Raw genomic sequence first — 71,288 nt, forward strand, 5'->3', positions numbered from 1 at the left:
CAAGCACTATCCCTAACCGTAGTAATATTACGATGGCCGACCTGATGTGTTATCCTAGTGACAAAGTTTTAAATTTCGAATCAATGCTCAAGTAAATCCTCGAATTGTCTGTAACAAGGCCAGTGTTTTCTGCCATAATATGCAAGACGATGAAGTTCACCTCGGCCGACACAGAGGGCGTCACAACAAAGGTTGCCAATAATGAAACCTCAAGACCTTCCAAGCGGACGACTCCACCAGCATGTACACTAATAGCTTGCTGCAGGCCCTCTAGTTTTTCCTCAAGGGCCCTCAGGTCTAGTTTCAGGGCGTTGACTGATACTGCACGCACACAAGTCCGATGATATTAGATTAGTTTCTCCTTCAATAAATAAGATGCAGGACTACATAATTAGAAGTAAATACAAGATTTGTTCTTGTGTTTACTTGAGAACTATACTCAATTTCAGGATTTAGCATCACTAAATCCAAATATATTTTAACTAGCGCAGTGTCTGCGTTGCCACATCATCATTATAATTACGGTGTACATCACACATCTCAATACGTTTTAGTAACATGGCATGCTAATAAATGAAGAAAAAGAGTGATGTAGTAACTACACCCTAAGGTAAGATGAGTCTACAACATAATAAATAACACAATGCATGATATCACATATAAGTTACTACCCACTATGAAAGTAGTAACCTAGACTAGTAACATGACATATGTTACTAGTCTAAGTTACTCCCCACTATGACCAGCCTAAATATCATTCTATTCGACTTAAAACTCAAATATCGAACTAACAACTGTCTTTAATAGCAATAATCATCCGCATAAACGTGGGAAATCAGCTACTAAAAAATTGAGTTAACAAACAACAAATTTGAGATTATTTAAAACATCATCATTCTCCACGTATGTAGTAAATTCGAAAGTGGTTGTTAAAATTTCTCAAATAGCATATGTAATCCCAAATTGGGTTGCATAGAAAATTATATGTAATCTTACAAGGCCCATGATCCTTCAGACCAAGTGACGTAGAAACATCGAGGATGATCAGGATTTCAGTATTTGCCATTCACGTGAGAACAACTAAGAATGAGTCCATTGTTGGAGACTGGCCAAAAATGGGCTCGCGGTTGGAGAAGAACTGAGGAGAAGAAAGATTAAGGAGGGCGTGAGGTGCATTGCCTTCAACAGAGAGGAGTACCTTGCATAGGTTTTGGTTCTGCCCACACTCCACTAGTAGAAAAAAGGCCTTCCATCTCAACCCATTAGTCCCCAAATACTTTGACCCGGGATTAATGGGTCTTTAGTCCCGGTTCTGCTGTTGAACTGAGACTAATGCTCGGGGCAACCGGGACTAAAGGGCTACGGTGGGCTGCGGCCAGGGCAAGAACCTTTAATCCCGGTTGGGGACACCAACCGGGACTAAAGGGTGGCTCCCCACGCACCTCCACACCACCACCCCCCCCCCGTGGATCGCCTTTTTTAGCACTGTAAAATAGAAAATAAAATTATAGAAAATTCAAAAAAATAAAATGTTTTTAGATTCTTGTATGTTATGCAACCTAGTATTAGGGAAAATTAACAAATTTGAATTTTCACCTTTTTTGCAAAAAAGTTTTGAAAAATGGTAAAACCGCAATAACTTTTGCATACAACGTCGAAATAAAACGTATAATATATCAAAATGATCGTGGGAAAAAGTTACATCCGAATTGTGGATTTACCCGGTTAGCTAATGGAAATACAAAAGCAGGAAGATTTTAGTTTTTGCTATAAATTATGGATTTCATATATTTTTTATTTTTTTAAAACCTAATAATTGCATCCTGCATAAAGATTACTATCATTTTTACCCAATTTTTAGATTTCCAAATTTTTAGGTTTTAGGTTTACCAAAAAAAATATTTAATTAATTAATAAAATTAAAAATAATACAAATTAAAAAGTTAATGTTTATTTATTTATTCAAGATTATTATTACATCATTACTTTTGTTTATTAAAAGAATTATTTGAAATTCAAACAATAAAGAAATGTGACATCGATCAACATGTTAAAAGGATTGATATGATACTACTATCACATACATGCGCGCGAAGCACTTGGATGCGGAACGGGATGGAACTCGGAAGGTAAGCGTGCTAGTGCTAGAGTAGTGGGAGGATGGGTGACCGAGCGGGAAGTTTGACCACGAGTATGTAATTTGACTAGAGATAAGTGTAGTTAGAGATAGAGACTAAACTATGCAAATAACTGAAATAGTAGAAATTCTAAAAAAAGAAAAAAAAAGGGAGTGAAAAATAATTAGAAACCCAAATGAATTAAAAAAATTAACTCGAAATAGCCTTTAGTCCCGGTTCGTGTTACAAACCGGGACTAAAGGTCCTTCGCGCCGGCGCATGCCAGCCGCCCACGTGGCGGGGCCTTTAGTCCCGGTTCGTAAGCAACCGGGACTAAAGGGGGGCCCTTAATCGCGCATAATTAGTCCCGGTTGCGCAACCGGGATTAATGGTCCTTGCGAACCGGGACTAAAGCCCTTTTTTCTACTAGTGCTCGGTACAGACCGGCCTGGGAACTGCTGCGATCATGTACATCTATGAGCTTAAATCCTCCACCTGAAGATATGCACTACCATGGGGATTTTCAGTGATTGTTGCTAGACTGGTTTGGTGCCCTCAGTGGTAAGGAGTTGTCAGTTGTTATGACCACACTGTATATCCTTTGGCTAGCTCGGAACGATGCACGGGACGAGCTGATGATCGAAGACCCGAACAGAGAGGCGCAGCGGGTGTTGGCGCTTTCGGAGGAATGGAGTGCTCTGAAAACGGCTCTTGCTAGCCGAGGGTCCAGGGAGGCGGAGCACTGATGTCCGCCTGCCATAGGTTGTCATAAGGCTAATGCGGACGGAGGTTTTTCTTCTGCGGATGGGATTGGAGGTGGAGGTGTGATTGTGCGCGATCACCATGGATCACCTATTGCAGGTGCTTGCCATTTTTTCCCCTAGTGTCCGATCCGGAGCGAGCAGAACTTCTAGCGTGTTGTTGTGCGATTCAGTTGGCCAAGGATGTGGGCGTGAGGCGACTAGCGTTGGAGACGGACAGCATGGGAGCAATGACGAAAATTAGTAGCAAGGACTTGCACAGGTCGGTCCATGGTCCCCCTAGTTGAAGAAATCAAGGAGATTCTTGGCCAGTTTGAAGCATTTTCAATCAACAATGTGAGGCGTTCGTGCAATGAGGTTGCACATCGGTTAGCAAGAGAGGGCCGCAGAAATAAATTGTCTGAAACTTGGCTGGGGTCTCTCCCAGATTATGTAATGAACTTATTGGCACTTGATGCCGGAGCTTAATAAAATGAAGCCCACTTGATCTAAAAAAAAGAGAGAATGAGTTCAAATAGGCAAATACCTATACCTGTTCACGCCTTGTAACTAAAAGTTATCTATGGGTATACCTAAAAAAAGTTATCTATGGGTATACTTACTAACCACTTCATTTACCCAATAACGAAGAATTAGTGGGATCCCACTAAGACAATGTACAAAGCAAAGCGGGGGAAGCTTCCAATTGATTATGTATGCTTATACATATTTACATATATACTATTATATATGACATATTCATACTACACCCGGATGTAGTTACACCCACGTGTGTTTCACCCAATTTAGACAGTATCTATCGTTCCGGGGAGTATATATATGTAATATTAAGTATGTAAGACTATTTTCGTAGTATATTCAACTTTGCAGGTAGTATATACATTTTTGCGTATATTTTTTTAACTTATTAATATGCATGTATTTTGGATATATTGTTCAACCTACGTATTCGCATGCATTTTTTTCACCAGAAATATCTTAGATATAGTATAACAACATACTCAAACCAATAAAGTATCATAAATGCTTCCGTATGGTTCCTACCTCTGGGTGTAGTTACACACATGTCTCATATACTACCATGTGATACTTTATCGGTTTGGGTATGTTTGCAAATATCTAAGATATTTCAAACCAAGTTTCATGAAATAAAAGTAAGTTAACCTATAGTTTGCACTACATAGCCAAAAATATATGCATATTTATACATTAAAAAGAGTATGCGTAAAAAATATACATACTACCTACGAAGTGGTATGTATACTACCAAAATAGTTTTGTATACTTCATACTACATATACATACTCTCCGATATAATAGATACTATCCAAATTATGAGAAACACACGTGGGTGCAACTACACCTAGGTACAGTATGAATATGTCCTATTCAGCAATCGAAAATCTGGTGATGGCTGATAACATCTAAGCTGTAACACAGAAAATATGGATATGAAGCATTGAACTGGCAATTTTTGAAATGTGTCCTCCGCATACAGTATACCTACATGCTCAAATTAGTCCAAGTAAACATAATTTTCTTTCAAACCAAAAGAACCATAAATTAGATTCCTAGATACTTCATCCGTTCGGAAATAAGCATTACGAAATTGTCTAGATTCTTGTGAATCTAGACAAATTTGTGACACTTATTTCCGATCTGAGGGAGTATATCATGGCAAAATATTTCACTTTATTTCACATATATCGGCAGAGTAGTATGGTGCTTAGATTATTATTCTCGGGATGCCACAAATGAGATTAATATATTTCTGACAAGTCTACCAACAAGTCAACCGGGTATGCAACTTATTTTAAGCTTAATAAACATACTACTACCTCCATACCGGTTTAATAGGGTATTACACACTTTGATGAACATTTTAAACCATTAACTTAATCAAAAAAATGTAAGATATACTACCTCCATCTCAAAGCTTAAGAATTATTTTTTTGAAAAGTCAAACCAAGTAAAGTTTGACCAAAATTTTAGAACAATCTATCAACAAATATAATATTTTGAAAATATCATATGAAAATATATTTCATTATCTATTTAATGCTATTAATTTTATATTCTGCATGTTAATGATTTTTGATAAAATCTTAGTTAAACTTGACATAGTTTGATTTTATAAAAATAATATAAGCCTTAAGCTTTGGGATGGAGGTAGTATATGCCAAAAAATTTCACCATTCTTTTCACATTAAAAAGAAGTTTTCAATGGTATGATTTGTGCGATATATATATTATATTTTGTTGACTAAATTAATAGACGGAGTTTATTTCAAAATGTGTAATACCTTAATAAACCGATATGGAAGGGAAGGAATATGCGTATAGTACCTCTAAAAAGCAAAACGAAACAAATATGCTACTCGGAACTTAATAGCTGGGCAGTTTTTGTTTGCGCTTTTTAGCTGATTTCAACTTAATCAAGCAGTTAGACCCCTGGTAGCTACCAATATACATACGCTACAAGCTAGTACTTCGGTGCTAACAATATCATAGACTATATAGAGTATACATTTCTACTTCTCATATCGGTATCGACAGAAACGTCGTCTCGCCCTCAAAAAATATTCCGCTTTTATAAGATATTAAAGTGTAAAATCTAGGATTTAAACTCTAATGTGTTAGGAATGCCACTGCGCTTCTAATCATCCAACAACATGTTGGTTCTCTTGTCAATATATGTGTTATAGCTAGCACATATTATCAAACTAATGCCGGATAGACGTACCTTGGAGTTTTGGTTTTGCTTCCTGGCGACTAGCTTTAACATCAATCTTGAGTGTCGTCTTTTGCATCTGATATTCCGATGAATCTTGTAGGAAATAGAAGAAAGATGTACGAATTATTGAATGTATGTATGATGTTAACCAGCATATCTGAGTTATAAAGCATACACCGTATACGCTAATGCAAAAGGAGATGATCGAAGGATCTAGCGGCTTGGGCTTACCTGCCATTCGAGCTCGATCCGGTCTTGTTGCGATGGGGAAGCAGGACAAGCTAGTTCGCCTCTCGATAAATGCCCTTCTTATAAGGTCTACGTAGCTGTTGCAGCCAACGTGAATAGAAAATTGGGAAGATCATTTGACTTTCCCTGAATATTTTGCTACAAATACATGAAAGTTATATTCTATTGTAGACGTACACGCGCGAGACTGACATGCATGGCCATAGAAGATACGAGTACATGCATATAGCCATTTTTGTCGTACGCATAGTAACGTTCTTCCTGCTAGGGTAACATGCATGCATTCATGACATGCGAAAATGACTTTTCGCAATTCAAATCCTAATGGTATGATTTTGTGCCGGGTGAGCTAGAAGATCTTGTAGTTAAAATACATGTTTTCATTTCTGCCAATACAAATTTCCGTTGATCTTTCCTTCCGTTTTTCCTAGGGTGTTTTACAAATTAAAGATTTAAAAACCTGCACCAAGTTTAATCCCATTAAAAAAATCAACAGAAATAAAAGCTTTGCCCCAATCGATTAATTAAGAAGAAGTGTAATAAGAAAGTACAAACTAACGAAAATATAAGAGATATACTCTCCCGACTTCATTTTTTCCAAGCGACTAACACCCGCGGTAACCCACAAACAGACTTTCCTCTTAATTATATCTAGGATTACAAGTGGTGGCGCAATTCTTGGGACAGAATCCTAGTATGAATGATCCCTAAACTCTTGTTAGATCCGAGGAGTTTCTTGTGTAGATTCTTGTTTAATTAATTGCACAATTTGATGCTATCTTACCATTTGAGAGAATCTCATTGCTCTAGTCAAATCTCCCCTTGATATATTTTTCCTTTCCGACGTAAACGGATCCAGGCATGTGACAAGAATTTAATTTTTACCTCTTGCCTGGAAATACGCTGAGATACATAATCTCTTATGACAGTTTGACTTTACTAAGTTATAGGGAAAACTCTCTCCATCTCCAGCCCGTTCTTGCTTGAAGTCGCACGTGTCCATCGTCATCGGGCTGTCGTTATATGCTGACGACGCCACCAAAATCACCTCCTCTAAGCTTGAGGGTCATCCACGCTATTTTGCGCTGCTTAATTAATTAGGCGCTGCCTGGCGGTTAACTACGAAAACAGGGTTGCATCTTGTGTCTTCAGTGCTCAGGATTTGCTGGACCAGATCAACCATGTGCTGTCCGCCTGTCCTACCCAATATATCATGGATCTACCTTGCAACTATGTAGGCTTCCTCCATCTTTTTTTTCCGAAGACAAATAACAAACAGCTGATAGATCAGCCTACTGCCATAAATCCATAGTTCAGATGTGGACAACTCCATCTTCATAGTGGTGATGATGGTGGAGATGTTGGAAAAGGTGGAGATCGCTCCGGCGGCAGCTCCGGTAGAGTTTCCCCCTCCATTTTTTATTGGTTCTGTCTTTATTTTGGTGTTTCTGTGTTTCTGTGGCGCTCTCTCTGAGTCCGTTGGCGAAAGAATCAAGCGAATCGGACGGTCTAGGGGGGAAGATCATGGGTGGCGCCCCCTCCTTACTGGGGTGCCACCATGTCTCTTTTGGCCCTCCTGGCCCATCTCATGAGGTCCAAATGCTCCAGACGCTTCTCTTGATGAAATATTGGCATCTCCAAAGTTCTCAATTTGACTTCGTTTAGGTCCCTGAAAGCTAAAAATACACAAAATAGGGTTTTCATGTCGTGCAGAGTTATAACTAAAATAAAGGGGATCATTGGTAAATTCTCAAAAATCAATATAAAACATGGATGTAATATCATATATGTTGCAAATATGTGAGAATATGTGTCAACAAACTACAAAGTTCATGCATGCATTTTACATGCATCAGTGGGTGTTCTTGAGAGTCTCAAGGTCAAAGAACAAATAGCTGACATGGATGTTTTATCTCTAACTTGCAAGGCGAAACAAAAAAAAAAAGCATGTGGGAGACCCTTATGTGTGAGTTTGGTCAAGCTAATGACCTCCTTGAGCTCAAGGAGAGGTTTGAGAGAAGAATGCCGACTAGGTTCGTTGTCCCTGGAAGAAGAGCAAGAACTTAGATAAGCTCTTGAGGAGAGTTTATCTTCCCTTGAGGAGACACATAATGAAAATATCTTTAACCTCACTAAAGAATGTGACCATGCTATTGCTTTGTCCAATGTGCTTAAAAGGAAAAGGTTAAATTTCGCGTTGGTCATCCTAGACTAATTAAGGACCCAGGGAAACTTGACAAGGCTCACAAGGCTTTGAAGAGTGAATTCTCTACCTTTACCAACTTTCATGAGCAACTTCAAATTCGACTAGCTAAAGATGATATGCCTAGTTCTTCTACTCCTTCTTGTGATCATGCAAATGTTATTAAGGAGAACACTAGGTTGAAGGCCAAACTTGACAAGTCCTCTATTTCCCAAGGTGAGAAAAGTTGGAATGATATTTTGAGCAATCAGAGATCAAACAATGAGAAAGACGGGATTGGTTTTGGATCCAAGACAAAGACGAACAAGCACAACAAGAAGAAGGCTAAGCCCTCACAAGCAAAGGAAAATAATGTTCTGGGTGGTGATGCCTCAAGGGGCGAAGTGACTCATAATGACATTGTGGGAATCACTTATCCCCATTATGTGCTTTTTCGTGAATACTATATGGCAATGTTTATGCAAAATATATTGGTCTATATGATGGTTACATTGCTTCGTATATTTAGGTTCCTAAGATCCTTGTTACTAACAAAAGAGGACCCATTGAAAAATGGGTACCAAAAACAAACTTTGATTTCTTGTAGGACTATGCTTTCGATGGGTCAAAATGGTTGCTTGATAGTGGATGCATAAATCATATGATCGGAAGAAAGAACATCATGACGGAATTGAGGCCTAATCATACAAATATAACTGACTCCTAAATGTCACTTTAGGGTTCGCGGGTTCACCATAATAATAAGCAATACACTTTGAAGGATACATGTTGTTGCAAACTTGCTAGGAGATAAAACTCTTAGAAAGAAAGATTGCTCCGGTAAAGTACCTGATCTTTTTGTCATGTGATACGTCTCCAACGTATCGATAATTTCTTGTGTTCCATGCCACATTATTGATGTTATCTACATGTTTTATGCACACTTTATGTCATATTCGTGCATTTTCTGGAACTAACCTATTAACAAGATGCCGAAGTGCCGGTTCCTGTTTTCTGCTGTTTTTGGTTTCAGAAATCCTAGTAACGAAATATTCTCGGAATCGGACGAAATCAACGCCAAAGATCTTAGAATCCCCGGAAGCATCCGGAACACACGAGAGGGACCGGGGGGGGGCACAGGCCCACCACACCATACCCTGGCGCGGCCTAGGGGGGGCCCGCGCCCCCCTAGGGTTTGGCCAGCCCTTCGACCCTCTGACGCCGCCTCTCCGCCTATATAAAGCCCCTGGATCAGAAAACCCCGACGCGTTCGACGAAAACCACAAAAACCTTCCAGAGCCGCCGCCATCGCGAAGCCAAGATCTGGGGGACAGGAGTCTCTGTTCCGGCACCCTGCCGGAGCGGGGAAGTGCCCCGGAAGGCTTCTCCATCGACACCGCTGCCATCTCCACCGCCATCTTCATCACCGCTGCTGCTCCCATGAGGAGGGAGTAGTTCTCCATCGAGGCTCGGGGCTGTACCGGTAGCTATGTGGTTCATCTCTCTCCTATGTGCTTCAATACAATAATCTCATGAGCTGCCTTACATGATTGAGATTCATATGATGATGCTTGTAATCTAGATGTCATTATGCTAGTCAAGTGAGTTTTACTTATGTGATCTCCGGAGACTCCTAGTCCCACGTGTGTAAAGGTGACGAGTGTGTGCACCGTGTGGGTCTCTTAGGCTAGATTTCACAGAATACTTATTCACCGTTGAATGGCATAGTGAGGTGCTTATTTATATCTCTTTAAGATTGCAACATGTTTTGTATCACAATTTATCTATGTGCTACTCTAGTGATGTGTTATTAAAGTAGTTTTATTCCTCCTGCATGTGTGCAAAGGTGACGATGCGTGCACCGTGTTAGTACTTGGTTTATGCTATGATTATGATCTCTTGTAGATTATGAAGTTAACTATTGCTATGATAATATTGATGTGATCTATTCCTCCTACATATGCATGAAGGTGACAAGTGTGCATGCTATGCTAGTACTTGGTTTAGTCTCGTTGATCTATCTTACACTTAAGGTTACTAAAACATGAGCATTATTGTGGAGCTTGTTAACTCCGGCATTGAGGGTTCGTGTAATCCTACGCAATGTGTTCATCATCCAACAAAAGTGTAGAGTATGCATTTATACTGTTCTGTTATGTGATCAATGTTGAGAGTGTCCACTAGTGAAAGTGTAATCCCTAGGCCTTGTTCCTAAATACTGCTGAGTTACTACCGCTTATTACTTGTTTCACTGCGTTACTACTGCTGCGTTACTACTGCTACATTACTACTGCTTGTTTACTCGTCCTGGGCAAAGCACTTTTCCGGTGTCATTGCCGTTGCTACTGCTTATTCATACCATCCGTATTTCACTATCTCTTCGCCGAACTAGTGCACCTATTAGGTGTGTTGGGGACACAAGAGACTTCTTGCTTTGTGGTTGCGGGGTTGCATGAGAGGGATATCTTTGACCTCTTCCTCACCGAGTTCGATAAACCTTGGGTATCCACTTAAGGGAAACTTGCTCGCTGTTCTACAAACCTCTGCTCTTGGAGGCCCAACACTCGTCTACAAGAATAGAAGCTCCCGTAGACATCAAGCACTTTTCCGGCGCCGTTGTCGGGGAGGAAAGGTAAAAAGGCTCTCATACTACGGTCTCGGGTAAAGTACTTTTCCGGCGCCGTTGTGTGTGTGCTCGAAGCTATTTCCTTTAGATCCTGCAATTGCATCTTGTTGTTTCTTGTTTACACTAGTTTGGCATAATGTACAAGAGTGAGCTTCTTATTCTATTTCCTGATTTAAAACATGGATTGTTTGATGCGAAAATTAAAAAACCTATGGAATCTTATTTGCATGCTGGTAGTAATATTAGTATGAACGCTTTGAACACCATTGTTGATAATGATATAGAAAGTTCTAAGCTTGGGGAAGCTGGTTTTTATGATCTTTTTAGTCCCCCAAGCATTGAGGAGAAAATTTTCTTTGATGATACTTTGCCTCCTATTTGTGATGATAATAATAGTGGTCTTTTGGTACAACCTACTATGGAGAGTAAATTTTGTTGTGATTATACTATGCCTCCTACACTTGATGAGAATAATAATGATAGCTACTTTGTTGAATTTGCTCCCACTACAACTAATAAAATTGATTATGCTTATGTGGAGAGTAATAATTTTATGCATGAGACTCATGATAAGAATGTTTTATGTGATAGTTATATTGTTGAGTTTGCTCATGATGCTACTGAAAGTTATTATGAGAGAGGAAAATATGGTTGTAGAAATTTTCATGTTACTAAAATGCCTCTCTATGTGCTGAAATTTTTGAAGCTACACTTGTTTTATCCTCCTATGCTTGTTACTTTGCTCTTCATGAACTTGTTTATTTACAAGATTCCTATGCATAGGAAGCATGTTAGACTTAAATGTGTTTTGAAATTGCCTCTTGATGCTCTCTTTTGCTTCAAATACTATTTCTTGCGAGTGCATCATTAAAACTGCTGAGCCCATCTTAATGGCTAAAAAGAAAGAACTTCTTGGGAGATAACCCATGTGTTATTTTGCTACAGTACTTTGTTTTATATTTGTGTCTTGGAAGTTGTTTACTACTGTAGCAACCTCTCCTTATCTTAGTTTTGTGCTTTGTTGTGCCAAGTAAAGTCTTTGATAGTAAAGTAAGTACTAGATTTGGATTACTGCGCAGAAACAGATTTCTTTGCTGTCACGAATCTGGGTCTAATTCTCTGTAGGTAACTCAGAAAATTATGTCAATTTACGTGAGTGATCCTCAGATATTTACGCAACTTTCATTCAATTTGAGCATTTTCGTTTGAGCAAGTCTGGTGGCCTAATAAAATCCATCTTTACGGACTGTTCTGTTTTGACAGATTCTGTCTTTTATTTCGCATTGCCTCTTTTGCTATGTTGGATGAATTTCTTTGATCCATTAATGTCCAGTAGCTTTATGCAATGTCCAGAAGTGTTAAGAATGATTGTGTCACCTCTGAACATGTTAATTTTTATTGTCCACTAACCCTCTAATGAGTTGTTTCGAGTTTGGTGTGGAGGAAGTTTTCAAGGGTCAAGAGAGGAGGATGATATACTACGATCAAGAAGAGTGAAAAGTCTAAGCTTGGGGATGCACCCGGTGGTTCACCCCTGCATATATCAAGAAGACTCAAGCGTCTAAGCTTGGGGATGCCCAAGGCATCCCCTTCTTCATCGACAACATTATCAGGTTCCTCCCCTGAAACTATATTTTTATTCGGCCACATCTTATGTACTTTACTTGGAGCGTCTGTTTGTTTGTTTCTATTTTTGTTTGTGTTTGAATAAATTGGATTACATCATGCTTGTGTGGGAGAGAGACACGCTCCGCTGGTTCATATGAACACATGTGTTCTTAGCTCATAATATTCATGGCGAAGTTTCCTCTTCGTTAAATTGTTATATGGTTGGAATTGGAAAATGATACATGTAGTAATTTGCTATAATGTCTTGGGTAATGTGATACTTGGCAATTGTTGTGCTCATGTTTAAGCTCTTGCATCATATACTTTGCACCTATTAGTGAAGAATACATAGAGCATGCTAAAATTTGGTTTGCATAATTGGTCTCTCTAAAGTCTAGATAATTTCTAGTATTGAGTTTTGAACAACAAGGAAGACGGTGTAGAGTCTTATAATGTTTTCAATATGTCTTTTATGTGAGTTTTGCTGCACCGGTTCATCCTTGTGTTTGTTTCAAATAAGCCTTGCTAGCTTAAACCTTGTATCGAGAGGGAATACTTCTCATGCATCCAAATCCTTGAGCCAAACAACACTATGCCATTTGTGTCCACCATACCTACCTACTACATGGTATTTTCCCGCCATTCCAAAGTAAATTGCTTGAGTGCTACCTTTAAAATTCCATCATTCACCTTTGCAATATATAGCTCATGGGACAAATAGCTTAAAAACTATTGTGGTATTGAATATGTAATTATGCACTTTATCTCTTATTAAGTTGCTTGTTGTGCGATAACCATGTTTATCGGGGAACGCCATCAACTCATTGTTGAATTTCATGTGAGTTGCTATGCATGTTCGTCTTGTCCGAAGTAAGGGCGATCTACACTGAGTTGAATGGTTTGAGCATGCATATTGTGAGAGAAGAACATTGGGCCGCTAACTAAAGCCATGATTCATGGTGGAAGTTTCAGTTTTGGACAAATATCCTCAAATCTCTAATGAGAAAAGAATTAATTGTTGTCAAATGCTTAAAGCATTAAAATAGGAGTCCATTATCTGTTGTCTATGTTGTCCCGGTATGGATGTCTAAGTTGAGAATAATCAAAAGCGAGAAATCCAAATGCGAGCTTTCTCCTTAGACCTTTGTACAGGCGGCATAGAGGTACCCCTTTGTGAAACTTGGTTAAAGCATATGTATTGCGGTGATAATCCAGGTAGTCCAAGCTATTAGGACAAGGTGCGGGCACTATTGGTACACTATGCATGAGGCTTGCAACTTATAAGATATAATTTACATGATGCATATGCTTTATTACTACCGTTGACAAAATTGTTTCATGTTTTCAAAATCAAAGCTCTAGCACAAATATAGCAATCGATGCTTTTCCTCTATGGAGGACCATTCTTTTACTTTCATTGTTGAGTCAGTTCACCTATTTCTCTCCATCTCAAGAAGCAAACACTTGTGTGAACTGTGCATTGATTCTTACATATTTGCATATTGCATTTGTTATATTGCTTTGCATTGACAATTATCCATGAGATATACATGTTATAAGTTGAAAGCAACCGCTGAAACTTCATCTTCCTTTGTGTTGCTTCAATACCTTTACTTTGAATTATTACTTTATGAGTTAACTCTTATGCAAGACTTATTGATGCTTGTCTTGAAGTGCTATTCATGAAAAGTCTTTGCTTTATGATTCAGTTGTTTACCCATGTCATATACATTGTTTTGATCGCTGCATTCACTACATATGCTTTACAAATAGTATGATCAAGATTATGATGGCATGTCACTCCAGAAATTATCTTTGTTATCGTTTTACCTGCTCGGGACGAGCAGAACTAAGCTTGGGGATGCTGATACGTCTCCAACGTATCGATAATTTCTTGTGTTCCATGCCACATTATTGATGTTATCTACATGTTTTATGCACACTTTATGTCATATTCGTGCATTTTCTGGAACTAACCTATTAACAAGATGCCGAAGTGCCGGTTCTCGTTTTCTCGCTGTTTTTGGTTTCAGAAATCCTAGTAACGAAATATTCTCGGAATCGGACGAAATCAACGCCAAAGATCTTAGAATCCCCGGAAGCATCCAGAACACACGAGAGGGACCGAGAGGGGGGCACGAGCCCACCACACCATACCCCGGCGCGGCCTAGGGGGCCCGCGCCCCCTAGGGTTTGGCCAGCCCTTCGACCCTCCGACGCCGCCTCTCCGCCTATATAAAGCCCCTGGATCAGAAAACCCCGACGCGTTCGACGAAAACCACAAAAACCTTCCAGAGCCGCCGCCATCGCGAAGCCAAGATCTGGGGGACAGGAGTCTCTGTTCCGGCACCCTGCCGGAGCGGGGAAGTGCCCCCGGAAGGCTTCTCCATCGACACCGCTGCCATCTCCACCGCCATCTTCATCACCGCTGCTTGCTCCCATGAGGAGGGAGTAGTTCTCCATCGAGGCTCGGGGCTGTACCGGTAGCTATGTGGTTCATCTCTCTCCTATGTGCTTCAATACAATAATCTCATGAGCTGCCTTACATGATTGAGATTCATATGATGATGCTTGTAATCTAGATGTCATTATGCTAGTCAAGTGAGTTTTACTTATGTGATCTCCGGAGACTCCTAGTCCCACGTGTGTAAAGGTGACGAGTGTGTGCACCGTGTGGGTCTCTTAGGCTAGATTTCACGGAATACTTATTCACTCGTTGAATGGCATAGTGAGGTGCTTATTTATATCTCTTTAAGATTGCAACATGTTTTGTATCACAATTTATCTATGTGCTACTCTAGTGATGTGTTATTGAAGTAGTTTTATTCCTCCTGCATGTGTGCAAAGGTGACAGTGCGTGCACCATGTTAGTACTTGGTTTATGCTATGATTATGATCTCTTGTAGATTATGAAGTTAACTATTGCTATGATAATATTGATGTGATCTATTCCTCCTACATATGCATGAAGGTGACGAGTGTGCATGCTATGCTAGTACTTGGTTTAGTCTCGTTGATCTATCTTACACTTAAGGTTACTAAAACATGAGCATTATTGTGGAGCTTGTTAACTCCGGCATTGAGGGTTCGTGTAATCCTACGCAATGTGTTCATCATCCAACAAAAGTGTAGAGTATGCATTTATCTGTTCTGTTATGTGATCAATGTTGAGAGTGTCCACTAGTGAAAGTGTAATCCCTAGGCCTTGTTCCTAAATACTGCTGAGTTACTACTGCTTGTTTACTACTGCTGCGTTACTACTGCTACATTACTACTGCTTGTTTACTGTCCTGGGCAAAGCACTTTTCTGGTGTCATTGCCGTTGCTACTGCTTATTCATACCACCTGTATTTCACTATCTCTTCGCCGAACTAGTGCACCTATTAGGTGTGTTGGGGACACAAGAGACTTCTTGCTTTGTGGTTGCAGGGTTGCATGAGAGGGATATCTTTGACCTCTTCCTCCCTGAGTTCGATAAACCTTGGGTATCCACTTAAGGGAAACTTGCTGCTGTTCTACAAACCTCTGCTCTTGGAGGCCCAACACTGTCTACAAGAATAGAAGCTCCCGTAGACATCATCATGTAGCAAGCAAGAATATACTATCGAAGGTACTCTCAGGAAAGCATGACCGAGATGGAACTTAAAAAGAACCACCAAACAGAACAACCCCTAGAGATCAACAAAAAAAATGCGAGAAATGAGCATATTCTATTCAACCACAGTCCTCACAGAAAGATCCAAAACAAAGATAAGAATTACAACTAGGTCCTCCTGGATCCTGTCGTCGTCAACGGCGAGCAAGACATGCCGATGGCGCGCCGCCGCTACACCTCCCTTCAAGCCTTGGATCAGAGGTGCCCCTCTGTGGTCGGGAAGTCGTCGATCCTCGACTCCGAAGAGCCTCCACCTTGCTCCATCGACTCAGACTCCATGGTCAACAGGAAACACATCTTGAGCTTCAACACACGGCCGGATCCGCCGCACCTCAGACTCCGGCGAGGGGACACCACGCACCGCAGGTCTGGAGAGCGAGAGGGGAAGGTCGCCGCCCCAAAAGGCCACTCCGACATCGCCACCACCTCCTCAACGCCGTCGGATGGCCACCTACTCGAGCCTACACTATGTACACGGCGAGATCCGGGGTTCCCCTACCCTCCCACCGCCGAAGCGGCCGGCGGAGGGAGAGGGAACCGACGAATCACCGTCGGCGAGGTGGTCCGAACAGGGGATTTCAGAAATCGCCTCTCTGCTACATTTGCGGGAGAGAGGAGACGTCCAGGGTCGTCTAAACAATTCGATATCAACAAAATTTAATAAGAAACGCATTCTGCATGTAGAGATGTATAGGATATCACTTGCAAGCAAGCAATGTAACACATAAGAGCAAAATGTTAGGTAGAAAAATAAAGAAATGGCTACAATCTGCAAATATAGATTAATGGGCAGGCCATAAATCTGTCCAAGAAGGTTACGACACCCCGCATTCATCATCGTCGTTCGTGTCGAGGCACTGAGCTTTCGCTCAAAAGCATCCTCACACCATGCCTAAGAACTCAGCCGCCCGCTGCCCCTTTCCCTCTCTTTTTTAATTCTCTACCTACCATTTAAACACTCTCTCTGCTCTGCCATTAAGTGTGGGCACATGCTATGTGGATTAACTAGTGTGTACAGTCTAATTTTTTAGCCGACGTTTGTTGCCGCCGATTTCAATACGTAGTACTCATGTATGCTACCGGTTAGTATTTAGTGAAGATGTTCTTACAATTGATGTGCACTCACGAAATTAAAGCAATCGTTCATTCATGCAGACATATTTCTCACATATATTATTCGGTGGCAAGGACGGGTAAAATGGGGAAAAACTTTGGCTACATGATGTAAACAGAATAGATTGCTGCCAAATGGGGTAATTGGTGTGGAAACTTGCAAAGACTAAAAATTCACTATTTTCTCATTTTTATTTGAATTATAGCAATTCAACCGAGACCTCGCTGGATCATCATATCCAGAACGCACAAGCCTTAAAGCTTTTGAGATAGCGGGACATGAGGTAGGAGCGACTAGGCAAGATTGACGCTGCCATGAGCTCGCCGTTCTTGGCTTCTTGCCGTACTTGGCGCGGAACATGGTCACGTGGAGTAGCCACTTGTCCCCGTCGCCCAACCTCTGACTGGCGCTGACACCCTCTCGCAGCTCGGGCTCAACAAGGCAGAACATGCCGCCACCGCCGGTGCGCAAGAGCACGCTCTGCCCTGTCGTCTCTAGCGGCTCTTCTTCCACCTTCCACGCCGGCGTTGGCGGTGAGCGTCCGTCCTCGTCGTCGTTGATGGCTGGGACATCGCAGCAGCAGAGGTGAGGGTAGTGGCGTCCGTCTTCGTCGGCGCGTAACATGCGGATACCGACCCACGCGTCGAGGTCGTCGTCGTAGAGCGCCTCACCGTGGAATGGCAGGCTCCAGTCGTCGTGCCGCGTCCACACGCCGGTCTCCGTCTCAAGCGAGAAGGTGCCCAGCCGCCGCTTCATCTCCCGCTCCTTCTCGTCGTCTTCTTCCCGCTTTGTCTCTAGATCCCCTTCTTCTTTGTTGCGCATGTGCCAGTTAACGCTTCTTTTCACGGAGACGAAGACGGTGCGGCCGTCCGGATGCAGCGCGGTCCCTGACACGTACTGTAGTTGCTGCCATCGTCCTCGATGTTAGAATTGTAATTAGATACCAACTCTTTCATGTCATGTATCATGTATACGTATCGTATACATTTGTATTTGTATGATCATGTCAATATAAAGTGGAGACCGTGCGGGGCTGTTGACCCACACACAAAACCCTGAACCCTCTTTTCAATCTTGGTATCAGAGCCGTAGCCGCCGCGAGCCCCCTCCGCCGCCGCTGCAAGACCCGATCGTCGCCGCCGCCGCGAGCCCCCTCCGCCGCCACCGCGATGACGTCCTCCCTCCAGCTCTCCACTACTGTCGGGTCCTTGGCATCGTCTTCGTCCGTCTCTGCTCCCGCGGGGATCGCCCCCACGACCGTGGTTCGGCTGGAAGCCGGGAACTTCAACCTCTGGAAGGGCATCCTCCTTCCCAATCTCGCTGGTGCCGGTCTTCATCGCCACCTTGACGCAACTGTCGCGGCGCCAGCGAAGACCATCACCACGGGGGAGGGTGACAAGGCCACTACGGTGGTTAACCCCGAGTACGAGCGTTGGTGGATCCAGGACCAGCGCGTCATCGGGCTTCTCCTCGGCTCCATGGAGCCCGACATCGCCAACCAACTCATTGGTCGCGCGACCGCTGCCTCGGTCTGGAAAAGCGTCCCCTGTACGGCGTGCAGAGCCGCGCCAATGTGCGCCACATCTATCGCCAACTGATGTTGACGCACAAGGAAGACCTCTCCGCCGCCACCTACATGCAGAAGATGAAGGCATGAGCCGATGCCATGGCTGCAACATGTGTTCCCATCACCGATGACGAGCTCGTCGATTGCATCGTCATCGGGCTCGGTTCTGCCTACAACGCCGTCACCGCACCGCTCACCCTCGGCAACAGCACCGAGGCGATCTCCTATGCGACCTTCTACTCGAACGTGCTCTCCTTCGAGTCCCTCCAAGCGTAACAGGCACACGCCAAGGGCTAGACCTCCTCGGTCAATGCGGTCATGCGCCCTAACCCTGCCTTTCAAGGCGGTAGATCTTCCACCCGTTCCTACGGCAATGATGGCCAGCAGGGGCAGCCCCGCAGCGGCGGCGGTGGAAACGGTGGCTACGGTGGTCGCAATGATGGTGGCGGCTACGGCCGCAATGATGGTGGAGGCTACGGCCGCAACGATGGTGGCAACTTCGGTGGTTGCAATGACGGCCGCACTGTGGAGGCAATGGTGGCGGTTGGAACGACGGCCGCAACAACAACAACCGCAATGGCGGTGGGAACGGTCAGCAGCGCCGCTGGCGGCCACGCTGCCAGATCTGTGGCAATTGGGGGCATGTCGCCAAGGATTGCGGCAACCGCTTCGACACCACCTATCAGCCTCCGCAGCACTGCGGAGGCAATGCTGCCACGACAAACTACAACAACAATCCCTGGATCATGGATTCGGGGGCTACAGACCAGTGAGCTCGCCCGCCTTCAAGCTTACGAGCACTACAACGGCAAAGATCAGGTGCAAGTGGCCAATGGTGCAGGTTTTTCAATTTCGCATATTGGTCATTCACTTTTAGCTGGTTCATCCATTCATCTTAAGAACATCCTTCATGTACCTGATGCTCGTCTAAGTCTCCTTTCCGTTTATCGTATCGTCTTTGACAATCATGTGTTCGTCGAGTTTCACCGTGACTTTTCCTGTGTAAAGGACAAAACCACGAGGAAGGTTCTTCTTCTCGGTAGGAGTCATGGAGGCATGTATCCCGTCCCTTTCGGAAGAGCTTCGTCATCATCTCGAGTGTCAGCCGGTGCTACCTCTCAACGGTGGCATCAACGTCTTGGCCATCCATCAAATAATGTAGTTCAAAACATTGTTAGGACCAATGAGCTTTCTAGTTCCCAGTCAGATAATTCTTCTTTAGTGTGTGATGCTTGTCAACGTGCTAAAAGTCATCAATTACCATACTCGTTATCCTCTCGTGTTTCTACTGTACCTTTTGAACTGACTCACTCCGATGTTTGGGGGCCGGCCAGAGTCTCCTCGGGGGGGGTACAAGTACTATGTTAGCTTTGTTGATGACTATTCTCGTTTTTGTTGGATCTATCTCCTTAAACACAAATCTGATGTGGAACAAGTATTTTATTCCTTTCAGACTCATGTTGAGCGTCTTCTGAACGCCAAGATCAAGGCGTTTCAGTCTGACTGGGGTGGTGAATACCACCGTCTACATCGGCATTTTGAGCGCACCGACATAGTTCATCGTGTCTCGTGCCCCATACTTCACAGCAGAACGGGATAGCTGAGCGTCAACATCGACATTTGGTTGAGGCTGGTCTTACACTTCTTGCACACTCGCAATTACCCTTGCGTTTTTGGGATGAGGCTTTTCTTACGGCCTATTATATCATTAACCGTATGCCTACCCCCGTCATCAATAAGGAGACACCTCTATTTCGACTCATGAACATTCAGCCTAACTACTCCTTTCTTCGCATTTTTGGGTGCGCTTGTTGGCCTAGTCTCCGCAAATTTAACTCTCACAAGTTAGAATTCCGGTCTAAGATGTGTGTTTCTGGGGTATAGTCCTATGTATAAAGGCTACAAGTGTTTAGATCGATCCACGGGGAGATTTTATATTTCTCTTGATGTTGTCTTCGATGAGTCCGTGTTTCCATTCGCTACCCACGGTGCAACGGTGGATGTTACTTCTCTTGAGCATGCTATTCGCTTTCCCTCCGATGAACCAGTTACTAGTGAACCTGTGCGAAATTACGACCTATCGTACCTGTCTACTGATCCATCTGTGCAAGGTGTTGGTGTTTCCCCGCAGGTGATCGGCACTCTCCCGGATCAGACGATGATCGACGTGGTTCCGATCGATGTGCTTGGGGATGCCATGCACGCGCCGTCCCCTAGCGCCAGCTCGTCTCCCTCCGCAACGGCCCATCGGCCGCAGGCGCCTCCCGCGTCTAGTCAGCCCACGTCGCCTCCCGCCGCATGATGGCGCGTGAGACACACGTCTGTTGGGAACCCCAAGAGGAAGGTGTGATGCGTACAGCAGCAAGTTTTCCCTCAGTAAGAAACCAAGGTTATCGGACCAGTAGGAGATGAAGGCCACGTGAAGGTTGTTGGTGAAGGAGTGTAGTGCGGCGCAACAACAGGGATTCCGGCGCCAACATGGAACCTACACAACACAATCAAAATACTTTGCCCCAACTTAACAGTGAGGTTGTCAATCTCACCGGCTTGCTGTAAACAAAGGATTAAACGTATGGTGTGGAAAAGAACAGAGTTTGCAGTAGATTGTATTTCAGATGTAAAAGAATGGACCGGGATCCACAGTTCACTAGTGGTGTCTCTCCAATAAGAAATAGCATGTTGGGTGAACAAATTACAGTTGGGCAATTGACAAATAGAGAGGGCATAACAATGCACATACATATCATGATGACTACTATGAGATTTACTTAGGGCATTACGACAAAGTACATAGACCGCTATCCAGCATGCATCTATGCCTAAAAAGTCCACCTTCGGGTTAGCATCCGCACCCCTTCCAGTATTAAGTTGCAAACAACAGACAATTGCATTAAGTATGGTGCGTAATGTAATCAACACAAATATCCTTAGACAAAGCATTGATGTTTTATCCCTAGTGGGAACAGCACATCCACAACCTTAGAATTTTCTGTCACTGTCCCAGATTCAATGGAGGCATGAACCCACTATCGAGCATAAATACTCCCTCTTGGAGTTACAAGTATCAACTTGGCCAGAGCCTCTACTAGCAACGGAGAGCATGCAAGAACATAAACAACACATATATGATAGATTGATAATCAACTTGACATAGTATTCCATATTCATCGGATCCCAACAAACACAACATGTAGCATTACAAATAGACGATCTTGATCATGATAGGCAGCTCACAAGATCTAACATGATAGCACAAGAGGAGAAGACAACCATCTAGCTACTGCTATGGACCCATAGTCCAAAGATGAACTACTCACACATCAGTTCGGAGGCGATCATGGTGATGTAGAGTCCTCCGGGTGATGATTCCCCTCTCCGGCAGGGTGCCGGAGGCGACCTCCTGAATCCCCCGAGATGGGATTGGCGGCGGTGGCGTCTCTGGAACCTTTTCGTATCGTGGCTCTCGGTAATAGGGTTTTCGCGACGGAGAGTATAAGTAGGCGGAAGGGCAGAGTCGGAGGAGGCACGGGGCCCCACACCATAGGGCGGCGGGCCCCCCTTGGCCGCGCGGCCCTATGGTGTCGGCGCCCCGTGGCCCCACTTCGTATCCTCTTCGGTCTTCTGGAAGCTCCGTGGAAAAATAAGACCCTGGGCGTTCGTTTCGTTCAATTCCGAGAATATTTTCTGTGTAGGGTTTCTGAAACCAAAAACAGCACAAAACAGGAACTGGCGCTTCGGCATCTCGTTAATAGGTTAGTGCCGGAAAATGCGTATAAATGATGTAAAGTGTGTATAAAACATGTGAGTATTGTCATAAAACTAGCATGGAACATAAGAAATTATAGATACGTTTGAGACGTATCACCGCACCGTCGGCCGCGACGTCCTCGGCTGACCCGTCTGATGCTCCTGCGTCGCAGCATGCGATGATAACCCGACACCGCGATCAGACTCGATGGGAGAAGATGTATACTGATGGTACGATGCGATATGATCCTCGCCGACGTGCCTTCTTTGATGCCCCATCTTCGCATCGAGAGGCGCTCCTCGAGCCGGCATGGCATTCAGCTATGGCCGATGAGTTCTATGCGCTGAGGAAGACAGGCATGTGGATCTTGGTTGCGCGGCCACCTGGCGTTAATATAGTCGGCAACAAGTGGATTTTCAAGACGAAGCATCGTCCAGATGGGTCTATTGACAAGCATAAGGCAAGGTTGGTCGCTCGTGGTTTTACTCAGCAGCACGGGATTGATTATGGAGACACGTTTAGTCCTGTTGTGAAGCCGGCCACAGTCCGTCTCGTTTTGTTTCTCGCAGTATCTCGTGGGTGGACGCTTCGACAGATTGATGTCAGCAATTCCTTTTTGCATGGGTTCTTTGCTGTAACGGTATATATGCAGCAACCCCCTGGTTTTGAGGACGCCCAATATCCCTCTCATGTTTGCAAACTACAGCGGTCGATATATGGTCTAAAGCAGTCTCCGCGTGCATGGTATGCACGATTGAGTCAGCGTTTATATCGGCTAGGGTTTGTTTCTTCCAAAGCTGACACGTCGCTCTTCATCTACTCGCATCAAGGTGTGCAGATTTTTATGTTGGTGTATGTGGATGATATTGTTATTGCTGGGTCTACGCTGGATGCAGTGGATGTTCTGGTTCGCCCTCTTGCTGCTACTTTTCCTATCAAGGACTTGGGTAAGTTGGAGTATTTTCTTGGATTGGAGGCCACTTACAATTCAGGGGGAATGATCTTGACTCAGAAGAAGTATGCTCTTGACCTTCTGCATCGAGTCAACATGGACAATTGTAATCCTGCCGTCACTCCACTTGCAGCGTCAGAGACTTTTTCCAGGAGTTCTGGTACTTTGCTAAATTCTGATGACTCTAACAGATACCGCAGTGTTGGCGGAGGACTACAGTATCTCACGCTGACTCGGCCTGATATTTCTTTTGCGGTGAACAAGGTTTGCCAGTTTCTATCACAACCGACTGATGTTCACTGGGAGTCTGTGAAACGTATTATGCGTTATGTCAAAGGGACATTGATGACTGGTTTGTGAATTCACAAGTCATCATCAACAGTCATCAGTATCTTCACTAACGCTGATTGGGCCGGTTGTGTGGATGATCGGCGTTCTACCAGCGGGTTTGCAGTGTTTCTTGGAGCAAATCTTATGTCTTGGAGCTCTAAGAAGCAACCAACAGTCTCGAGGTCGAGTACAGAGGCAGAATAGAAAGCATGGCTAATGGCGCTGCTGAAGCTATATGGGTATACTCTCTTCTCAAAGAGCTTGGCGTGACTCGCCGTACCCCCATATTGTGGTATGATAATCTTGGGGCAACTTACCTGACGGCGAATCCAGTCTTTCATGCTCGGACGAAGCACACTGAGATAGACTTTCATTTTGTACGAGAACGAGTAGCCGCCGGTGACTTGGACGTTAGGTTCATCTTCACACGTGATCAACTGGCTGATGTACTTACTAAACCAGCCACCCGACAGATGATAGATAGATTTAAGTCCAATCTTAACCTTATCACGGTTTAGATTGAGGGGGAGTGTTAGATTTGTAATTAGACACCAACTCTTTCCTGTCATGTATCACGTATACGTTCCGTGTATTTATATGATCATGTCAATATAAAATGGAGGCCGTACGAGGCTATTGACCCACGCACAAAACCCTAAACCCTCTTTTCAATCTCTTGATGTAGCGGAAAGGCGGTGGCACGGGGCTCCTCTCCCTGATCCACCGCCGTTGGGGCCTCCCGCGGTAGGGCTCGGGGTCACAGCCGTACTGCCTAAGAGCCCATTTGGGGGACGTGTTTTGTTCCTGCCGCATTTGGGGACGTCGCTCCTCAGTCGCGTCCCCCAAACAAAATTCTCAAATAAATATTACTACACGAAAATAAAGGTTTCATTCAAATTTGTTTATATATTACAAAGTTTAAATGAAAACGGCTAGATTTCATCTAAACCCTAGCCTACTGACCGCCCGACGGTGCGTTCGACGGCCCTGCCCCATCGTCGCCTTCCCTCTGCCGCAGCTCCTGCTGCGTGCGCCGCCTCTCCATGCATAGGGCGGTGGCCAGACGCCGCTGCTCCAGCAGCGTGTCGTCGCATGCCCTCCCCTGCTGCGCCGCCTGGAGGCAGAGCTCAATGGCGCAGTGAATCTACGCCTCTTTGCGGGCACGGGCGCCGTCCTATAGCTTCTTCTCCGACTCAAAGGACTCGACGAGCGCGCGTTGCTGATCGGCCGTCTCGTCCGGGTGCGACCCGTCGTCGTCGGACCACTCGAACTCGTCGTCGTCCTCCTCCTTCTCCGTCTCCTCCTCCTCCGCCTCGGCCTCCGTCTGATCCTCCTCCGCCTCGGCCTCCGTCTCCTCCTCCTCCATTCGCGCCTCCAAGCGCGCCGCCAACGCGTCGGCCTCCGCTGCCAACGCATCCGCCCGCCTCCCCCATGCCACCTCCGTTGCCGCCAGCGCCGCCTCCCGCTGCTGACGCTCCTCCGCCGACAGCTGCTGCGAGAGCTCCATCGACTCCCGCCGCCAGCGCTCGATCACCTCCCGCCATTCACGGTACTGCGCCTCCCGCTCCTCGCGCTGCTGCTGACGCTCATCAGCCCACCGCTGGCCAATCTCCTCCGTCCGGCGCCGACGCGCTTCTTCTGCCGTGGAAGCGTCGAACGTCACAATGGTGTCCGCCAGCGCCTCCTCCTACCACGCTGCTGCCGCCGTGTTCTCATCAGCTGCGGGGTCACCAGCGTAGAATGCCGATGCTGCCGCCGCCTCCGACGCCTCACGCTGCTGGCGGGCCCGTTGCTCGAGTGCCTCCCGCCGGTGCCGCCACCCTTCACGCCAAATCTCCGCCCCGCGCTGCCGCCGCTCTTCCAGGGCGGGGCGGAGATGTCGAACTGCGAACCCGGTGGTGGAGGTGGTGGTGGAGGTTGTGGAGGGAACTGGCCATCGCCGGGGCGGTTCATCATTGCGCAGTGGTGGTGGGGGAGACGGCAGTGGAGCTACGAGGGTTGTGCTTGTGGCGGAGAAAGGGGTGCCGATGGTTGTGGTGGCTGTCATTGAGCCGGGACGGCCTTTTATAGACGCCGGCGTCGAGAAGAAAGCGCGGGAAGAGGCGAGAAGCGGCGGGAAGAAAGTGTGGGAACGCGCGGTGGCGTGCGAACGCCGGCGACGCGTGGACGCTGTGCAGCACCGACGAGACGACTCGCCTGCCCATCTGTCGCCATTAAGGCAAAGCTGCGACGTTTCGATCGTGTGTCACTGCGTTCGAATAACTTCCACCGCGAGGTAGGCGACGGTTAGGTCCAAACTTGAATGTGTCGCTGACGCGTTGGCCCCGCCACTCCCCGCCTCGCTTTTCGTTTTGTCCGGCGTGCCCGGAGCGTCCCCTGTGGGGCGGGGACGGGCTCGGGGCGCCGGACAAAAAAGGGGTTTAGGGGACGCGGCTGAGAAGGCTTTTTTGTTCGACACGCCTCAAATCGTTTTGGGGGACGGTTTGAGGACTGGAGATGCTCTAAGCCTAATGGTAGATTCAGTCGAGCGAAGGTACGGCAGCCTGTCGTTCTCAGTATCGAACATTTAGAGCCTGCCCCCGGCGTCCACGGCAGGGTAGAAACCGTCGTCGGCAGAGCTCAGCTCGCGCGGGAGAGAGTCCACCACCGCCGTCTCCGTATCGTAGACAAGCGTCAGGCCTCCACGGTCGCCATCTGTTGTCTCGGCGCCGAAGCGATCGAAGTGACTCGTGACGACGATGCTGCTGCCCACGGCGCGGAAGAGTGGATTTGAACCGACCGTCAGGAAGCGGAGGCGGAGGGAGGAGGGGCTCGGGGAGGCGCTGTAGATCGCCGCCGCCGAGCAAGTCGTCCAAGCTGAGCTTATGGAGGGAGAAGCCATGCTTCCAGTCGTCAAGTGCCAAGTATAGATGACCCCACGGATGCCGTAGCTGGTGCGAACCGCGACCGTTGTTGAAGAAGTCCGGCCGTTTCGGCGACGACGACCACCATGCTCCGGGTGCCGCCGGAGTAGACACGTTCGCTGGGTCCCAATTTACGCTTTCGTCGCACGAGAGGTGTATACACGTGACGGTGATCCGCCCGGTAGAAGGCAGCGGCCGCGTGCAGATGCAGGGCGCCGGAGACGGGAGAGAAGCGACGGAAGAGATCGAGCGAGCAGCCCCATCGTGTATGTACGTAGCTATAGCGGGCAAAGGTTTGTTTGGGTTCTATCCCAGTTTTTCCAGGATCCAATCCTCTACCCTGTTTTATACTGATGATATGAATCAACATTCAATTCTGCCAGCTTAAATTAGAAATAATAAGTTAGAGCATCCCCACTCGTTGGCGCTCCCCCGCCCAAATCCGGCGAAAATTTCGTCCGGATTGGAGGAAGATTTGGCGTGGGGAGTAGTAGTTTCCCAGCCGCGTGCCCAGACGAAGTCGACGATGCGAATTTAAAAAACGGAAACTCGACAAACTACGGCTAAAAACGGGCGAATATAGACTAAATTTAATGATATTTATTATATTACGGGCGGAGTTCATACATAGAGGCCGAATTCGACTATATTTCGAATTCGGCTAGGGGAATTCAAACGCTAATTTTAAAACACGGTGTTCTACATGCCGAAATGGCGGTAAGAACACCGTGTAGTCGCCGCCGTCGTCGTCGGAGCCGTCGTCGTTGGCCTTCGGCTGCGCGGCCTGGCTGCTGCTGCCCTGGCCGGCGTCTCCCCAGCCCGGTGATGGCTTGTACCAGTCGTCGTCGGAGGACTCGAGGTCGACGACGGGGACAGCGACGCCGGATGGAGGTGTCGCAGGACGGCGGTACCGCGCGACATCGTCGTTGGCGGTTGGAGCGGCGCGGGCGGCGAGTTGGCGTGCGGCGGCCAGGTCCAGCAGCCGCCGCTGCTGCTCCGCCTCCTCGCGCTCCCAGTCGCGCCTGGCCCAGTCCAGTGCGGCGTCGTCCGCGCGCTTCTCCTCCTCCATGTCATGCAGCGACCTGGCGATCGCCTCCGCCATCGCGGCGTCCTCCGCGCGCTTCGCCTCCTCCTCGGCGAGCTGGCTTGCGGCGGCCTCTTTCTTCGTCTTCTTCCGGCCGCTCTGCGGCGCGGAAGGCTGTTCGCGGATGACGAGGGCGCCGCTGCTGCGCCCTCTGGTCGTCGGCGGAGACGCCGGCTCCTTCTTGACGCGCACCGGCGTCGAAGGCGACGTCGCCTCCTCCCTCTTCACCGGCGCCAAGGATGACCTCGACGCCGATCCGGAAGACGACGAGCTGGCAGCCATGCGCCGTGGCTGCCAGACGTTTCCCCGACGGCGGCTCGCCGATGCCCTCGATGCCGATGGAGGGGGCATCGTGAGCACCGGGAAGTTGCCGCCCTCAATGTGCGCGAGGACGTTCGCCAGCGTCCTTTCCGGCGCGCTCCACCACCGTCGGCGGCCCGCGGCGTTGTTGCGCGGAGGCGGAGGCGGCGGGCCGTCGTAGGCCGCCAGCTCCCGCTCCCACCGCCGGAGGAAGTAGGAGTTCCACCGCGTGTAGTTCTCGGGGTGGTGGCGCGGGTCGGCGCGCTCCTCGTCGGTCATGGTCATCCTCGCCTCCTCGATGGTGACGTCGAGGGCCTGGCCCCGCGGCGGCGGCGGGATTGGTACGCCGCCAGCACTTAGCCGCCAGCCGCCTCCGGGAGGCCTCGTGTCCGGCGGGCAGGGGTACCCCGCCTGGTGGAGGAGGTGCCCCTCCCACGCGTGGAGCGACCGGCGGGGGAAGCCATTGTTGGCTGCGCCGTCGTCGTTGTAGAACGCCATCGGGAGAGTGGAGGGAGAGTGGAGGGAGAGTGGAGCACGGGGTACGCCTCGCGGCGAGCGGAGCGGCGTATATAGGCGTGGCTGGCGCGGGGGATTAAATGCCGCGTGTAATGCGACGCGTCCGCGGCGAGTTGACCGGCGGCAGCCTTTAGTGCGCGCGGAAGACGATGCGTGCGCGGAAGACGACGACATTAACTCGCCGCGTGGCCGGCGAATGCAGACCGGCGGCAGGCTTTTACAGCGCGCGGAAGACGATGCGATGAGGACGACGATCGGTTTCTCTCGCCGACAAGTTGGGGCCACCAGACGAGCGGGAAGTTTCCTCGGTATTTCCCGCGCTTTCGTTTCGTCCGGAGTCCCCGAGCGCTCCCCGGGGGGCCGGGGATGGCGTGGGATCGCCGGATGAATTTAGGCCTAAATCCGGACGAAAACGAGGAACCGGGGGCGCGACTGGGCCGAATTACGCCGTCCGGATGGAAAAAACGCTCGCCGGGGGCCTGTTCGGGGGGACGAGTGGAGATGCTCTTAGGAATAGGTTGTCGAAACTCAGGACTCAGCCTAAAATCATGTCAATTGCCATGTATTCAGACTTTGAGGGCCCTAGTTTTTTTTTTTTTTGACACACTTTTGAGGGCCCTAGTTAATGATGTAGTTTTTTTTGGAAATTAGTTAATGATGTAGTTGACGTGCTTGATTCCAGGTTGTCTTATCGGGTGCCCCCTTGTCGAACACATAGTATTTTCCGGAATAGGAAGTGTGCCTAAGAGGTGGCACTGACTGGTTACCAAACATAGAATGTGGTGACCCTTTTTCTCCTGGTTTTTTGGTCCGGAAGAGCAAGGCTGACACCTTACGCGCTTTAATTATTTTTAGTTGATACATTGAATTTAATCGATTATGTGCAGATGTCATGTGTAAACCCCGCCTTGCGTATAAAAAAACGTATGTTTGCGTGCTGACGCATTTCGGATGGCTAAAATGTCCGCGTGCGTCCGTTTGCGTCAGCCCGCGGACGCGAAAATAGTCATGTGTCCATTTGCGTCGGGTGGCTCCAGCGGACTGGCGCATTTCCGGCGCGAGCCAGTTTAGCTTCAAAAAATTCAGAAAAGAGGTTGTAGCCTAAAATTAGCTCAAATTTGCAGGAAATTATAGCCGCAAATTAGCTGAAAATAAGGTCTGAAATAAGTTCATCACACTTTGCACAAGGTACGGTGCAAAATGGAGTCCAAAAGGAACACAACAAGGTCAGAACAGCATATGAAGTCCAAAAGAAGGCCATTGTGCTAGACATTGGCGCCGCAGATCAGGCGTCTCGAAAGCGGATTTCGGCGCGCCTCTTGGTGAACCAGGCCCTGGTGTCGTCGTCGACGCTTCTCAAGTCGGCTAGCATGATCCTTGTATCCTCTGCACGGGTCTTGGCCTCGGCGTCACGCAATTTGGCCTCGGCATCAGCCTTTTTGGCCTCAACGTCCATCCTTTGGACCCCAATGACCTCTTTGGTGAGGTTGAGGTAGACGGCAGTTGCGGCCTCTTTTTGCAGATGCTTCTTCTCGTCCCTTTTCGCCATGGCGGCTTGATTCTCGGCCATCAACTTCTCCAAGCTCTGGGTGAACGTAATGGCAGCTGCCTCCCGAGCTAGATTGGTCTTGGTAGCCTTATGGCCTCAGGGACGAGGTGGAAGGGCAGGACAGCCATGATCGTCATCTTCGCCATCGACGTTAACCGCTGTCACATTCTTCACAGCTTCATGGTGGTGGCTGCGGTGGCGAGGACGTCCATCGCTTCTGAACTGCTGGCGCCGATCTACTTTGCTTTTTCGCCCGGGGAATGCCATTGGCGGGAATGCAATCGGCCTCCCTGCCACTGACGCGTGGGCCCTACGTAAGTTTCTGCGGAAGATTAACTAGCGGTGCACCGGCTCGTTCTCACCCACATCCTCCCTCCAGTCCCCAGATCTAGGGCCGGTTGGCCCCTCCCCTCTCCTCCCCGGCGGTGGCCGGCGACGAGTAGGGCGAGGGTCCCCACCCTGTACAGCAGTAGGAGTAGTTAGGGTTGCTTCCCTGTGTTTTGGGCCTATGCCCGTTGCCTGGAGTGCTTCGTCGGAGCTTTGGAGCCGACTCCGGCGACCTAGGGTGGTGTTCTTCCTCGTGGTGTTCCTATGGTTGGAGACGGAGGCGAGGATGGGAGGCACCGCAGGCATCTCCGATATCAATAAGGCTATGGTTCTTGTGCCAGATCCCAGGGATTTGGCCTGGTCTTTTTGCTCTTCTCAGGGTCTCCATGGTGGAGGAAGGAAGATGGGCAAGAAGACTTCTAACACTGCATCTGGGAGCTCATCATCGGCGGCGCATCGTCGGCCCAAGGCCGCTATTCCGCCGATCTTCATAGCCGAAGGGCGGCTGCTCCGAGTTGGCCTTTGTCAACTCATCTTCAACCTCCAGGCCAGAGCGCCATTTCGGAGGCCCATCCTCAGCTTCGGCGCAACGTTCAACATCAACTCTGACCCAAGTGGTCTCGTCCCCGGTGTCGGAGAAGATGGCTGTGCTCTGAGGCTTCGTCTGCGCGGTGGAGAAGGGCTAGATTGTATTCCTCTTTCTAGATCTAGGGTCCTTTTTGAAGTTTCTGAGGACCTGGTTGTAATTGTGTTTTCTTTCAAGTTCCTCTTTGCGTGTTGTAACCCACCGACGATAATAAAGCAGTGTCTCTAGGTCCTTCGGGACCTTTCTCGGTTCAAAAAAAAAAGTTTCTACGGACACTCGGCGCGACCGCGGAGTGGAGATGCAAATCTGGCGCATATTTGGGCCAGGTTTACGTCGCCGCGGACGGCCCAGTCACTTTGCGTCACCCCGCTGAAGCAGGACAGAGACGCATTTTCGATCTCCGCGGATGCAAACAATTGCTCAGCATCCATTTATATCGCTCCGTTGGAGATGTCCTAAGGAAAGCACTGGCCAAAGGAGTAAACACGGCCGTCATTTGAAAAGTTTCCAAGTGATCTCACCCGGGGTGGCATTGTCCAAGTGCGTGTTTTGCAGCAATTCCCAAAGCTTGTACAATTGCCCAATGTGCTTCACGGTTAACCCAGAAAATGAAAAAAAATGAAGAAAAAAACAGGTTGATTGCACTTGCACTGTGGTAGTACTGTAATTTAGAAATCAGACCATTTAGAGCATCTTCAGTCGCGTCCCCTAAACCGTTCCCAAAGTGATTTGGGGCGAGTCGGACAAAAAAACGTTCCCAGCCGCGTCCCACAAAGCCTCTTTTTGTCCGACGCGGCCCGATACCGTTCCGGCGCCCCGAGCCCGTCCTCGCTACACACGGGACGCTCGGGGCACACCGGACACACCGAAATGCGAGGCGAGGCGTGGCGGGACCGACGCGTCAGCGACTCACGGACGGACGCTCAACCGCCGCCTACCTAGGGACGATGCAGTTGCCGGGAAGTGGAACCGTCGCATTGGCAACCGCGTTGATCGACGCGCGAACCTCCGGAATGGAGCGCGAACTCTGCGGAAGAACAACCGCCGGTCTCTTCGATATCTGTGCTGCCGTTCATCCGCGCTCAATAAGACCCGTATGTAGGCGCATTCGGATCTTCAACCAGCCGCCATTCATCCAAGCTTCTCACGATGAGCGACCTCTCCGGGCTTCCATCAGACACCGACAGCGAGGGCAAATCTCCAGGATGGCGCCATTGGTGGGACAGAGTCCGGACACCCAGCAGCGGCGATGATTCCCCGCCACCGGACAGCGGCGAAGAATGGGAGGCCGAGGAGGAGGAGGAGGCTGAGGCCGAGGAGGAGGAAGAGGCTGAGGAGGCGGCGTCGGCCTGGGCGAAGGCGGAGGCGAAAGCGAAGCGGAAGGCGCAGCCGGCGAGCTCCGTCGACGACGAGGAGGACACAAGTTCCTCCGATGCGTCGGACGACACCGCCTCTTCGGAAGAGGTGACGAGCAGGAAGCGCCACCGTGAGGACGACGAGGCGAGGCCATCAAAGAAGTAGTTTAAATTTTTATATGTAAATTTGTTTATATTTTTCAAAGTTGTTATATGTAATTTGTGTATGTTACACCGCTTTGAATATTAGTTATTTAACCTACACATTTCTTCTATATACTAAATAAAAAAGTATTTTAAAGTTTGGGAGCGGCGTTTGGGGAACACGGCTGTGGAGCGACGTCCCCAAACGCGGCACGAATGAAATATATCCCCCAAATGCTCGATCCGGATGCGTTTGGGGAACGCTTTGGCGAACGCGGCTGGAGATGCTCTTACAATTAGAAAACCACTGCTAAATAGTAAGAAATTTCAAAAGAAAGGAAGTGTCAGACTCTCACAAGTTGAACATCGATCCTCACAGGTATTTTTTGGAGACTCAGACACCCTTTGAACAGGTCTACAGCGCCCTAGGTTTCTCTCTAGCCAGATATAACACGTAAATTGACAAACAAGAAACTACTAACCAGAAAGGTTATAATAACATTTCTTCCCATGCTACAAAACTTCCCATGGGAGGGAGGGGCAACAAAAAAAAAATCCAAAATATGCAAGTGTTGGCTGCCTGTGCACTATTTTCCCCGCCCTTGTCCAGACTACTTGTCCCAGCCATCTTCTCGCTTACCAAACTCCCATTTCTGAGGTAGAGGGCCGTATAAGGATGTGAACTTGGCGAGGCAGCTGGTCCTGACGTCGTAGTGCTTCTGGGTGTCGCGGCTGATGGCGACGGAGGAGAACTTGGAGGTGTCGATGGCCCACGCCGGGTGGACGTACTCCACGGTCCTGCCTCCGGAGCTCGCGTTTGCGTACATGAAGTTCATGAGCAGATCCTCGCAGTTGAAGTTCTTGTGCACGTACTCTCTCCCTTCCCTGGCCTCCTCGCTCCAGTACCTCTTGAAGGCGAACGCGCTGTCCATGAAGGCGGCGCCCGTGAGGATCAGGTTGTAGCCCTTCTTGCCCCTAGCGTACCGCTCGTTCCTGTACTGCGGAGGGTCGCCGTCAATCATCCGCGGGTAGAACCCGACCATCCGCTCGGGGTGTTCCCTCCAGACCTTGAATCCTTTCTCTATGTCGCTGCACGTCATCATGATATCGTCGTCCAGCTCCAGGACTGCCCGGGTCTTTATCAGAGGGTCGACTCTGAACCTGTTGTTGAGAGAGTTGATCTCTTCCACTCGTATCCTGACAGGCACCGTGGAATCAAAAGCATCACTGGTTGGATGGTTGCCTTTGTTCCAGACAACAACGATCTCCCTGACTGACTCGCATCTGGAATAATGTTCCACAAATAGTTTCAAGTTCCAGAGCCGAGCTTCATATGTCATCGTGACCATGGTGAACTGGGAGTGTTGCCCTTGATGTGTATATGCCTGTTCAGCACCATTACCACTACACAAGAAATGCACAGCAATGCAGACATTCACAGTCCCTACCAGAGCAATCACGGAGAAGAACAGCGTGTTGGACCATGTTTTCTCGTTGAGCCTTGCTTTGGTAGAAGAGACATATCTGCCACAACTGGTAGAAAATCTGCGGACTTTCAGGTTGAGGCGGTGCACAGGCAAGATACGTGATAATTCATTTCTCCTAGCCGGGGAAGCCCAGAAACTTGGAGGAATGTAGCAGTTGACTGCACCTTTCACAAAACCCACAAAAATGACCAGAAGAATTGCCAAGAAAAGTCCCATGTAACCAGAGATAGACCGTCGAGTCGAATCACCTGAAGGAACACGATCACCATCCATTACAGCTATCCATCCACCGGAGTCGAGCTGCTGCACGTCCAAGTGATGGTACCTCATACCATTCCAAGCATTTCTCCCTTTCTTTGGCTCTTCAATCCCAAGGTTTACTGGCACCTCTTTGTATTCTTCCTTGGTTAGCTTTTCAACTTTGAACAACTTAACCTTCCGTCCATATGTTCCGCTGCAATCCTGACCTGGACGATACAATGCCCCTTCGAAGATGAAGAGCCTTCCACCATTTCGAGCTCCCACACTTTTGTCAGCTTTGTAAATAGGGTTCTGCTTGTGCTCAGTCCAAGGACCAAGAGGAGATGTACTGTACCAAATCTCAAGCTCTGCATTCTTCTCAGTTCCATGCCGTGTAAAATCCGAGGCGAAAAGCCACCAGCTCCCCTCGTATTGGACTAATGCAGCATCAACAAGCGGTTTGTTGATGAGAATCTTCTCCAATGTCCATTCAAGAGGAAATTTAGTAGCACGATAAAGTCGAAGCTCCTTCTTTTTGTTCCCCTCTGGCATCATATAGATCTAAAAAAAAGAGAGGAAGTTAGCGCTTTGACATCTTCAGAAGCAGCCTGTTAGTTCTCAAGTAACAGATACAAAGTTAAAAGTGTACCTCATTCTCATATTTGAACACATAAGGGTAGGACAGGTGCCACGCCTCATCTAGAGCAATACCAAGAAATTCCCATGTTGCACCTTGATCGGAGCTTCTTGCAACGCCAATATCGCCCTGCATTGTGGCTGTTGTTTTTGTTTCAAAGAAGAGAAATAGCGTATCCCCCTGAGAGATCCATAAGAAGTCAAATCAAATTCAGAATTCCACAAAGTCTCAAAGTATAAACAGAATGCAGAAGGCACATCAATCGGATGGGAAGTAGTTTGTGGACTCAAGAATGCTATTATACGTATATAAATCCAGGTATATATCCATGAAGACTGCATCTCTAGGTTGTCAGAATGTATTAAGAAACATGGTTTTAGATGTCTTGTCTTGTACAAAAGGACCTAACATAAATTTCATCTAAAACAGATAATTGCACAAATAAATATCCATAAATGTGTTCCTGGGCCTTCTAAAAACAATTTGATTGGGAAAATCCACTTCTATTTTAATGCAATGTACAAATACTCTAACAACGTGCTCTTTGTTTAGTTCGCATTTCAGAGTCTACATTTCGCTTAGACATACATCTCAGGACTGCACCAGAAAGAAATTCAAGCATGCATATTCTAGCAACACAGTTGGGATGTTTAAAAAATCAGATTCTATAGTAATAGCTTAAGTGGTCAGTCATGCCATGAAGACAAGCCTCAGTGCAAACAGTTTCGAAATCCTCCCCAAGCGAAGTTTCCCAAGTCAAATTGTCCATTACACACTGGGGATTCAGACATTCAGTATGTGCCAAGGTTAGTGAACGTTGCATTTCCGACTGGAACAACAGCTCATGCGGAACACATGCAGACAGACGCTGCCGTTCAGATACTACCCCAGCTGCTCCCAAGCATGTGGAAAGTCAACTACAAGCCCTTGCTAAACCTTAGTTGTAGGGGTGACGACTTCAGCAACAATGCAACTGCCGCGAATTCAGCAGGTCAACCTGAACTTTGCTTGTTTTAGCTCGAATGTTTGCTGACCGAAGAACCCAGCAATTTTGTTTTGCGGTACATCTACGGAACAGCAGCGCAAGTGTAGAGCGGACCGAAGTAATATATAAGACGGAAGGAGGCGCGTGGCTCACCTGCACGTAGAGGAAGGGGTCGGCGACGAAGTTGCTGGGGTAGCCGGCGTCGGTCGCGGACGCGCAGGTTAGCACGGGGTTGGCGACCGGCCACGCGGAGCCGTTGGCGCTGCTCCTCCCTTCCTGCCCAACCAAAACCAAATCGCCCACACGGCAGCGGTGAGCGCCAAGCGCAGCAAAACCCACGCAGAACACTGCAGCAGAAGGCACTAAATGCTTCAAGCTCGATGGGGCGGAGGTCGAAGGGGGGCTCACCAGCTCGATGGGGCGGAGGTCGAAGGGGGTCTTCCCGTAGTACACCCCGACGGCCCAGGAGCCCTCGCCGTCGGGGAGGCACCCGCGGGCCTGCGGGTCGGGGAGGCGGAACGAGGCGACCACCAGCCAGAAGTAGGCCCCGCCGACGAGCGCGGCCGCTACAGCAGAGGCCAGCAGGAAGGAGACCGCGGGCGAGGCCCGCAGCCCGCGCATGCCGCCTGCCGGTCTCATCGGTCGCCGCCCGGCCATGCGCGGGCAGCCACCGGCATCGACCTCCCGATCCGAGGCGTCGCGGCCGGAGATCCTCGGGCGCGAGGAGGGGGCTTAATTAATGGGGCGAAGCGCGGAATGGGAGGGAGGCGCGGCCGGGCTGGGGCAGGATTAGTGGGCGATTAGCGCGAGGATTGTGGTGCGCTGTGCTGTGCCGGCGGTGGCCTGCTGCTGCTTCGCTGTCTCCGCTGGCTCTGCCTGTGGTGTGGGGGAAGGGGAAGGTGGTGTCTGCGTGTGTGACGAGACGGGTCGATGGGTTTTCAGCTGGACGCGGTGTGGGAGGAGGCGGGTCGGACCTGGCGGCGGCGACGGCTTGTTTGACCCGAAACGGAAATGGACTCCGGCTCTTCTCTTTCTTTTCTCCGCCTCTTCCGATTTCATGTACAGTTCAAAGATTCGCTGGGTTTCTTGTATAAATCCTACTCTCTTTACTCTGGTCATAGTGGGGAGTAACTTAGACTAGCTTAGATTACTACCTTCATAGTGGGTAGTAGTAGTAACTTATATGTGGTGTCATGCATTGTATCATTTATTATGGTGTAGACTCATCTTGCCATCAAGTGTGTGATGTTATGGTAACATAGCTAGTTACCACATCGCATTCTTTCTTCATTTATTAGCATGCCATGTCACTAAAATGTTTTGAGATTGTGATGTTACTAGCTAAGTTACTCCCACTATGAGTAGTCTTATGTCAAAAAAAAAAAAACCAATAGTCCGGTAAACTTTCACCAAATTTGTAATACAAAAATCAATATTCAGAATCTCAAATCAATACCACGGTATTTTTATCATACAGTGTTTTTCAATATGGTATAGATCATGTATTGTAGATATATATTATTAATTTTTAAAATAAATTTGATCAAAGTTACCGTAGTTTACCTTTCGCGAAAACCACTACGCACTATGTTATGGCATGGAGGAAGTATCTTACCTTTTCGGATCCAGAATGTCGCGGTTGCCTGGAAAAAAAACAGCTACGAGTTGCGTGACAAGTTTACTGCAACTTCCTGAGAGAAATGCCTGGGGAAAACCAGCATGTGGTTGGATAGTGAGCAGCTCGATAGGGTTTGATGTTTCATTGATCTATAAAACCGGAATATATTTGTACTGAGCCTCAAAATCGAGACGTCTTTTGTCGTGACTTTATCAATCTCAAAACCTATCGTCTCGGTGAAGATGATCGTAAAAGTAGGATGTGCATGTACATATTTGTAAAAATAAATGTATGTACGTATTTATGAGCATTCGTAGCGAGGCTTCTAGCAAATAATAGTTGCAAGCTACTCCCTCTGTTAAGGACTATAAGGCCGGCATATTTTCCAAGATCATCAATTTAACTAACATAACATAAATTATATGGCTAAAAAATTATATCAATAAAAAACAGAATATATGAGTTTTCTAATAATATATATTTTGTAATATGTATCATGTATTACGTTAGTCAAATTTACGATACGTGCCGACTTTACAATCCCTAACGGAGATAGTACTATCTCCATTCTGAAATATAAGACTTTTAGCTTTTTTAAAGAAAACTTAGGATGGAGGTAATACTAAATTTAGGAAAAGTCTCGGGCGATTTTGTGCCGCATCAGATACGGTAGCGACGAAGTGTTGCCGGTCTGAGCCGCTGAACAGGCTCCTCCTACCTGGACTTGTTCCGGAAAAGGGACCAGGGACACGCTTTGTCTCACGCAAGTGGAGCTACGTCCTTGTCTCAGGCAACTTCGAGTGGACTTCGGCGGCCGGCATGGGCACACAAGGCGCGGAGGCTCCTCCGCGCCACGACACCCATCACCACCCGAAGCGACGATATTTCAACGGATAACCCAATGCCTCCGCGTCGCCTACTGACGGTTCATTTTGGTCCGAGCCAAATCCAACATCAACAAGCAGCTAAAACAGGCAGCAGATATCATCATATATCCTCTGCTGCCAACATACATACAGGAGCGACACCTATACAAATATACAATGCAATTTGTGTAAACTATCACTATATACGGGTCAAATATTTACATTACCCCGACGAATAGACCACATCAGTTACAATTACAAGGACAAGATGGATATTATCAGGACACCCATGCAGTGGCCTGTGTAAGTATCCATCTTGTCTCCGCCTCCCCTTCTAGATTTACAGAGGAAGACAGCCCTGGGTATGATCGTCAACACACTGCAGCGCTATGTCTGATCACCACTGAGATCAGGTTCTCCGCAGAACGCATCAGGCTCAAACGACCTCGCTGCCCTATCATTGTACACCCCGGGGATGGCCCTTGGGCCAGTGCTTTCGAATGGCTCCTTCGGCTTCTCGGTGTTGACGTAGAGGAGGATGCAGAGGGTCAGGGACACCGCCAGACCCACCAAGGTGAACTTCACCCTGTTCAGCACAGGCTTGACCTGAAACAAGCATACTGCTATGTCAGTTTTTTTTTCTTGCTGCGTGACCATGCGAGCATGATTGTGTCATGGCAAAACATAGTTCATGGCAGGGTCAATACCATACAGAACAGAACATGGCAAGCACTCAGGGTGCGGCATCAAGGAGATGCGAATATGCGATACTACTACTATACTAGAATAGGGAGAAATAGACAATATGACTGACAAGACCTTGGTTGAGGTATTTCCTCTTGCTTTATCTTATAAGCCACAATAATGGACTTACAACAAACCCGTAGAGAAAGATTCCTAATGTGTGCTCCAGTACTCACGATGGCCCACAATCATGACATTTTAAAACTTCATTTTAGAAACATGACCGTTTCATACTAGGCAACATTTTAGAAACAGACTGTTCCAGATGACCGCTCATGACAGTTTGATTCCTTATTTTAGTAACATGACAGTTTAATATTGCTCAACATTTTAGAAACAGACTGGTCCAGATAAAGCCCCATGAATAGGTAGATCCGAAGAAAATAATTCTTTATAGGGTATGTTCTTTTCAGGGAAGAATTTCACAGCTCATGCCATGTGCAATTATGCATACACAATTAAATATTCATCTGTCAAAGCTTCTTGACAGGTACCACAACTGAAAAGGACCATTTAACATGTTCAAACAGACAAAAGTGGAACAGGATTAAGAAGCTAACGTGCATATGGTTAACTTACAGAAAATGAACCGAGAAGCCGATCACGAGCTAAAACTTCTGGGGTTTTAACCCATATCTGCAAAGAGTTAGAAACAACGTCAGGATGCCAGAGCTAATCCTAAGGGCCTAGTTCTAATGCCTAGTGCTGTTTTCTCATAACAATCAAGCATTCCATGCAAAAATAATAATCTAGTCAGCATAACATTTACAATAACATCATCAAGAACAAAACCAGTGAACAGGGTAACATGGACCCATCTAGACTATATATAAAAAAGGCATGTTGTAATAACATCCAAGGAATGTGTCAATTGTACAAGGACGAAATAAGTCACCATGTGTACCTCATAGCACGAACACTGCAGAATAAAGAGCTTACTAGACTCACAGCACAAAATGCAGCAAGTGTATCAATCAACTCCAATTCCAACATTGTAACAGACAAAAATGAAACTCCACAGATAAGTTAATGACAGAACAAAGCTATTTTAAGTTCCAACCCATATTCTCTAGAGATGATTGAATAATTAGCCTAATGTGCATGCTATATTATCTTTGAATTCCATAACTATCTCTCCAAAAGGTTCATTATGTGGGGCTTCTACCAGAAAAATACATTAAGGCAACACTTCAGAGTTTTAAGCAAGCAACACGTGTTTGCGAATTGTTTTTTGGTGGCATGATGCTACTTATTCAGTGATCATTTAGTGGCGCCATGCTACTTATGTTACTTACTCAGTGACCATTTGGTGATGTGGTATTACTACATATATTCAGTGAATTATGTGATCTTTGGTGCCGGTGGCATGTATATTACTGTTGCATGTAGATTCCCCAGTTCAAATTATTGCATCCGTCTACTTGCTCCACTAAACGCCACTTAATTAGCTCTTGAACAATCATATCATTATGTGAGAGACTTCTATTACAGAAATACATAAAGCATACAGAAGCAAAGGTAACACTCAAGCACTTAGTACATATTGAACAATAGCAATTTCAGGCAGAGTTTTAAGCAAGCGAACAACTATTTGCGAAAGATCTTTCCGTGGTCTGATGCGACTTATATTACTTATTCAGTGATCACTTGGTGGCGTGATGCTACTTATATTACTTATTCAGTGATTATTTGGTGGCGTGATGAGACCATTTGGTGGCTGTGACTACTTATATTGCTTATTCAGTGATCTCCTGGTGCCGGTCGGGTGGCACGGCACTACTTATATCATTAATTTCACGTTTCATGTAGCTTCACCAGATCAAACCTCTTGCCGTTTGCTTGACTAATCACAAAACGCCACTCAGCCATTGAAACAATCATAGGTTCTGAAGGTCAGGTGGACATGTTACTAGAACCAAACCAGATCACAGAGATTAGTGATCAGGAGTAGAGTCTCACCTGCCCGTCGTACCATCCCGTCTCCTCATCTGCAATAAGCCACGCACAGAGATAAGTTGCACAGTTTATGGAAGTTCGGTAACAGAGTGCGATGAAATGGGGCTCCTCATCACTCACACTCCACGGTGGCGCTGAGCAGGCGGTTCCCGACGTAGGCCCAGCCGAGGTACATCCTCACGACTGCGAGCGTGACGGCGAGGATCCCGGACCCGGTGGCTCCCAGCGCGAGGTGCAGGGCGTCGCCGCCGCGGCCGCCGAAGGCCGCGACGGGGAGGCCGACGAAGAGCGCGAAGGCGGCGCCCGTGAAGGCGAGGCGGGAGCAGTAGACGCGCAGGTCCCCCGCCGCCCAGGAGAAGGGCAGCGACGCGGACAGCGCCTCGTACTCGTTCACGGGCCGCTGCTCCGGCGGCACCGGGCACCAGTCCGTCCCCGCCGAGCTCCCGTTCCGCGACGGCGGCACCGCCGCGGCCGGCGAGAAGCGCCGCCGCTGCCCGCGCCTGGGCCCGCCGAGGCTTGGGGGGAGCGGGAGGAGGCGGGGGGCGTGGAGGGAGGCGGCCATGGGGAACGGAAGGGGAATGCAGCGGGCAGCAACAGCAAGCGAGGGAGGTAGCGGCGAACCGGAAGCAACGACGGCTTGGTGGTTCGGGTCGGTCGCGGTTTTTGCGTGGCTGCCTCCTCCTCGTGCCGTGCGTAGTGAGTCCACTGTTTGGACTCATACGGATTCCGATTGCTCAGTTGATTGTCACCAGTTTTGAAAGTTTACCTATCGTTGCCAAATAATTTGCATAAAAAAAAGAGCAAAGTCCAACGGCTTTACACTCGAATGCACTAGCCTATATTGGATTCTGTAAAGTGAAATTGTTGAGAAATATATGAAACGAGCTTGGATATTTCTCAACAATATCTATGTTTTCAATACTTCAATGTTTACCGCAGACCTCCAGCACAAACAATCAATGTTTAAGGTCTAGAATTTCTTGTTGCCCCAAAATCAGGCCCGGGCCGACGGTAGTGCGGCCCGTGCGGCCGCACAGGGCCCCGAATTTTTGGGGGCCCAAAATTTCGAAATGGGCGAGTATTAAAGCTTACTTCAGATATAGCACACGAGACTAGCACAGCCCAGTTGCCTTTGCGGATCAAGCGCGCTAGATTGTCAACTAAGGTGGTTGCGAGTTCAAATCCTCGTAGATGTGCTTCGTAGGTACATTCTTTTCTTTTAATAGGTTAGTGCCGGAAACCATGTAAAAGTGCAACGAAGTGTAAGCAAAACATATATGAATTGGTGTAAAACAAGCAAGGAGCATAAAAAATTATAGATATTGTTTCCGACGTATCAATGCTCCATGAGTATACCAAAGACGTAGTCCAATATCGGCAAGCCCGGGTGGCCCATTTGCTGATTGACCAAGATGAAGAGTCTATAATCAGAATATCTATCTCGATTTGCACCAACCTAGTTGGCCGGATCCGTACCAAGATATGTTAGCTTGATCTTACGTGTACAACAAGTTGTACCTACTTAGAATAGTACTATAGTAATGAAAGAAGTCTATATGACCCGGGAGCGGCGATTTGGCTCCCGGGAGTATTTGCTCCCGGTTTTTTCGAAAAATTAGAACAAATCGAAAACTTATCAAAAAATTCCGAAAAAAAACATGCATGTACCTGACCATGGCACGCACCAACTTGTAAAATGTCGTTGCAAAATGTCATCGTATGCGCCCTAGACAAAAATGACAAATTTCTGACATGAAATGAGATCCAAAAATTTGAATCTCAGATCTGGAAATTTGTCATTTTTGCCCAGGACGCATACGATGACATTTCGCAGCGAAATTTCACAAGGTGGTACGTGCCATGGTCAGGTATGTGCATGATTTTTTTCGGAATTTTTTGAAAAGTTTTGAAAAACAAAATTTGCTCCCCAAAAATCCGGGAGCAAATGCTCCCGGGAGCCAAGACGAATTTCCGATATGACCCCCACAACTTTTAGAGTTGGGACGGAGAACCCCCTTAACTTAAAACTGGAGCACATAACCCCCTTAACTTTGTAATACCGGACAAATAACCCCCTTGAGCAGTTTTCGGCGGTATCTGTAGGTGGTATTGCCGACGTGGTATTGCCGACGTGGCAATGTGCAGTCAAAGCAAAACTGCTGTCTCCCAAATCCCAATTCTTTCCAGTCGCTGGTGGCCTATTTCCGGCGGTGGAGGGGCGTAGGCGAGCGTGTCTGGAATCAGGGCCGGAGCGCGCGGAACTAGCGAAGGGGCGCGAGGAGGAACGCCGCGAGGGTGCCTGTGAGGTTGAGGCGCTCAAGGACGAGCTTGGTGACGCTGCAGTTGGCGTCGCTCTGGCGGCCAGCCAGCCAGGTGGTGCACAGCGTGGGCGCCATGTCGGCCTTCCCTGGGGGCGCGCCTGGGCGTGGGCTGGTGAAGCCGAGTCCTGCTCGCCGGCGCGGGTGGGCGTGGTGTGTATGGACAACGTCGGGCTTCGACGATGGCCTCGGCCCACCCCCAGCTGTCGTGGCGTGCTGCGATGCAGCGTCCTCGGCAAGGAGGTCAAGCGCCTCTGGCTGCGTCGATGGGAGGGACGGGGAGTGAGGACACAGAAGCCATGCCTACGGCAGCCATGACTACGGAAGGATGGGATGTGGTGGTGGACGAGGAATCGTGCTTGCAGGTCGGGGTGCTCAAGCACGGACGATCTCCGTTGCCCATGTGGGAAGAATACCGGGAGCGGCATGTGACGAAGGGGCGAGGAGCTCGACATGGCTCCGTGGTGGCGTGGTTTACTGTTCTTTAGCAGCCCACTGCCAAGTTGGACGAATGACAAATTGTCACATGGAAAACCATCTTGCAAAACAGCTAATCGGAAGTTAGGGGGTCAATTGCTCGGTTTTGGAGAGTTGAGGGGGTTAAATGTGCTAGTTTAAAGTTAAGGGGGTGCTGCGTCCCAAACCTCAAAGTTGTGGGGGTTATGTATACTTCTTTCCTATAGTAATAGAGTTCGACTTGGACTACTCCTTGTAAATCCTAGATCTCGGTGCCTTTATAAGACAGATCGCGATAGCCCTTGAGGAAAAACCAATCCTCTCATTGTAATCGCGTACTTGTTAACCTTATAGTCAATTATAGCAGCACGTAGGGTCTCACCGCCGTTGCGAGATCTGAAGTTGGGTAACTCGTGTATCACCGTCCTGGTAGCTCCCCGTCTTTTGCCCACCTCTCTCTCCACGCTGCGAGGTTCCCTCTACGGTGTACTCGTCAATCACACAATGACAACTTGGCCACTAAGTATAGTTAAGTTGGTTACATGGTCAAATTAAATGGTTACTGGTTTTTCCAACTTTGCTCCTCATTAATGTAAGCCTCACATGATGATCATGTTGTCTTCTACGTGTCTAGAGTGGATCAACTACTCATTCTCTGGACAATTAGGTCATTGATACGTCACAAACATATCTATATTTTTTATGATCCATGCTTGTTTTACACCAATTTGTATATGTTTTGCTCACACTTCGTTGCACTTTTATACATTTTCCGGTACTAACCTATTAACAAGATGCCACAGTGCCAGTTTGAAAGGACACGGATGTCACCTAGAGGGGGGGGGGTGAATAGGCGATTTAAAACTTTTACGAGATGGGCTTAACAAATGCGGAATAAAACTAGCGTTTACTTTGTCAAGCCCAAAGCCTATATACTATGGTTCACCTATGTGCACCAACAACTTATTCTAAGCAAGAGTTCACCTATGTGCACCAACAACTTATGCTAAGCAATACAAGCAAGTATGTGATAGCAAGATATATATAACTTCAAGCACGATGGCTATCACAAGGTGAAGTGCATAAGTAAAGAGCTCGGGTATAGAGATAACCGAGGCACGCGGTAGACGAAGATTTATCCCGAAGTTCACACTCTTGCGAGTGCTAATCTCCGTTGGAGAGGTGCGGTGGCTTAGTGCTCCTGAACGCCACAAGAGGCTCACCTTGAGGTGTGGTTGCTCGATGCACACCAACGCCACAAAGGCCTCACCCCAAGATGCGGTACTCACACCACACACCGAACGCCACGAAGGCGCCTCACCTAAATCTCCGGTGACCCTCGCCACAAAGGCCTAGGTCACGGTTCCACTAAGGGATTTCCTTCGAGGCGGAAACCGGGCCTTACACAAAGATTGGGGCACACATCCACAACTTAATTGGAGGCTCCCAACAAATCGCCACAAAGGCGTAGAATCCGTCTAGGGTTCCAAGAACCCAAGAGTAACAACCTTCTTGCTTTCACCACCACGAATCACCGTGGAGAACTCAAACCTATGCACCAAATGCAATGGCAAGAACACCACAAAGATGCTCAAGTCCTTCTCTCTCAAATTCCAACAAAGCTACAAAAGCTATTGGGGGAATAAGAGAGGAAGAACAAAAGAAGAACACAAAGTTCCCCAAGATCTAGATCCCAAAGATTCACTCATAAAGAGATGATTTGGTTTGGTCAAAGTGTGGATCTAGATCCCCTCAATCTTTCTCTCAAATAGATGCAAGAATCATGGGAAGGGGAGAGAGATCTCAAGCTTCAAAATATCAACAACAATGGAGGAGAGAGGGTTGAGAGGGAGGAGGAAGAAGAAGTGCCAAGAGAGAGAAAGAGAAGCTTAAAAGGGGGCACATTTTCTGCCCGTTGGGGCTGCCTCCACTTGGGGCCGGTAGTACCGGCCAGCTAGGGGCGGTACTACCGCCCGTGGGTGCTGCGCGTGGAAGAGAGAGCAAGGCGAGCGGGGCAAGGAGGCGCGGGCCGGGAGGGGGAGGCCGGAGGCTCCGGCCGTGGTACCGGCCCTAGTACCGCCGAGCCTCCCAAACCCCCTGGAACAACATAGTGTGGAAAAGGGCAATAAGCGGTACCGCGAGCGGTACCTTGCCTGGAGGCTCCAACCGTGGGCTAGGTACCGCGAGCGGTACCTTGCCTGGAGGCTCCAGCCATGGGCTGGGTGGAGGCTCCGGCCAGGGCTGGGTGGAGGCTCCGGCTGCTGGCCCCTCCTCACCATTTTTCTTCTTCTTTTAAATTCGAACTTGAAATGCAAATAACTTGAGCTTGGAAAATCCAAATGAGACGAAACCACTTTTGTTGGAAAGAGGACGACAAAAGCTACCCCCACAACAAACGAAAATATGGAAACTAGTGGGGGATGATTTTATATAATTTTTCGAGTGAAACCCCTCAATACGAGAAACCGGGAAAATCGCCGATATCGAAAACGCAACAAGTGATAAACCCGAAATCCATTTTCGATGAACTAGAGCTTGTCATGAGAATAAGCACAAGCTCTAAACATCACATGGATAAGATCCAAATAACAACCAAGAAAGATGATGCAAGGATGCAAAGGTTTGAGCTCTCTCCGAACGATACGATCGAGTTACTCACTCGAGAGCCCTCTTGATAGTACGGCAACTAAACTATGAACCGGTCTCCAACTACACCATGAGACCGGTGAGAAAGAAACCCTATCAAGAGCAAACCATAACCTTGCGCGTTCCACTTGAGCTTGATGATGATGGTCTTGACCGCAACAAGATGGAACGCCTTTCTTGATTGTGCTTGCTTGACGAAGTCTTGTAGATTGCTCCCCCATAATCCACCATGGGAGAGCTTCTTCTTCGGCGCATCTTCTCAAATCCATGAACACCATATGGATGGCAAGCTTCAAGCATATGATCTCTTCGAGTTGGCTCATCTTGAACTTGCACTTCATTTCTTCATTCTTCATCATGTTGATCTCTTGAGATAACTTGAGGGCTCACTTCATCTTTATCTTCAAGACATACTTGACACTTTATATCCTTCATCAATTTCTTCTTATTGCAACCTTGAAGCCAACATATGGTTCAAGCATTGCCTATGGATAACTCCTACAAATATAACTCAATGCAAACATTAGTCCATAGGGATTGTCATTAATTACCAAAACCACACATGGGGGCTCCATGCACTTTCACAGTTCCCAGTTTTCTGTTGTTTTGTATTTAAGAAAAGTTGTACAGAAAATATTCTCGTAATTAGATGAAACAAAAGCCGAAGTCAATATTTTACCGTAACGAAGACAGAGTCCAGAGGGGTCGAAGAGACGCCACAGGGCGGCCAGACCACCCCATGCACGGCCAAGGGTGGGCCCGCACCAAGGGGTGGTGTGGGCCCCCCAGGCGGCCACCGACCATGCTCTTCCGCCTATTTATTCACGATCTTGGGAAAAACCTAAATTTCCTCCATCCATAAAAAGTTCCATCGTGGCCGCCATCGCAGACCCTAGCTCGGGAGGGTTCTGAAGCTCTTCCCGGCACCCTGCCGGAGGGGGAGATCATCGCCGGAGACATCTACATCGTCATGCCCGCCTCCGAAGTGATGCTTGAGTAGTTCATCCCTGGACTATGGGTCCATAGTAGTAGCTAGATAGTTGTCTTCTCCAATTTGTGCCTCATGTTTAAATCTTGTGAGCTTCCCTACATGATCAAGATCATCCTTATGTAATGCTACATGTTGTGTTTGCTGGGATTCGATTAATATTGAATACTATGTTGAGATCGATTATATATACTTGTCATATGTTATTTGTGATCTTCCATGCACTCCGTTGCTAATAGTTGCTCTGGTCAAGTAAATGCTTGTGACTCCAAGAGAGAGTATTTATGCTCGATAGTAGGTTAATGCCTCTAGTTTTCTATAAGAGTGACAATAACTTCTAAGATTGTAGATGTGCTATTGCTACTAGGGAGAAAACAATAATGTTTATCCAAGGGTAATTCTATTGTTTACTTTACACACATTGCTTAATGCGATAATATGTTGCTTGCAACTTAATACTGGAAGGGTAGCATTAGTAGTTGCAGTGCTTAACCATGTGTCTGATAGAAGAGTATCAAATCCACGGAGATCTGAATTGCTATGGTTTTAATGATTTTTGCTACCTTTGCTTTTTTGTAACTACAAGTTATGTTTGGTGCAAAAAATAATGATTACTGTGAATAAAGTAAAAGTGAGAGGAGTTAGAGGGATTGATGGTTTGGATAAAGAATTCTCAAGTAGTTGCGGATTCCCCCACCATAGATGTAAAATATAATTAGGATTTATAATGTACTTGTAGTATGTTTGTACGGGAGGAGTCTGAGATGGGTGCACCACATGAGCGTTGTGCTATGCACCCCTGGCAACCACCACCATCCCTCCTAAGGTAGCATGCATGTCGTTGGGGCACCAATGATTAAGGCTCCCCCCATGGTTGCAGTTTTAGTTCTAGGTTCTCAGATATTGTTCATTGATAGTAGCTGATAGGATGTGATGGGATGCTCTCACTTTCACCCTCAAATCACCAACTATGTACGATGATGATTTCCTCCAACGTCCCAAAGGGCGAACTATTGTGCACTCGACTTTGCAAAACATCCTTGAAGAAAACCAATACATATATATTTCAAATGAAGACATCAATCCTTATATCAGTTCATGATATATAAAAGCGAGAGTTCCTCGTCCTGATCCCTTATGAGGGTGAGGTTTCCGTGTCGTGTAGCGGCTACGTAATTCTAACCTACAATCTGATTACACGTGTGGTTAAATGATTTGACGAGACGAAGCCACTGACACGTGATACAGTCATCCGGTACGGGTAGGGATGACCGTATTGTAGGTCGTTAAAGCCTCTGCAATCATCCCTTCACAAATTATTCCTTTGCCTTGACCCCTAGGTGTGTGGGTACATGTTTAAAAGGTCTATATTTCCTCCAATAATCATATTTCTTCCCAAAATGACTTCTTTAATTGATTTCTTCATTATCCACTCAACAAGCAGAAAAGGTGTGCGCGAGCGTACTAAAATGCCAAAATCATATTACTACTTATGCAAATACTTGAAAAAAACACTATGCAATTTGTACTCATCATCGGCTTAGCCTAATTAGGGTTTCTATAATTTTTTGTTAATTAGCTTTCTTTTTTATATTTCCAGTCGAAGTTTGAATTCATTCTAAATTTTGGTTTAGTTTGAAAGGTATTAAGTATGTTAGTTGTTTAAGTTAATTTAGTAAGTATATCTGAGAAGTATGTCACTTCCCTCAAATAATTTTAGTTTTAACTTTTAATTATAATTTCCTCACATATTTATATGTGTTTTTAAAATGACTTTTGAAGCTCTAAGGAAATGGTTTTGAATCTGGTGGGAGTTTAAATAATCCAATTGCTTGTGTTACATGGAAAAGGAATGAGAGGTATTCGGCACCCCTCAAAGATATTTGAAATAGAGTTTTAGCTATTCTGATGCATTACATAACAATATGTGGTATTCAAATAATATTGGAACCCATTTATGTATTTTGGTTCAAAATGAGTATTCCAAACCTCAACAATTCAATGGATTTGGATAGTAGCTTAGATGTTTTCCAAAAGAATTGCACCCCATATTTAGAATAAGGTTTTAAGATTGACTTTCCAAGTAAGAAAGAATTTAGGATACAATGAAATAAATTTGATAATACTCTAAAATTAAATCCTAACCTTATAGAATTTCGAGATGTCCTTTATATTTTCAATTCTTTGGTTTAGACAATTTAGGAAAGATTCCTACACTCATAGATCACATGTGATGCAGAATAACAACTAGGGTTTTCCTCGTTGAGAGAAATCTCATATGGATGCCCTTTTGTTGAGAAGTACTTCATAAAATCTCGTATCACTCAAAATTGAGTTCAGTATACTTATGAACAATTCATCGTATCTGCCAAAGTGATTTTGCTATATCGGAAAAAATGGATGGATGTGGATGTAGGAATAGATATTGTGTTAGATAATTTGAAGTGAATCATCTTAAGCGGAGTTGAGATTATCCTAAATGGCTTTCCTAGGGTTTGACTAAACTCAATACTAGGAATCTTGTTTGAGGACTCCCTTCCTAGATATTCTACGGCTCTCTCACTCCCTCTTACACTCCGATAATCCACTTGGTTGTTATACTCCCACTCACAAGGTTTATATCAACTCCTAATATTTCACTTGTCACAATCTAATATGCTTGTCACTAAAGCCTTTCATATTATGTTGCCTTGATATCAAGTGTCACTTACTTGATTGATTTCCTATGATCACTCCAACTCATTGGAGTAGTGGTTCTTAAGACACTAGCTAAAATTATTGAGGATCCTATGATCCACACTCTCAAATGTTTCTCAATGATATCATTGCTCTTATTGAGTTGTCACTACTATTATTCTCTCTTGCAATTCTAACAATCCAATTATTCCACATTTTAATCCTTGAAGGTTGGAAACTCTCTCAGGGTCTCTCCTATTGACAAATCACTTAATTAACAGTCTAAGATTGTTTGTATCCACCAAGTTGTGAGTATTCACTCATAAGATTATTTCCCTTTTTAGTCATTTATCTATAACCATAGCTACTAAACCTAAAATCCATTGTGGATATTATATACCACATAGTCATATGATCTTGACTCTAATCAGCAAGGTTAAGTGGTATTGAGATCCTAAGGTTGTGTGTTTCTTCTAGTTGCTCATATGCACGCTTGATCTCCTAATGGGCTGCCTACAATTAGATATTCTAACATACGTGGTTTATCAGTGGATCAATTCCCTCCCCCAATGTCACCTTTGTATTACTTGGCAATAATTGGTGACTTAATAATGAATTAATGATCATTATAATCCTTTGATCATATAGCTTAAGCAGCTGGAAGATGAAGAAACATTTAACCACTACAAAACCAGTAAAACAACATGCCAACGAAAATCTCCATATAAACACCTTATTTACTCAACAATTTTATATTAGTTTACTAAAATAAAAAAATTATATGACATTATACCTAGAAATAAACTAAAAACCCTTGTCAACACATTTGTTACACGATAAATTTATATATCCCTACCAAGATACCTAAGGATATTTACACACACGCAGAAATATATAGAGAGATCCGCGTACATAATATGCAATATTTTATGTCAGCATGCATCACAAATAAATTTGTGTAGATATGTGGTTCTTCCTTCCTTTTTTATTAGAGATAAGAGGAGTCTATCTAAGGTATTTTCGAGGGACAATGTCGGGAAACATAAGATAACATAATTAAGTAGAACATTTTAAATTCGGCAGAATGGTACATGTTAAAAAATGTATGCCCAATAATAGCATAATTAGTACTTGTCAGTATGTTTTATGGGTCGATATTTTAATTAAATAGCAATAATATATAATAGTGAAGATGGTTTGATAAAAACAGATTATAATGAAGTACAAAAGTTTTATATAAATACAATTTATGTGAATGTGCCCTATGTTCACATTTAGTTTTCTCGACAATTTGTTCTTTTTTTCCAAACAAAAAGGATGAATTGGTATTCAACATAAATGAAATGGCTCAATGCCCATCCCAGTAATTCGGCATATCCTGATGAGAAAATGATGAAATGAAGCGGAAGGGCAAGCATTGCTAAGTTGTTGTAGCCTCTCAAAATGCTAGCTAGGTTGTTCCCCCTCCTCCAATGGATGGTACTTCTGAGGATTATTCATCGGCGTCAACACACAGAGTTTTGTCAAAACTAACTTACTCATGTGTATATTTGTGGCAAACTTGTACCATCTACACTTGACTTAGATTTATGTAAGGATTTTTAGCTGACCCCTAAAGACCTGAGACCCTACTCTGTCTATATGAGTGTTTTTTGGTTCTTTCCAAACTTGCTGTAATTATTTAAAATTTGAGGAAGGAAGTAAACTTTCATATATTATACTCCCTATCACATAATACCTTGCGTTTTAGCTTTCTGAAAGTCAAACTTTGCCCAAGTTTGGCCGAGTATATAGAATATGAAACATATATAGTATTTAATCAATATTATTAAAATCAAAGAATTGAGTCTAGCTCACTTAGTCAGGGAAGTGGATATACAACCCAGCTGAAAGAACATGGAGCCCCCATGTATGGTTTTAATAATTGATGACAATATCTATGGACTAATGGTTGTATTGAGTTTCTCTTATAGGTTTTGTCCATAGGCAATGCTTGAACCATATGTTGGTTTCAAGGTTGCAAGAAGAAGCAAATGAAGAAGATCAAATGCCAAGTATGTCTTGAAGAAGAAGAAGAAGGAGCAAGTTATCATGGACATCTTCAAGACATCAACAATATGAAGAATGAAGACGGTGGAAGTGGTTTATATTGAGGAGTGAAGTCATTTTGAGGATGAACTAAAGAAGAAGCTGGAATTCTCTCCAGGCCAGGTAATCCGGTCCCCAAGCTGGCGGATGTTCCGGCCACTACACTCCAAGGGTTTCAAGAGGTGGTTGCTCGAGCGGAACTTTGGCCGGAAGTTTGGGGCCGGAGGTGATTTTCATCCGCCCCTGTTCTGCATAGACCCACAACACTTTTCGATCTTGGCCAGAAGTTTGGCCGGAAATTGTGGCCCGGATGTGATTTACATCCGGCCTGCCCTTCACCACGAAGAAGCCGCATGTGCCATCTTACAGTGTATGGGCCAGACATAATTTCCATCCACCCCCGGAAGTTGCCAATATCTGAGGGTGGACGGATCTTCACCCCTTCCACAGTTGCTCAACAGGCCCGAAGTTCTGGGGGAGGGCGGACTTCCGGGGTAAATAAACCCGGATTATCCGCCCCCTCGGGCACTCCAACGGATCCAAGGCACGAAGAACATGAAGATATGTCGAAGAAGAATCTCTCCCATCATGGTTTATGGAGAAGCAATCCGCAAGATTTCATCAAGCAAGCACAATCAAGAAAGGTGTTCTATCTTCAAGCGGTCAAGATCGTCATCGTAAAGCTTGAGTGGAATTCGCAAGGTCAAGGTTTGTTCTTGATAGGTTTCCTCTCTTACCTGTCTCTTGTTGTTGGGAGACCGGGTGTGTACGATAGTTGGCCATTCTATCAAGAGGGCTCTCGAATGAGTCACTTGGTCGTATCGTTCGTAGAGAGCTTAAACCCTTGCACGCTTTGCATCATGTTTCTTGGTTGTTCTTGGTTCTTATTCATGTGAAGTTTTAGAGCTTGTGCTCATCCCCATGACAAGTTCTACCTCATCGAAAATGGATTCCGCATGTATCACTTGTTGCGTTTTTGAGTTTGAAGGTTTTATCGGTATGTCTCTTCTCATCATATTAAACCTCTCTTCATTTATTTTTGTCTTCCTTTGTTGGACTATGATGTTTCCTAGAATGATCTTGTAGAGTTTGTTGCTACCTTCAAAACGAGCCCAATATCATTAAAATCGAGTCCAGATGCTTAAGTTATGGTTGTTTTAGTTTTCAGTCGGTCTCGCGGCTGGTGGGGGGGGGGGGGGGGCGGATTATCCGGCCCCTGGATGGATTTTTCGTCCGGCCCCTATTTCTGCAGGCTGGCAAACTTGATTTTAAGGGCAGGGTTATCCGCCCCTAGACCCCCGAAACATCCACACCCCTCCGCACTGCACATAACGGTTGGATTTGTGGTGACCTATTTAGGGGCCTTTCTTCCCGAATGGTTCCCCACCCTTTTGGCAAGTTCTTGCCCCGCTTTCTATCTCCTCAATCTCTCCATGATTCTTGCATATTTTAGAGGGAAAAGAGAGAGACGATCTAGATCTACAATCCTACCAATCAAAATCCCCTTCTAGTGAGGGAAGCTTTCTAGATCTAGATCTTGGAGTCCTTTGTGGATTTCCTCCCTTGCTCTCTTTCATTGTTATTTATCTTGAGAGCTTCATATCTTTTCTCCCCTTTTCAAATCGTGTTGCATCTTTTTCAGAAAAGAAAGAGGAGACCTAGATCTACTACTCTACCAATCAAATTCCTCCCTTTGCGAGGGAATCCCTAGATCTAGTTCTTGGAGAGATTTTTGGTGTTCATCCATCTTGTTATTCTTCCTCCCTTATTCCTCCAATAGCTTTGGTAGCTTTGTTGGAATTTACGTGTGAAGGACTTGGGCATCTTAGTGGTGTTCTTGCCATTGCATTAGGTGCATCGGTTTGAGTTCTCTACGAAGATTCGTTCTCGTGAGAGTTCGTTGGTATTACCTCTTGGGTTCTTGGAACCCTGGACGGCTTGTAGGCCTTTGTGGCGTTGTTGCCTTTGTGGCATATGGTAGCCTTTGTGCCGTGGTAGCTTTTGTGGAGTTGTTGCCTTTGTGGCTTTGTTATCTTTGTGGCCTAGTAGCCGTTTGTGGCATTGTAGCCTTTGTGACCTTGTGGACAGTTGTGGCGGTGTACTTGGGAGCCTCTAATTGTTGTGGAGTTTGCCTCAAGCTTGTTGCTTGGAAGATTCCCCAAGCTTGTATGGGTTCGGTGACCACCCTCAAGGGTACCTTAGTGGATCGAGGTTTTCCCTTTTGGTGGGAAGGCTCGAGGAGAATACAGTGGCTTTTGTGGCAATTGGAGTGCCTTGTGCCTCCACACCGCTCCAACGGAGAGTAGCATCCACAAGGGTGTGAACTTCGAGAGACATCGTCGTCTCCGAGTGTCTCGGTTACTTCTCAACCCGATCTTCTTTACTTATGCACTTTACTTTGTGATATCCTTCGTGCTTGATGCTCTATATATTGTTATCACCTTGTTGCTTATCTTGCTTACCATAGGTTGTTGATACACATAGGCAAACCATAGTTTATAGGCTTTCTGCTTGACAAGTTAAACTTAGTTTTATTCCGCACTTGTTCAAGCCCCCTAGATAAACGTTTTTAAACCGCCTATTCAACCCTCCCCCCCCCTCCTCTAGGCGACATCCTCGGTCTTTCACCAGCCAATGGGTAGACACCGCTAAGGGATATACAATCATGATATACAACCCAGCCAATGGGTAGACACCATGTATGTTCCAGGAACTCAATGGGTAGGCACCGCTAAGGGACAAATTATATTATGGTTGGTAATTTAATACGTATTATATCCTAAAAGGTAGTACATAAAATACTAGAAATTATATTGTATAAGAGGTGGACTCTTTGAGAAGACAATATAAGAAGATCCCTTTCCTCGGATACGCGAATTGTAAGCGGCACCACCAAAGAGCGCATAGGGAAGGGGATAGACCGTACCACAAACCCTATTTTATTTTTTAACATGGACATCCTAAAGTATTTCTCAACAAAAGGAGATCACGGCCAACACACAAATGTCATCCGCTAATGTGTTACTAGCAGCATTTGATATTTTGATGTCCCAACGAACAACATGTACTTCTCTAGAATATACATGGTGTCATCACCAAACGGCCGTCTCATCTTTAAATAAAACATTTTGTTGCTGATGAAACTGACATCTATCAATCATATCTTTTTTTTGCGGGTAATCAATCAATCTTTGTACTACATAGTATGAACATGTCGAAAAATCTTTGTACTACATAGCATCTTGTTGTTATGTGCATCCTATCTACGTAGAGGACGGGTGTAATATTTTCTGAGTAATAAAATTGTCCATTATCGAAAAAATGAACATGTCGATGTCAGCCAAACCTCCACCCCTCAACTGACACCTTGGCGAGAGGGAGAGTCCAGCGCAAATGCTTAATTTGGCGGCCATTGTAGTTAAGCTTCATCGAACTGTTAATGAAAACAAGAAAGCATGTATACACCTTGCTACTTGGAGTCCATAATCTTGTCTGCTATATCCCATAGGAACGAAACTGCACCCGTCATCTCCCTGCAACACAAACGAAGAATCAGCAAACGAGATCACATATACATATGCATCACGTAGCTAGGTAGACTGGTAGAGGCTGTAATGAACACTTACAGATCTCTGCCTCCGATGTGTATGGAAGTCCAACACTTCTTTGAGAGCGAAATCCAACCAGGCGAGTCTATCTTGGCATACTGTTCCTCCTCGCCCTTGGTGTGCTGTTCCCTGGAATTGGCACCCTCCTCGAGCCTCTTCGCGCTAGCCAGTGTCTCCTTGTCAAATCGACGCCCCTGATCAGAGACGCAAAGCAAAGGGTCTGAAAACGTAGTGATCCCAAAACAGAGAAGGCAGAGAACGATCGCCGGCCGGCTGATCGGAGTAGCATGCATAATGCATCGGGGTTTTGCATTGAGAAGATGGTAGAATGATCAAGAAGATGATGAGAAGAGTACGCACTTTGACCTTGGTGGAGTATGAGGGGGAGCGGGTGGTGGCGGAGGAGAGGAGACGCGGAAGCCGGTGGCGGAGCGCTCCCGCGGAGCGGATCGCCGGCGACGCCATCGATCTCTTTGTGTTCCCTGGCAAAACTTACTCTGACGTGGAGATTTGTAACATCAGGTTCCTAAAATCACGGAGGGTGAAACAGCCCGTCTGCACCCACGTCTGTTTGTTAGCCGATCCGTCTAGGTATCCTGCTAGACTCCTCTGTCTAGGACAGGACGTACGGACCAAGGAGTCTACTCAAGACCGACTGGAGTGTTTCTTCCAGGGAACATTGATTCGAACAAACTGAAGACCACACATACTATGCCGCCAAAAAAAGAAGCGCACAGATATTTTTTGAAGAAAACAAGATTATGCAAGCATCACCAGAGTATGATATAAGATCATGTTCAGAGGAATGATGCGATACATGATAAAGGAGAAGCCTCAGTTCAGGAATCGGTGGAGTTCCTCTTACGCTACAGCGGGGAACTGTTGCCCGTCCGACAACGGGCAGATGGCAAGGGCAAAGCCAATGTTCACTGAAGAAGTGATCGCGAAACGGAGATGGACTGCTGATACAATGCCGCAAGGGTGGACTGCACCCGCAGAGGGCTGGGCGAAAAGGGGCTTCTTTTTACTGAATCTGGAGATGCAGCCATCAACGTAGTTCATAGAGACTGCAGGAGTTTGGTTCTCTACACTAACTAGGAAAGGATCTCACAATGGCGACGTGCCACTGAGGTAGAGGCTCACGCAGTACTTGAGAGAATTAAAATCTCCACAGATTTAGTGCAAATGCCAGCCATAGTCAGTCAGACAATGAGGGGATCATACGAGCCCTGAAGAACCCATCGAGGAACCGAGCGGCTTGGTCACCAACGATTGAGGAGATCTTGTGTATTTCTCCTAACTGGATAAGGTGCAATGGCGCCATGTGAAGGGAGCAGATAATAGGGTAGCTCATGAATTATGTCAAATGGGATTGAGAACAAGGCAGCGGCACCTAATGGCTATGTACACATCTTCCAAGATTGTAATACCCTTTCTATATAATTAATAGAGCTCTCTTTACCCTAAAAAAGATGTACTCATACCCAGAGGAATCATCACAACCATGTCACCTCAGAGCGCAACAGCTTCTGCTTTCTAGCACTACACAGTCAGTATCCATGACCGGCCAAATGTTCAGGGTTGCAGCCGCAGACTACACAAAATGAACCTACAGGGCATCAAGCACCACCTTCTTCAGCGCGCACGCAGCAGGCGAGTTGTCACAAGAGTCAAGGCATCAGACTTGTTATTAGTCAAATTGATCTCACCAAAGGAAAAGACGTGCTTCACGATATCGCCCCTCTATGCCGTTCTTCTTGTCAGCGTGAGAGTCTTTCAATAAACTCAGAGCTTGCCTGCACGTTCCAGATAGTACGATCAGCAAAGCATCTGAATGCATTTCCACCAGTAAGTAATTCTTGTGGAAATAGGCCAAATAGGCAAATGAAACACAAACATTGTCCATATTATTGATGTATGTACATACGTAGTAAACAGAATTCCATGCAAATATGTGATTGGATCCATATGATTTAGAGTACAAAGACAACATATCCTCTTCATGTTACTTTTTTTGGTAAATAATTTGCCTTTCTGAAGTTTCGACGCGCTACGTAAGTGTATGTACATTGCCATGCTAACTGAATCACTGAACTGATTCCACAAAATACTACTAGATACCACAACAAAGTGGACTTTTAATAAAGCATGCGCTGAAGTAGATCAAGTAGGTTACCTTAACCCCTTCTCGATTCCAGCAAAACATGGCTTCAGTTTGAGACCATCCAGAAATGCGCCGCATGCCTTTTCGTACTCCTAAGAATGAAGAGAGAGGGGGTTGAGCGGATCCCCAAAAAGGTTTAGCCATAAGATTTAAACAAGTGCCAAATCTTGATTCTGTGTCACCTTTAGTTGCAAATGTGAGTAGCCCTGCAGCCAGCATGAATCTGCATCAGGTCTTATTGCCCTGCAAAGATGGGCATCATTTAGAGCACCCTCTCCATTTCCCAGTAGAAGCCGGCACAAACCCCTAGTGCCGAACAAGTTTGAATCAATGTTTTCCGGATCAACAAGCATAGCCTACAGCCATAAATCAAATGATCAGTAACATATTTTCTGACGAATCTACATATAATCCTCGCATTTCTAGGACAAACTAGGTGAGTATATGAATGACAAACACTTAGTACCAAACAAAGAACAGCTTATATCATGAATGACAAGATAAGTTACATACAGAGGTGTCTCTTCAAAAAGTACAAACAGTTTAAGCCAAAACCGTTCCAGCAAGCAGCTAATTAACCAAGGTTGTTGATGTGTATGTCAAGAAGTGAGAAGAGTTTCTCTGTTCCCAAGCTAAAACGTTTAAACCCTATCCGAACATACAAGCAAAGATTTGGAAATTCACCCAAAAAATATAAGAAAAGGCATTGTGACATACTACATCTATTAAGATTTTGTATAGCAGAGGCATAAAGAAGCAAATCATCTGCTAGGAGAATCACATTTTCCCATAATTTTCGCCATTCCACGACAAACTTTAACTTCCCCTTATAGCAAGGAGTACAAATTCAAATCCTAAATTTAACCATGAAAAATTAACAGGATAGAACTTTTCATTATTTTCTCGTCCTAAACGATCTATCACACGGTATACTATTTTTCATTTATGTTCTAATCCTTGTAGCTGACATAGATTAACAAACAAAGCCCAACATCACTCAATTCGCAAACTAAAGCCACTTTGATGAAAATGGTGATCATAATTCACCATGTCTCAATGAAGGACCGTCTTAATTAAGGAAATATGCTCAGATGGTTTCCACACGTGGTGATAGTCATATTAGCACAGAGGTGACGAGTGTAGGTTTGTGCCAGGGACCCCAAATGCTCATTGATTCCACCGCTGTGCTATCAGGGCCACTGTCCAGTGCTCGGTGTTCATAGATGCAAGCAGGATCCTGCCAAAATCCCATTTACTCCACGGAGTATAGTTCATTTTGTCATTTCTATATCAAAATAAATTTGTACTATAAATGAAAAATTAAGACCTTACAAGACAGGCAATCACTCCAGCGATGACAAGCTCAAAAGCAACTCCATTATGCAGGCCTGTAGGTTTATCTGTGCTGGCACAACATCAAGCCATAACTCACAAGCGTGAATACTTAAAGGGTATAAGTGCCTGTACACTTTCAGCCATGGTTTTGAGTGTCCATGAGCAGATGAGCCTTGAGATACATATTTGTCCCTTGGCGTATGCAATACAATTAACCATTCACACTTTCACTCCTCTCCTTACATCGAGAAATACAACATTAAAAAAGAGTAGGAAAATATGATAAAGTCATGTATAATTTGCACGAGCATGCAGAAAAATATCAGATAGTGATGTAATCCAGTCCAATTTATACAAATGAGACAACAATAATAGGGAAAAGAAATTAACTTCAGGACCACAGAAAGAGCAATAGCATACCATGTTATAGAATTCTATTGCAGCATTGAAATCCCCTTTCTGCAAAGCTTTGTGTCCTTCTTCTTTCAACTCAGCTCTTGACATTTTATACAAAGGGAGATCCTGAAATTCGAAATTGCTGACATTTATGCGCAAATAACTTAAGGTATAGAAATGTTTTCATATTTAAGCCTAAGCGTGCTATAATTTCACATATTTGATACAGTTGCATGTTACCGACTTACCGTAAACAAGCAGAAATTCAGGTACCACATTAATCCCAAAACCCCCAAGCTAATTTGCACGGTTACATTTGCCATACTCGGACATGCCCCACAGGATCTCATTGTATCCATCTTTGCTTTCGTATTTTTTCTTCATGAAACTTTTATGGTGCATCACAATTTTGAATGAGACACCAAAAACAGGGAATGTCCTCTAGTGTCAAAATAGAAGTTTTATAGTTCAAAAGTGGCCAAACAAGATTTCACGAAAAATACAAGATCAACAGCCTTTACAGTATGAGATATGAATATAGAGTTTCTTACCAAAACAGTTTCATTCAAAGATTGCCCAGCTTTTCATTTTTCTACATAAAATAAGCCCCATCCCTCCTAATCCACTAATTTGTAGGAAGGTACTGAACTTTTGAATTTGAAAAAAGTTTAAGAAGATATATGTAAAGTAGATGGTGATTGATAGAGCAATTCTTCTTCATAAGCTACACCCTTTGGTTTTGGACACTCATTGCTGCTGGAAAAAGAAGTCTTTCCTTCCAAATATTTTAAGGAATACGCTTTTTTTAACATTGAAGTACGTTTTATTGGAACTGAAATTCAAGAAATTACTTTTTCTAGTTGTATGTTGAAGACATCTATTACCACAAATAAATCTTTCTTTCTTCTTTATCTTGGTATTTTTACTTGGGACTACACCACATAAGTAAAGATATTCTGATATGCCAGTAATGTTCTTGATCATACCTCCAACTTGGGCAGTGACTTTACATGACTAATTATTCCATCAATGCTCCAATCATGTATAGCTGGAATACGAGAAGTAACTTCAAACAGGATCTCTACACCTTTGCGTGTACCAGAATATGCCGCGTGTTGTATTGGCCTGAGACCATACTGGTAAGAAAAGAGAAAGTTGAATCTCATCAATGTATTTGTAGGAGAAATAAAGTAGCAGAAATTCAGCAACATACAAAGGTGTATAAACAAGAATTTGACCAATAGTGCTCCATTCATGGCAAATAGTGGCCATAAGATGAGTTCGGCCTTATCCATAAGGCAGTGCCAATGTCTCCCAACAACCCAGCAACTCCCTTTCATCGTAAACTATTGGTTGTGTGCATCCTAGATGCAGAGGTCAGGAAATTAACTCATCCATTATCTAAAAAACAGGCAGCGAGTTCCTAAATAATTTTTCATTAGTAGCAATTTTAATAGTATCTTTTATTACTAGTGATATATTACCATTTATTTTTACCTTTTAATGTCATTTGGTCTGTTTGGTTTTTGTTGGGTTTCATATCTATACTACACAAACTTGCTTGGGACTAAAGTTGTTGGTGGTGGTGTTGTTGCGCTGCTGTTGTTTATTTTTACCTTTTCATGTCTTTTGGTTGTTGTTGTAAATGCCAAGGTATTATGTAGAAGACATACTATTTAGAGACTAAAAACTAACGCAACTTCCCATATCACAAATTCAAATTACAATGGAGGAAAAGGCATTTAAAATTGGAAGGATAAATCAACCAAAATTATTTCTTTGAAAATTGTAGTAACTTAAGAATTTTGATATGCTGTCGTTCCAAGAGATTGATCTTCAAGAAAATGAAAAGGTGCTGCTTTACAAAAAAAAATATCAGAAGGGGTGAAATCGTAGTATTACAGTTTCATGTCACTATTACAAGTTTTCATAACTGAGTTTATATTAGTGCACCAAACCTGAGTTAACTACCAGTTACATATAACTGACTATGGGACTCGTCTTACCAAAGTTTAAGGATGGACAATGCTTAGTTATTTAATGTTACATCCACATCTATAAACAACCAACCACAATGTGATTAAAAAACATACACCGTTAGAACACAAAACTTACTTCATTTCGAACATTGGGATCTGCACCAGCATCCAATAGGGGCTTGAAGATGTCAGTTAGGCCATTTATTGCAGCAGCATGCAAGGGGGTTGAACCACGAATACCATTCACGTCGGCACCAGCCTATCATATAAGAGAATCATCTCCTCTGAGTAATATTTCTCACAATTTATATGTCCACATCTTTTCTAAACTGTGGGATACATTTTCATTTTAACGCATAAAATGGAGTGGTACCTCTAGCAGTAGGTTCACACATTTCACTGAGTGGCTATTGATAGCAATCATGAGAGGTGAATATAAATTGTTTAGAATCCTGTTGCGCTAATAAAAGAGAAGAAAGTAATTAGCGCAACAGATTAATGAAAAATATCAGATACATAAATAAAAAATAATGGAACTATTCACAATTAGATGGAACCATGTCACTAACTGTGACAATGAACCACAGTGACTGAAAGAAAAAGAGGGCAGTTTGTGCAGCATTGCAAAAGAGAGATAAGGAAAATGCAGAACAGCAAAATACAGATGTGAGAAATGGAGAAAGCAGACAGCCCAAGATTATCAAATACAACTGTGAGAAAACTATAAAGAAACGTATAATGGAACTTACATCTGCATGATGATCCAACAAAATCTTCATGGCGCCATCCTGCTTATGTTTAGCGGCAACATGCAACGGTGTCCCATGATAAGTAGAAAATGGATCGACAAAAGCGCCTCTAGATAGCAAGAGTTCTACTACTTCACAGTACCCTGAATCAGACATTTGGAATGTAAATACATGAAAATTATTTTTGTTAGCAATTCTTCTATGTTCCACTTCAGTTCTTTCGGCTGTATCAATTGAGTTGTGACACGAACCAATTCTACAGAGGCATAGACCACTACGTGTATGGGTGTGCATTACTCACAAAATGAGCTGTGCAAAGATCGCAGATGAACAATCTGTGACATTTTTCTATGCCCAAACAAAAAAATGGTATTTTCTACTCTATTAGCACAATTACATAAAGCTATCTCCATTTTCATCCACTAAATGGAACATGCTTATATGAAAGTAATGGCGACAGTGCAATGCATAGGAGTAACCAATAGAGAGAGAGAGAGAGAGAGAGAGAGAGAGTAGAGAATTACCATTTTTGACGGCCTCATGGAGAGGAGTAAACCCTTTAATGTCGACATTTTCAGGATTGGCACCCTGATCAAGAAAATACCTGACAATATCGACCTGCCCACCGTTACAAGTAATTGCCCAAACCAGAGGTGTTCTACCTGTCAAGAAGGCGACACAAGAAAGTGTATGTAATTACATCTGAACAAGCACGTGAAGTCTTCTATGCATAGATTCAGACTTTCTATATAACGGTAGCATGTTAGAGAGAGAGAGAGAGAGAGGGAGCAGGCAGACCGGCAGTGTCAAGAGCATCCACATTCACCCGGACATCCTCGACCAAGAACTCGCACACCTCCGCCCTGCTGCTCGCGGCGGCGAGGTGCAGCGCCCCAGCGCCGTGATCTGTAACGGCCTCCACCGCCTCCGCGAGGCGGCCGCGCCCGCCATCGAGATGCCTCGCCATCTCTGCGCGCACGTACGGGTCGATCGGCCCCCCCAAATCAAATATAAAAAAAGAAAATCGGGGCCGGCGCACACACACCACGGCCAGAACGAGGAGAGGAGCAGAAACGTACGCTCGAGGAGGGCGAGGTCGCCGGAGGTCGCCGCGCCGAGGAGCTGCAACTCCGGCGTCCCGTCAGCTGCAGGGAGAGGCGGAGACGGCCGAGTGAGCTACGGCTAGGGCATTGGGCGGCGGAGGGAGAGGGGGCGCTTACCGTAGGCGAATTCGTGGCTGGGGCGCGCCATGGCGGCGGAGTGGGAGCGAGTTGGTGGGGTTTGGAGCGGAGGAGCGGGAGGGTTTCGTCGGAGTGGAGAAGGAGAGTGGGGAGTGAAATGGAAGGGAGCTGGATCCAGCCGCTGCAACTGGGCCCCTCTGTCTGACATCCAAAGCTCATCCAGTGGACAGGATCAGAGGATTGACCCAACAAAAAAAAAATCAGGACTTTGAATTTTTCAGCACGAAGACGATAGAAACAAAAGTAACTCATTATGGAGAACAAATTAAGGAGTACTATTAGTGAACCAATTATGCAGGAGCACATTAAAGAAGCTAAAACTGAACAATTCAGCACCACTTGTCACTGAAATTTACTACTCTCAATCTCAAAATATAAAGCATGCTTCCCTATCCGATGTCCTCCTCCTTCTACCTCGAGGCGGAATCAGATGGGGAAAAGAGGCCTCCCGGCCCATGGGGAGGAACACACCAGGATGCCGCTGCACACTAGGGGAAGGCAGACCAGATTGCGGAATACTTCGGGGAGGCGCAATGTCTATGCTGTGGGGCGTGGCAGAGGTGGCCTTGGATGGCGGCGTCGATGACGTGGTAGAGACGTGGCTGTCTCGGCGGCTAAGGGGCTCGCGCGAGGGGATGCTCGTCCTATTCCTTGCTCCCAAGTCTCGTGGCTGTGAAGCCGCGACCAGCTGTGCGTGGCATCCTCTGACAAAGATAAGTGGTGCCTGCGCCTTCGTAGCTGGATCCTTCAAGAAATGTCCATGGGCTAGGGGGCGGTGCCCCCCCCCCCGACTCCTTCATAGCTACGCCACTGCTGCTCTGTATGATGACTCCAGACATTTCTTGATTGCAGTAGGTAATAATTCGAACAAAACTAAAATCCTTTTTACTCTGCAGTTGCTATGGCTTTTGCTGCTAGAGAAGTCATGGGTAATGTGCTGAATGGGTTCTCCTTACAATTTTCTCAGCAATTCTCAGTTGGAGAATACATAAAGGTGATCATATATGCAAACACTTTTTCTGGACACATATTTGCTAGAACCATAAGTTCACCATATGTACTCTGAAATTTCGTTAATCGGGCTACCATGAGTTACCATATGCCCGACTATGAAATTCCGGTGACCTGTTCCTGGCCATATGGTTGTACTGGAGGCATGCCATTTTCATCACCCAGCGCTAGAGTGCATGTAGAGAATCTGTCTGGGGAGCAATTACAAGCATATTTGGAGAATGGATGATGCATTCTTAACGCTCTAAAATAACATGAGCTAGGGTGAGGGATTATTTATTTTGTATTCACATTACATGAGTCAAATTTAGCATTTATTGTTTTATTTATGATTTTGACAAGTGGGGGATGGTACAACCAATGATTGTTCATATTACTTTTTGACATTGTTTGAGGAGTAACCAGTAGATGGGTCTTCTTTTTCTTGCACAGAGTAAAATCTAATGTGGCTTTGCAATCACACTTCTGTTGGGTAAAAAAACGTTGTTGCTCACAGGAGTAGGGTCAACAAATGCCCCTGACCTTTTTCTCTAGTTTTTATTTGTTGCAAGGTTGTGACCATTACTCATAGTAGACCTGGATTTCCTAAAATGGCCTTGATCTAGTGTGGTTAATTTGAGGTCAGTGTTTGCAATAATTTTCTTTTATCTTTTCCATTTTCTTCTCTCAAATTATTATTTATCATGTGTTATTTTTTCATAAAGGGAATATATTAATATCAATAGATACGAATTACACTCAGCCTCTGCAACAACGCAGTACCCTAATGGTAATACGGATGCACACAAACAAAAAAAAAAACTAAGAAATAAAAGTCTCGCTGCGGTACTTATCATGTGCTATTTGCATGAGCATCTTGGTAGATTCATGACTTGCTGTTTTAAAGGAGTGCGTGACTAGCTCTGAATCATCTGCTGGAGAAGGAGCACAAGGCTGCTGCTACAGCACAACAACGGATTGATTCACAAGGCGCAGGTACCATCCTTGTTCTTTCATGCGGCGGAGGGCGCGCAACCGTGAACACTGTTCAAAAAATCGGCCGAGATACCGATTTATCGGCCGATTTATCGTGAATCGGGTGTAACTGATAAGATTTCAGCATATCGGCTAATTTATTGCGGCACCGATATTTCGGCCGATTTTCGTCTGAGATCCGATATTTTGCCCAATTTTCACTTTGGTGACCGATATTTCGGCCGATTGTCAGTGAAAGTTTGCTGAAATTCGGTATGGCAGATGATATTTTCGTCTTATGGTCTTATAGAACTGTGTATTAGCTCAAATTTTCCATTTTTATTGATTCAAATGCAAAGAATCATGGTAGCACTTCTGCTCAATGCTCCAATATTATTTTTACATAGCATATTGTAGAAAATTTAATGTTGAAAATTAGAATTTACAAAAAGTTTAGCCGATAAATGGGCGATCGATAAAATCGATTAATCACCCGATAAGCGATTAATCTCCATTCTAAGGATGACCCATAAGTTAGAATTAACGATTTCTTGAACATTGGCCGTGAATATGGTGCATGACGAAACATGTTTGCTTTGCATTATGTCAATTGATAGGAACATGATGGGTATGACTCAATCATTGTTTCACCTGAAGCTAATTCACGTCTCTCGGTTATGCAGCTCACGTAGCTCACTAGACTTTGTGTCACTGGAGCACAAGCCGATATCATTCATCGACGGCGAAAAGAATGAAACTACAACATCATGCTGCGTGTCGGTGAGGACAAGCGCAGCTAACGTGAGTACCATTTGACGTTTCATCAAACTGGGGTTGTGATGTCCTGTATTTTCATTGAAATAGACTAGTAGAAAAAAGGCCTTCCATCCTAACTCATTAGTTCTCAAATACTTTGACCTGGAACTAATAGGGTCTTTAGTCCCGGTTCTGCTGGTGAACCGAGACTAATGCTCAGACAACCGGGACTAAAGGGTTACGGTGGGCTGCGGCCAGGGCAGGAACCTTTAGTCCCGGTTTGTCCCCAACCGGGACTAAAACTTTTTCCAGGTTTTTTACTCCCCACGCACCCTTCACCCCCTGGATCGCCTTTTTTAACATTGTAAAATAGGAAACAAAATGATAGAAAATTCAAAAAATAAAATGTTTTCAGATTCTTGTATGTTATGCAACCTACTATTAGGGAAAATTAACAAATTTGAATTTTCACTTTTTTTGCAAAAAAGGTTTGAAAAATGGTAAAACCGCATTAACTTTTGCATACGACGTCGAAAAAAAACGTATAATATATCAAAATCATCATGGGAAAAAGTTACATCCGAATTCACCTGGGTTTACCCGGTTAGCCAAATTTTAGATTCTCAAAATTCCAAATGAAAATACGAAAGCAGGAAGATTTTAGTTTTTGCTATAAATTACGGATTTTATATATTTTTTTATTTTTTTAATTGCATCCAGCATAAAGATTACTATCATTTTTACCCAGTTTTTAGATTTTCAAATTTTTAGATTTTAAGTTTGGCAAAAAAATTAATTAATTAAAAATTTAAAATAATACAAATTAAAAAAGTTAATGTTTATTTATTTATTCAAGATTATTATTACATCATTACGGTTGTTTATTAAAAGAATTATTTGAAATTCAAACAATAAAGAAATGTGACATCGACCAACATGTTAATAGGATTGATATGATACCACTATCACATACATGCGCGCGAAATACTTAGATGCGGAACGGGATGGAACTCGCAAGTTAAGCGTGCTAGTGCTAGAGTAGTGGGAGGATGGGTGACCGAGCGGAAAGTTTGACCACGAGTATGTAATTTGACTAGAGATAAGTGTAGTTAGAGATAGAGACTAAACTATGCAAATAACTGAAATAATAGAAATTTTGAAAAAATAGAAGAAAAAAAACTGGAGTGAAAAAATTAGAAAAAAATAAAATTAAAAAATTCACCTGGGGACATTTTTTGTCCCGACGGATGGAACTCACGTGGATGGACCTTTAGTCCCGGTTCGTAAACAACCGGGACTAAAGGGGGGGGGGGGGGGGGTTGCACAACCGGGACTAAAGCCCGTTGTGAATCGGGAGTGACTAAAGGCCCTTTTTCTACTAGTGAGCATTTGTTCACCATTTATATTTGCAGATTTAGGTTGTCGAGAGGGGTTATGGAAGAAAAAAAAGGTACTCACAAGCCAGCATTGCAGCGCTGACATTTATGTATCTACTATGATGTCCGGTCCAGTAATGAGACTACACAACCATTTTCTTATTGAGTATGTAGAACTGGGCTTATTATTCGTATTGTATATGCTCTAAAATGTGCTTGACTTTCCAATAACTAACCCTCTCATATGTACATAGGTGGATGGTGTTGTGATAATTACATATGTTCCAATAATTTCTCGACCAGACCCCAATAGACAATAACATCTTCAGCAGATACAGTATGCTAGCTCTGTTTGTGAGAATCTTTGAATATCTTAATCAATTCCAGTCGCTGTGAAGACTCGTACTAGAAATGGAATTATTTTCACAGACTCATGCAATGTTGCTTTATTCTTACTAACGTTAGCATTGTTTCCACAAATAAAATAATTGTTTACAGAAACCATTGCAATTAAACATCACTCCATGAAACTACTATAAATTCATGCACTACTCTGTGAAATAGATTTCCTTTTCTTAAAGTTAGAATGCAAGAATGACTTCAATCTTTTCATTTTGTGTGTTGTCAGGAACGTATACAACAAAGAAGTTCAGAAAGTAAACTATACAAGTCGGGAAACTGACTCAAGTGATCTTTGATGGCTGGAGCTTGTAAACGTACTTCCCATGTGAAATATACAGAAACCTTATTGCTTTGGTGAGTTTTTGTACTAACTCTCCATTAGATTGAACGAGATTATTTCAATGTTACTTATACCTGATTATTATCTTCTATATCGACATCTAGAAGACTCCTCGCCAGACTTGGTACATGATAATTCAGATAGAGCATTACTTTTATGCCTAGAACCGAATTCTCCAATGAGATAAAGTGATTGGGATGTAGTGTTAACAAGCCCACGTCGCCAGGTCGCACATTTTTCAGGTCTGCGGATGATGCGAAGGAATGTTTGAAGGCTGTGCAGCTGCAATTCAGGAAAAGATGGTTCTTGATCCCAGGAACATTCGCAATATCTCATGAGAACTACTTGATCATCAGCGTAAGTTCACACATGCTCATAGTATCATCTTGAACCCCGTTTCCCTTCGTGGTACATCACCGTCATGCTTTTTTTCCTGCGACTTTTACAGGGCAATGGAAATGTCTGCCTAGGGGGGGGGGGGGCTTGATGGAACGAGATTGGCCACAGATCAACAATAATAATTGGAGGAACCAGCTGGTCATTTTCTTGGCATATTTCCACCATCTCAGTAATTATCTCTATCAAGCTTTACCTTTCTCTCTTTGCTTGTGGAATATGCTTTGCTCTATGGGAAGTTAGTTGTGTATGACAACAACGAGAATCGATATCAGATCTGGTTGGTTCATTCAGAATGCACCATGCTGCCTAAGAAAGCAGAGTTTCCTTCCTTTCAAGAGCATTGTCGTCTTTAGATGTCAGAGACAAACCTCCTTAGATTCTTAAATTGTAAGGTAGCATATAGAAAGCAGAGAATTACAAAGGAGCACATGGGTGCCAGTGTGCCACACCACCCCATAGCTTTGGTTGACACCTGCCCCTGGCCCACCATGTACACCATGAAATATGTAGGTATAATGCAGTGTATCCTCACTCATTTCCGTACCAGGCTGGCCCACTGGGACAGAGTTGTGCAGGAGCTTCGTCCCGCAAAGTCAAAGAGAGCCGTTGGGGAGAGCCAGCCTAATAACTGATCCCTGTACCACGAGCCAGCTGGTTGCAACTACTCCATCTGCTCATCTTCTTCATTGTTTCATCTTCTTCCTTCTGTCATCTTCGTCACTGCTCCATCTACACTCCTCACGCACTGTTCATTCTCCGAATTTGTTCACGACAGCAAACATTTGTTTTCAGTACTCAAGGTATCTGTGCCACCATGTCCCCATCCAGCAACTCGTGTGGCCGACAGAGTTCCCTCGACGGCTTCCCATCCGATGCCGCCGTCCGGGTCCCACACCGCCGGGATCGACGTAGCGCCCTGCCGCCTGGATCGACGCAGCGCTCTGTCGCCGCGCCCTGGTCTCGCCCATCCCATGCACCTGGTTAGCTTCCCGTCTGTCGCCGCCGCCCAGGTCTCATGCTGCCTGGAGCGACGCTCCTTACAACTCCCCTCAGGCTTCAACGGCTTCTGCTGCGGTGGACCAGAAGGCACCTGAACGCGCTCGTTTGGAAGGAGGTGGATCTGAATATATAATCATCTTATCTGATTCAATGTTACCTGAGACGGACTGATTTAGCATTTAGAGTATTGATTCACCAAGCAGCCGCACTGAATCTTGCAGAATTTCTGAACAACAGAATTTACAATCCAAGAAGTACAGTGCAGAAGCTGGAAGATCAAATTGCGAGCTCCAGTGACAGAAGGAGAAGGCCCAACTGGTTTAGGTGGGTTGGTGGCGGTATTATTGGCTAGGATGCGATCCTCTACTGGCGTGTACCATGCCAGAGACATTAAGTTCGTCTGCGGTAGGCAGCCCAAACAGAGTTACTACGTATGTCAGGTACACGTCAGGCGTATAGCTGTATTCACAATATATCTATTCTAGGCAGGATTTTGCTTACTTTCCCTTCAACCATCTCAAAGCAAATATAAACGGTAGATCCATAGGGGGTGTGTGGCACCCCAGAGCCAAAAGTCCGCGTCAATAGAAAGCACCACTATTATCATATCCCTATTTGGTTCTATATCATGTACTACCTCGGTTCCACAATATAATCCGTTTTTAGCAAACTAACAGCTTATATTATAGAATGGAGTGCTATTATGCAATATATTGGTCAATTATCTACTGTGTATTGTATTATTAAATTATGCTTTCTTACTTTAGCTTTTTCATAAGTTTTTTTTTGTATTTGCTTGCTTGCCGTTATGCGGGCAAGCACCAGCAAGCCGCGCTTTCCTACTTAATTAGTTGAACATATTACATCCAATGTTCCCGTTCTGGTTCAGCAGTCATTAACGATCGCTGTATCCATATTCCGCGTACGGATCATTATAATTAACTAGCTACTTACAGACGAAATATCCTGTGTTTTCATGGCACTGGCTCGCCCTGCACGTCCATGGCGACGCCGATCGTCTCCCTCGACTCCGCTCGGTATGTGTAGCTTCCGCTGAGCGCAACGAATACCGAAAGGTTGGCCGCGGCGAGCACAGCGAGGAGCGCGTAGTAGTAGTCGAGGTGCGAAGCGTTGAGGTTATTGGTCACCCACGGTGTCCCCCTCTTCCCGGTCACACGCACGACGAGCGAGAGGACGGCGCTGCTGAGGATGTTGCCCGCGCCGTACGCCGTCAGGGACAGCGCCGTGCCGAGGCTCTTCATGCTCTCCGGCGCCTGGTCGTAGAAGAACTCCATCTGGCCCACCAACAGGAGCGCATCGGAGGCGCCCATCAGCAGGAACTGCGGCAGCAGCACGAAAATAGTCAGGGGAACAACGCCGTGGGCGTCAGGGGCGTGGCTCCTGGCGAAGCGCAGCCTCCGGCTCTCGATCGCCGATGTAAGCGCCATGGTCACCGCCTGGAGCAGC

General features: G+C 45.4%; 5 protein-coding genes across 5 annotated transcripts in view; all 5 read right to left on the reverse strand.

Moving 5' to 3' along the window:
• Positions 1-32,869: 32,869 nt before the first annotated feature.
• Positions 32,870-36,270, reverse strand: LOC124707221 (glucosamine inositolphosphorylceramide transferase 1). Its single transcript, XM_047238883.1, has 4 exons — positions 36,165-36,270; positions 35,910-36,032; positions 34,784-34,951; positions 32,870-34,695 (listed from the first exon to the last, which is right to left on the reverse strand). The coding sequence occupies exons 3-4, from the start codon at positions 34,904-34,906 to the stop codon at positions 33,019-33,021; spliced, it is 1,800 nt and encodes a 599-aa protein (XP_047094839.1). The 5' UTR covers positions 34,907-34,951; positions 35,910-36,032; positions 36,165-36,270; the 3' UTR covers positions 32,870-33,018.
• A 2,351-nt stretch (positions 36,271-38,621) lies between these two features.
• LOC124648367 (uncharacterized protein ycf36) lies at positions 38,622-41,502 on the reverse strand. Its single transcript, XM_047188148.1, has 4 exons — positions 41,061-41,502; positions 40,944-40,972; positions 39,564-39,620; positions 38,622-38,846 (listed from the first exon to the last, which is right to left on the reverse strand). The coding sequence occupies exons 1-4, from the start codon at positions 41,500-41,502 to the stop codon at positions 38,628-38,630; spliced, it is 747 nt and encodes a 248-aa protein (XP_047044104.1). The 3' UTR covers positions 38,622-38,627.
• Positions 41,503-55,471: 13,969 nt separating this feature from the next.
• Positions 55,472-56,185, reverse strand: LOC124648368. The gene is made up of 3 exons (XM_047188149.1): positions 56,081-56,185; positions 55,739-55,914; positions 55,472-55,645 (listed from the first exon to the last, which is right to left on the reverse strand). The coding sequence occupies exons 1-3, from the start codon at positions 56,183-56,185 to the stop codon at positions 55,582-55,584; spliced, it is 345 nt and encodes a 114-aa protein (XP_047044105.1). The 3' UTR covers positions 55,472-55,581.
• A 936-nt stretch (positions 56,186-57,121) lies between these two features.
• On the reverse strand, positions 57,122-63,016 carry LOC124649731 (ankyrin-1-like). Its single transcript, XM_047189316.1, has 9 exons — positions 62,868-63,016; positions 62,344-62,486; positions 61,968-62,054; positions 61,731-61,853; positions 60,602-60,751; positions 59,640-59,741; positions 58,067-58,240; positions 57,897-57,976; positions 57,122-57,516 (listed from the first exon to the last, which is right to left on the reverse strand). Exons 2-9 carry the CDS (start codon positions 62,371-62,373, stop codon positions 57,426-57,428), a joined length of 837 nt encoding a protein of 278 aa, XP_047045272.1. The 5' UTR covers positions 62,374-62,486; positions 62,868-63,016; the 3' UTR covers positions 57,122-57,425.
• Positions 63,017-69,588: 6,572 nt separating this feature from the next.
• Positions 69,589-71,288, reverse strand: part of LOC124648370 (protein NRT1/ PTR FAMILY 5.2-like) — a 6,732-nt gene continuing 5,032 nt past the window's right edge. The window contains exons 3-5 of the mRNA XM_047188150.1: positions 70,805-71,288; positions 70,018-70,089; positions 69,589-69,942 (exon numbers count right to left, since the gene is read on the reverse strand). The exon at positions 70,805-71,288 is cut by the window's right edge and continues 926 nt beyond it. Of these exons, the coding sequence (XP_047044106.1) occupies positions 69,589-69,942; positions 70,018-70,089; positions 70,805-71,288 (910 nt within the window). The remainder of the gene's footprint in view (positions 69,943-70,017; positions 70,090-70,804) is intronic.

This window comes from Lolium rigidum, chromosome 4 (genome assembly GCF_022539505.1).
Source record: "Lolium rigidum isolate FL_2022 chromosome 4, APGP_CSIRO_Lrig_0.1, whole genome shotgun sequence".
In the NCBI taxonomy this organism is placed as follows: Eukaryota; Viridiplantae; Streptophyta; class Magnoliopsida; order Poales; family Poaceae; genus Lolium; species Lolium rigidum.

Coding starts and splice junctions, on each gene's coding strand:
- LOC124707221 (XM_047238883.1), bottom strand. CDS start 34,906: ATGCAGGGCGATATTGGCGTTGCAAGAAGCTCCGATCAAGGTGCAACA. Junction 34,696..34,783: donor TGTTCAAATATGAGAATGAG/GTACACTTTTAA, acceptor TCTTTTTTTTAG/ATCTATATGATGCCAGAGGG.
- LOC124648367 (XM_047188148.1), bottom strand. CDS start 41,502: ATGGCCGCCTCCCTCCACGCCCCCCGCCTCCTCCCGCTCCCCCCAAGC. Junction 39,621..40,943: donor CGGGATGGTACGACGGGCAG/GTGAGACTCTAC, acceptor AACTCTTTGCAG/ATATGGGTTAAAACCCCAGA. Junction 38,847..39,563: donor GGCTTCTCGGTTCATTTTCT/GTAAGTTAACCA, acceptor TGCTTGTTTCAG/GTCAAGCCTGTGCTGAACAG.
- LOC124648368 (XM_047188149.1), bottom strand. CDS start 56,185: ATGGCGTCGCCGGCGATCCGCTCCGCGGGAGCGCTCCGCCACCGGCTT. Junction 55,915..56,080: donor CATACTCCACCAAGGTCAAA/GTGCGTACTCTT, acceptor GTCTCTGATCAG/GGGCGTCGATTTGACAAGGA. Junction 55,646..55,738: donor CACATCGGAGGCAGAGATCT/GTAAGTGTTCAT, acceptor TTTGTGTTGCAG/GGAGATGACGGGTGCAGTTT.
- LOC124649731 (XM_047189316.1), bottom strand. CDS start 62,373: ATGAAGATTTTGTTGGATCATCATGCAGAT. Junction 61,854..61,967: donor GTGTGAACCTACTGCTAGAG/GTACCACTCCAT, acceptor CTTATATGATAG/GCTGGTGCCGACGTGAATGG. Junction 59,742..60,601: donor AGTCACTGCCCAAGTTGGAG/GTATGATCAAGA, acceptor TTCGAATTTCAG/GATCTCCCTTTGTATAAAAT.